Source organism: Primulina tabacum, chromosome 15 (genome assembly GCF_025594145.1).
Source record: "Primulina tabacum isolate GXHZ01 chromosome 15, ASM2559414v2, whole genome shotgun sequence".
Classification (NCBI taxonomy): Eukaryota; Viridiplantae; Streptophyta; class Magnoliopsida; order Lamiales; family Gesneriaceae; genus Primulina; species Primulina tabacum.
This window is the reverse complement of record NC_134564.1, coordinates 23,868,869-23,940,957: the sequence shown is the minus strand read 5'-3', so window position 1 is coordinate 23,940,957 and position 72,089 is coordinate 23,868,869. Positions and strand designations below refer to the sequence as shown.

The following is a 72,089-nucleotide window of genomic DNA, read 5'->3' as shown; positions in this document are numbered from 1 at the left end:
AGAATATTTCTGGGTTATTCATCAGTTAGTAAAGCTTTTAGAATATTTAAAAAATGCACTTTAAATGTAGAAGAGTCAACTCATGTTGTATTCGATAATCTGCACTAACTGATAAGCCAACTGATCCGTTGAGCTAGTTGATCGATTTACAGACATCAGTTTGGAGGATGATAGTGAAGACGAATTTCATATCAATCGAAATATCCTTCAAACACCTGAAGCAGAGATACTGGATCAATCAGTTGAATAAGAATTGGTAATAGATAATCCATCTGATCCGGTAAGAACTCAGAATCAGATGATTAATTTATTTATCAATTCAGCTTTTGTTTTCCAACTGAAACCAAAGAAAACTGATGAAGCTCTTGATGATCCTAACTGGATAAATTCAATGAAAGAAGAGCTAAATTAGTTTACCAACAATAATATCTGGAACTTAGTTCCAAGACCAATTTCTAAAACCATTATAGGTACAAAGTGGGTCTACAGAAACAAACTGAACGAAAAAGGTTTAGTTGTACGCAAAAAAGCGAGGCTTGTAGCACAAGCATATAGGCAAGTAGAAGGGATAGATTACGACGAGACATATGCACCAGTTGCACGACTAGAAGCAATCAGAATATTCCTTGCTTATGCCTCATTCAAAAATTTTAAAGTCTACCAAATGGATGTCAAGAGTGCATTTCTAAATGGTCAGTTGCAGGAAGAAATATATGTTGAACAACCTCCAGGTTTTGTTAACCACTATCTTCCTGATCATGTTTATCATTTAAACAAAGCTCTTTATGGTCTTAAACAAGCTCCAAGAGCTTGGTGCGAAATGCTTTCAAAATTTCTAATTGACCATGACTTTACTGCTGGATCAGTTGATAAGACTCTGTTCAAATTTTCAAAGAAAGATCATATTTTACTTGTACAAATATATGTTGATGATATTGTTTTTGGGTCAACTAACCCCAAATTATGCGAGAAATTTTCCAACTTAATGGAGGAAAAATTTGAAATGAGTATGATGGGTGAACTGACGTTCTTTCTTAGTCTGCAAGTGAAGCAACTGGAAACTGGTACTTTTATCAGTCAGACCAAATACACGAAGGAACTGCTTAAGAAATTTGGCATGGAGACATGTTCAGCTGCAAGTACTCCCATGAGTTAATCGACTAAATTAGACAAAGATGAAGAGAGAATATCAGTTGAGACGACACTTATCATATTTAAATGAATTAAGAACTGAAGTTCTTATAAGAGTAAATAGGTCTTAAAACCGATGACTTGAAGCTCAATAAACAGATTTGAGAACATAATTGAAGACTTCACAAAACTGAGCTAAAAAGACCTATATCGGAAGGGAGTTGGTTGTGACTAAATACGATGACATGTAAAGCCAAGGCTCAGTGATGGGTAATACTGTCGCTGATGTCCCAGCCGTCGGGTACCGCAGTTATACGTAGATGGATCCATCGACTAATATGATGATACGAAAGTCATAACTAATGAACATAATTCAAATAAAAAAATGAATATGTATATGCTGATATGATGAGACATGTTTTGACACGTTATGCTTTGACACGTTACGTTTAAGTTCATGCTTTTAAGATCATGAAATGTATTTTAATTAATGTACTTTCACTGCTGAATGATATGTATATGTATTTGTTATAATGGTTCAGGTGTGTTGAGTTTTTTGACTTACTAGGTATGATTGATGCAGGTGATCTTTCGGTTGAGGAGACTGGAGACGTTGAAGACTGAGTAAGCTGAGCTGGGGTGCACATGGAAACCCGAGGACCTTGCATTCCTTCCGCATTATATGTTTATGATATATGAGTTTAAACAATATAGTTAAATGTTTTTGAATCTTGTTATACGTTGTCGATTCATCATACTTTGATTATCTGTTCTAGTTTCTCTTTTAAATCAGTAGACTAGGAGATTGATTTCAATTTAAGATTTAATTAACTGCAGCTATTTTTATTCAGAGGCTAGATGACCTTTTAAAAAACAAATTTTTAACTTATTTAAATGTTGTTGTGTAACGTACCGTACTTTTACTATTCAAAATTTGCGGAAAAATTAAAAATTTTCTTAAATAATTCGTGAACCTTCAAAATTTGATAAAACAACTTTTCGTCATCAAAAATTGTTGCAACAGAAAAATCTCAAAATGAGGTCTACCAAAAGTATTTGTTCGAACCTCAAACAGTAACATAAAATCAGAGTATTTAAACATTTTCATAAAAGCTTAAACTTAGGCGGTCCTCGGGTTTAGCCTCCTGCTCAGTCCAAGCCTGCTCCTTGGTCCCCACCCCTTGTCTCCTCGAAAACATCCTCACCAGCATCGATCAAGTCTAGTGAGTCTAAAGACTCGATCAATTTCCCTATTGGCCCCACTTCTATGCTCAACACGTATAAACTGAGAGTAACAAGTACTACATAAAAAAACCGCATGCAACTTTAAAATAGGTCATACATAACTTGAAACTTGAACTTACATACGTACATACGTAGACGTGCCATAAACATTAAACTTTTCTTAAACATGCTTGCATAATTGTACATACATGAACATACATAAACTTCTTCATTTTGCTTAGAGGCATGTTTCAAAGCAAGTGACCCATAAATAAATCGTCTGATCAGACTAAACCACAATATTGGGCTGACAGGGACGAATCCACTGCCACATACATGAGATCCCCGTTCATGCTTTAACGGGTGGATTGATCCCCATTCATACATTACCGCTTTCCAATCCTGATCTAAACCCGTTCATGCTTTAACGGGGTGGGTTGGTCCCCGTTCATGATTTAACGTTTTCCAACCCCATACATACATTGGTCACAAGACATTTAGCGTACCTCAAAAACTTGAAAATATTTTCTTGCACGTCAACATACTTACTTGGCGTTGAGGGATTCGTTGGATTTCATTTGGGGCCGCTGGTGCACATACTAACATGAATTTTTAATACTTAACTTGCATAGCTTAGACGTAGGTATACGTGCTCACCACCGAATTCAATAAATAACTTATGACATTCTAGTTTCCTCGGGACTTGACCTCTTTTAATCATCGTACTAACCCAAGACATGAAACTCCAAAGACACAATAAAATTTCCAAAAAATATGGAGTACACGGATCCCGTGCCTGGGTCCGTGCATGGGTCCGTGTAAGTGCGCAAAAGAAATACTCGGGGAGAAGAAGGGACACGGACCCCGTGCCCAGGTCCGGCTCCGGGTCCGTTTAGGTGCGGTGAAATTTGTCGTGAAGAAAAGGGAAGGCACGGACCCCGTTCCTCGGTCCGTGTAGGGGTCCGTGTAGGCTCGCAAATTTGACACCGTGAAGGAAACAAAGGCACGGACCCCGTGCCCTGGTCCGTGTGAGGGTCCGTGTACCTGCGGGAAGTGCAAACTCACGAGAATTCATTACATGCGATGCTTATCATTCTAGACTCGATTGTACGGACCATGAACCGACACCTCGAGACCCATCCTAGTATACCCTAACATTTGACCAAACTCGTACAAACACCCCAAAGAAACTACGTCCAACCTACGACACATACAATTCAAAAACACGGCGATTGACATCAATTCGTTTCCTATGACTTCTCATGAATTCAAGTGCCTATCGACACTAACCTGCAATCCAAATACCAACCCAACATCATACTAAGCATACCTATACGCATCAATGATCACCCGTCGATCCCCAACGAAGCCTGCAACATTAAACTTCAAGACGCATCAATATCATAATTTTCGGAAAAACGTAGTTTGAGCAGTCTCACGAAAAATGCCATAACTCACTCAATATTTATCCAAAAATTTCAAATTTACTGTCAAATCGAAGGTGTCAAAAAGTTCAACAATTTTCATGTTGAAAGTCTTCTCAGAATCACGACCGAAAAATCGCAGTTTTCAAATGACAGCAAAAACGAGATTTGAGATCTAAAACTTCTTCAAAATTGATCCAAACATCATTGCTCAAACTTCTACACATCACACATGTATTTTTACGCATAAATAACAACACAACGCATAATATAACGAGATCGATGCAGCAATAACAGAATATATGTGCCTTCTGATGACTTGAAATACCGTAACGACGATACCGAAGCGAAAACGGAGCGAGGCTTGATCCAAGACGATCGTGGGGCGATTTTCTTGCAAAAAAATGACGAAAACTCGCTGAAAATTATAGAGGGAAGGGGCGGCTATTCTCTAGAGCAAGAACCCTAATTTTTCTTCACAAAAATCTGAAAATAGGGTGCAAAGAGTTGTGTGTGTGGTTTACGTGTGGGGTGTGTGTGTAGAGGTGTGTGTGCGTGTGATTAGTTAAGTTAAGGGAATAAAATTTGCTTAATTATTAATTAGCAACTAATTTAAAATACTAACTCTCCCTTATCTTTAACAAAAATCTCTAATTAAAATAAAAATGGACATGTGCTAGACTTTTAAAAGTTTTAAAATTCTAAAATTCACCTAATAATTAAATTAGGCTTTAAAATGCTAAAAACTTAATAAATTAGTTAAAATGTCCCATCCTTAACTTAAAATAAAATATCATCTTCTAAAATTGCCAAAAATCGTTGCCGGTCTCTTCCCCTCGATCCCGCATCAAATAATCTCCTGAAACATGAAACTCGAAAAACATTTAACGTGCATCACATAAACATAATTAATTTAAAATAATGAATTTAAATAAATCATGCATGGCTAAAATTCATTTTAAATTAAAATAAATGCTTTAATAATTAAATAAATGCATGGGTTATATGTGTACTGAATTCGGGCACTACAGTTCCTCCCCCACTTATAAAAATTTCGTCCTCGAAATTAAATCTTACCGAACAACTCCGGGTAGCGAATTCTCATATCTGCTTCGGCTTCCCAAGTGGCCTCTTCTACTGATTGATTTAGCCACCGGACTTTGACCAACTTGGTCACTTTGTTCCGAAGTCTCCGCTCCTGTCTGTCTAGGATTTGGACGGGTATTTCCTCATATGATAGGTTTGGAGCCAACTGCTACGGCTCATAACTCAAAACGTGCGAAGGATTAGCTAGGTATTTCCTCAGCATTGAGACATGGAACACATTGTGTACCCCGGCCAGATTTGGCGGAAGGGCAACACTATAAGCTAGTGTCCCAACTATGTCCAAAATCTCGAATGGTCCAATAAACCTCGGACTCAGTTTGCCTCTTTTACCAAATCTCATAACACCTTTCATAGGTGCTATCTTAACAAAAACATGATCTCCCACGGCAAACTCTAGATCTCTTCTTCTCTTATCAGCATAACTTTTCTGACAACTCTGGGCAGTTTTCATACTGTCTCGGATCTTGACCACCACGTCTGCAGTCTGTTGAACTATTTCTGGGCCAAGTTCTGCTCTCTCACCGACCTCATCCCAGTGAATCGGCGATCTGCATTTCCTCCCATACAATGCCTCGTAGGGAGCCATACCAATGGATGATTGAAAACTGTTGTTGTAGGTAAACTTCACTAGAGGTAGCTTAGATTCCCAAGTCCCCTGGAAATCGATCATACAGGCTCGCAATAGATCCTCCAAAATCTGAATCACTCGCTCAGATTGGCCATCTGTCTGCGGGTGAAAAGCGGTACTGAATAGCAACTTAGTCCCCATGGTTGCATGAAAATTCTTCCAAAAGGACGATGTAAACCTCGAGTCCCTGTCGGACACAATTGAAACTGGGATCCCGTGCAATCGGACTATCTCCTTGATATAAAGCTCCGCATACTGCGTCATGGAGAAAGTCGTCTTCACTGGCAAGAAATGTGCTGACTTAGTGAGTCGATCCACTATGACCCAAATGGCATTAAAACCTCTGACTGACTTTGGCAAACCAACCACGAAGTCCATTGTGATATTCTTCCACTTCCACTCGGGGATAGGGAGTGGCTTAAGTATTCCTACCGGCCTCTGATGCTCTGCCTTCATCTGCTGACAAGTGAGGCATTCGGATACAAATCGACAGATGTCTCGCTTCATCCCTGGCCACCAATACAAAATCTGCAGATCTTTGTACATTTTGGTGCCTCCTAGGTGAATGGAATACGGCGATGCATGTGCCTCTGACAAAATATATTCTCTAATCGAGTCAACACTAGGCACCCACATCCTACCTTTGTATCTCACAATACCATCGGACACTGCGTAGAGTACACTGCCCTTGGCTTCGTCTTTCAGCCTCCATTTCTGCAACTGCTCATCTGAAGGCTGTCCTCTACGGATTCGATCTAGCAAATCAGACTTGACCGTCATATTAGATAGTCTGGGAGCTCTTTCCTTGGAATAAACCTCTAGCCCAAACCTCTGAATCTCAGACTGGAGAGGTCTCTGCACTATCAACTGAGCTACAACTGCCACTTTTCTGCTCAAGGCGTCTGCCACGACGTTAGCTTTCCCTGGATGGTAGCTAATCTCGCAATCATATTCTTTAACCAATTTTAACCACCGTCTCTGTCTCATATTCAGCTCTTTCTGCGTGAAGAAATACTTGAGACTCTTGTGATCAGTGAATATCTGGCATTTCCTGCCGCACAAATAGTGTCTCCAAATCATCGAAGCAAAGACAACGGCGGCTAACTCAAGATCATGAGTCGGATAATTCTTCTCATGCACCTTCAACTGTCTGGATGCATAAGCTATCACCCGACCATGCTGCATCAACACGGCGCCTAACCCGAGCTTAGATGCATCGATGTATAGCACAAAATCTCCTTGCCCTGTTGGCATGGCTAACACTGGCGTTGAAATAAGGGCTTGCTTCAAAGTATTGAAGCTCTTCTGAAATTCATCACTCCAAACGAATTTAGCATTCTTTTTGGTTAGTGAAGTGAGCGGCATTGCTATCGACGAAAAACCCTGGATAAACTTACGGTAGTAACCGGCTAAACCCAAAAAGCTGCGGATTTCTGATGCATTCTTCGGCTCAACCCATTCCTTAACAGCGGCCAATTTTGCTGGATCCACCTCAATCCCACTGTTTGACACTATGTGACCCAAAAACGCAACTTTCTCCAACCAAAATTCACACTTACTGAACTTCGCAAATAACTTGCGACTCTGCAAGGTCTGCAAAACTGTCTTCAAGTGCCGACTGTGCTCCTCATGACTCTTCGAGTAAATAAGAATATCGTCAATGAACACTATGATGAATTGGTCAAGGTAAGGCTGGAATACTCGATTCATCAAGTCCATGAAAATTGCTGGAGCGTTCGTCAATCCAAACGGCATCACTAAGAACTCATAATGCCCATATCTGGTCCTGAAGGTTGTCTTGTGAACATCTGCGTCTTTCACCTTCAGCTGGTGATACCCTGATCGAAGATCTATCTTAGAGAACACTGTGGCGCCCTGCAACTGATCAAATAAGTCTTCGATTCTAGGAAGAGGGCATTTGTTCTTAATCGTTATCTTGTTCAATTCTCGGTAGTCGATACACAACCTCAAGCTTCCATCCTTCTTTTTCACAAAGAGCACTGGTGCGTCCCACGGTGAGAAACTGAGGCGGACGAATTCCTTGTCGAGAAGCTCCTGAATCTGCTGTTTGAGTTCTAACATCTCAGCTGGAGCTAATCGGTACGGTGCCTTAGAGATTGGCACTGGGCCTGGCATGAGATCAATCGCAAACTCCACCTCTCTCTCTGGTGGAAGATCTGTGACGTCATCAGGAAAGACGTTTGGGAAGTCTCTGACTACTGGCGCACCTGATATTGACGGAGTGGGTATGTCAGGTGTTGAAATGATGCTGGCCAAGAAAGCCTGACACCCCTTGGAAATAAGTTTCCGTGCCTGCATGCAAGAGATTATGCGAGGGAAACTCCTCCATCTTACTGGTTCAAATAGAAACTGCTCCATATCCAAAGGTTTTACCAACACTGACCTTTTCTGAAAATCAATTAGAACTCTGTTCTTCGTCAGCCAGTCCATATCCAAGATAATATCGAATTCCGGCATTGGCAACACTAGGTGGCCCTGCAGCTCGAGATCGATGTCTCTGACCACGCTAATAGCTGATATTCCTTCCCCTGATGGGACTAATACTGAATAATTCACATCGAGTCCAATGGTCTTGATATCCAAGTGACTAGCGAACGTCTCCGAGATAAATGAATGGGCGGCTCCTGAATCTATCAAGGCCTGAGTAGCTATTCTCTTGATGAAAATATTTCTTTGGGGACGTTAGCACCACACAACTTATATCACAAAGTTCTAATAGTAGTCTTAAGTAGCAAAAGACACCAAAAATTCCATCTAACATCCTAATAATCCCAATTCAAGTAAACATGCAAGACGAAAATTTAATATTGTACGGAATTAAATAAGTTACCCGTCAGCAGTGTAGTGTCTGGGTTCGCCTCCTGTGCATGCATGGCGAACACTCTGCCTTGGGTTGGTTGCCTCCACTCTGGACACTCCTTCAACATGTGGTCACTGGCTACACATTTGAAACACTTGCGTGACCCATACAAACACTGCCCCGGATGCTGGCGGTTGCATTTCGGGCACACCGGGTACTCTCCCGGCCTCTGAGGAGCTTTCTGCTGCTGAATTGGACCCTTGCCCTTTGACGATCTCTGATATTGCTTCTTCCCTGGCGGCCCCTGGAACGGCCTCTTAAACTGAGGTCGTTGTTGCTGTTGCGGTGGAGCCTGATAGGGCCTCTTGCCCTGCCTGTCGGCCTCGATATCCCTCTGAACTTGCTCTACCGCCAAAGCCCTGGACACGGCAACTGCATAGGTAGTAGGACCAGCTACTCTCACATCACGGCGCAAGATCGGCCGCAATCCATCCATGAAATGCCTCAGCTTTCCCTGGGCATCATTAGCTATCAGGGGTACAAAGTGACACCCCTCTCAAATTTCCTGACGAAGTCTGCCACGCTGTTGTCTCCCTGCCGCAGCGACATGAACTCCCTGGTTAGACGGGAGCGTACTTCTTCAGTGAAGTACTTTGAGTAGAAAGCCTCTTTGAACCCATTCCAAGGCAACACCTGCAAGTTGACTGACACTGACGCACTCTCCCACCGTAGTCTGGCGTCCCCTGTCAAAAGGAACGTGGCACACCTGACCCTATCTGCATCGGTCAGTTCCATAAAATCAAAGATTACCTCGATGGACTTAATCCATCCTTCAGCTATCATAGGATCAGTGGTACCCGAAAACTCCTTCGGATTCATCCTCCTAAATCTCTCATATACAGCCTCAGGTCGGGGCCTTGCCCCTGCATCTACCGCGGCTTGGTTCCCCGCAAACTGTGCGAAGAACTGAGTCATCTCAGCAAGCATCTGAGCTTGCATGTCCGGCGGTGGAGGAGGATGAGCGTCTCTCCTCTCCTCTCGAGCCTCTCTATCCTCATCCCTGGCTTCACGGTCAATCAAACATCTAGGAGGCATACTGTTCCAACAATTTACCCAACACGTAAGCCCCACATGCATGAACATGATATCAATAATGTAAGATGCACGTAAATTGAACTTAAAATATGGACATGCTGAAATCATGACTTAATGCTTAGTACATAAGATAATTCAAAACTTTAAAACTTACAGACTTGAGGTGTGACTTCGTGAGCTTCTTGCGACTGGCAGTAGGCATAACCCTTTACAAGAACACCGCTCTGATACCAACTGTAACGTACCATACTTTTACTATTCAAAATTTGCGGAAAAATTAAAAATTTTCTTAAATAAATCTTGAACCTTCAAATTTTGATAAAACAACTGTTCGTCATCAAAAATTGTTGTAACAGAGAAATCTCAAAATGATGTCTAACAAAAGTATTTGTTCGAACCTCAAACAGTAACATAAAATCAGAGTATTTAAACATTTTCATAAAAGCTTAAACTTGGGTGGTCGGGTTTAGCCTCCTGCTCAGTCCAAGCCTGCTCCTTGGTCCCCACCCCTTGTCTCCTCGAAAACATCATCACCTGCATCGATCAAGTCTAGTGAGTCTAAAGACTCAACACGTATAAACTGGGAGTAACAAGTACTACATAATAAAACCGCATGCAACTTTAAAATAGGTCATACATAACTTGAAACTTGAACTTACACTTAAACTTGAACTTACATACGTACATACGTAGACGTACCATAAATATAAAACTTTTCTTAAACATGCTTGCATACTTGTACATACATGAACATACATAAACTTCATCATTTTGCGTAGAGACATGTTTCAAAGCAAGTGACTCGCAACATAAATCGCCTGATCAGACTAAACCACAGTACTTGGCTGACAGGGACGAATCCACTGCCACATACATGAGATCTCCGTTCATGCTTTAACGGGGTGGGTTGGTCCCCGTTCATGATTTAACGCTTTCCAACCCCATACATACATTGGTCACAAGACATTTAGCATACCTCAAAAACATGAAAATATTTTCTTGCACGTCAACATACTTACTTGGCGTTGAGGGATTCATTGGATTTCATTTGGGACCGCTGCTGCACATACTAATATGAATTTTTAATACTTAGCTTGCATAGCTTAGACGTAGATATACATGCTCACCACCGAATTCAATAACTAACTTATGACATTCTAGTTCCCTCGGGACTTGACCTATTTTAATCATCGTACTAACCAAGACATGAAACTCCAAAGAAACAATAAAATTTCCCAAAAATATGGAGTACACGGATCCCGTGCCTGGGTCCGTGTAGGTGCGCAAAAGAAATACTCGGGGAGAAGAAGGGACACAGACCCCGTGCCCAGGTTCGTGTAGGTGCGGTGAAATTTGTCGTGAAAAAAAGGAAAGGCACGGACCCCATGCCTAGGTCTGTGTAGGCTCGCAAATTTGACACCGTGAAGGAAACAAAGGCACGGACCCCATGCCCTGGTCCGTGTGAGGGTCCGTGTACTTGCGGAAAGTGCAAACTCACGAGAATTCATTACATGCGATGCTTATCATTCTAGACTCGATTGTACGGACCATGAACCGACACCTCGAGACCCATCCTAGTATACCCTAACATTTGACCAAACTCGTACAAACACCCCAAAGAAACTACGTCCAACCTACGACACATACAATTCAAAAACACGGCGACTGACATCAATTCGTTTCCTATGTCTTCTCATGAATTCAAGTGCCTATCGACACTAACCTGCAATCCAAATACCAACCCAACATCATACTAAGCATACCTATACGCAGCAACGATCACCCGTCGATCCCCAATGAAGCCTGCAACATTAAAACTTCAAGACGCATCAATATCATAATTTTCGGAAAAACGCAGTTTGAGCAGTCTCACGAAAAACGCCATAACTAACTCAATTTTTATCCAAATATTTTGAATTTACTGTCAAATCGAAGGTATCAAAAAGTTCTACAATTTTCATGTTGATAGTTTTCTCAGAATCACGACCGAAAAATTGCAGTTTTAAAAATGACAGCAAAAACAAGATTTGAGATCTAAAACTTCTTCAAAATTGATCCAAACATCATTGCTCAAACTTCTACACATTACACATGTATTTTTACGCATAAATAACAAAACAACGCATAATATAATGAGATCGATGCAGCAATAAAAGAATATACATGCCTTTTGATGATTTGAAATACCGTAACGACGATACCGAAGCGGAAACGGAGCGAGGCTTGATCCGGGACGATCGTGAGGCGATTTTCTTGCAACAAAATGACGAAAAATCGCTGGAAATTATAGAGGGAAGGGGCGGCTGTTCTCTAGAGCAAGAACCCTAATTTTTCTTCACAAAAATCTGAAATAAGGTGCAAAGAGTTGTGTGTGTGTGGTTTACGTGTGGTGTGTGTGTGTAGAGGTGTGTGTGCGTGTGATTAGTTAAGTTAGGGGAATAAAATTTGCTTAATTATTAATTAGCAACTAATTTAAAATATTAACTCTTCCTTATCTTTAACAAAAATCTCTAATTAAAATAAAAATGTACATGTACTAGACTTTTAAAAGTTTTAAAATTCTAAAATTCACCTAATAATTAAATTAGGTTTTAAAATGCTAAAAACTTAATAAATTAGTTAAAATGTCACATCCTTAACTTAAAATAAAATACCATCTTTTAAAATTGCCTTATTAGGTTTTAAAATGCTAAAAACTTAATAAATTAGTTAAAATGTCACATCCTTAACTTAAAATAAAATACCATCTTTTAAAATTGCCAAAAATCGTCGCCGGTCTCTTCTCCTCGATCCCGCATCGAATAATCGCCTGAAACATGAAACTCGAAAAACATTTAACGTGCATCACATAAACATAATTAATTTAAAATAATGCATTTAAATAAATCATGCATGGCTAAAATTCATTTTAAATTAAAATAAATGTTTTAATAATTAAATAAATGCATGTGTTATACGTGTACTGAATTCGGGCACTACATGTTGTGTGTGAGTATTCGGTCGTACCTTTTTAATTTTTTTTATTTTAGTATCATTTAAAAATGAGTGGACGTTGCAAGGAAAGGGAAGAAAAGTGGTGAAGAACGAGGAAACGAAATTAAAAATGGAAATAAAATAAAATAAAATGAGAAATGAGATAAAATATAAAATATGGAGTGAAAATAAAGCTTTTGATATATAATGATTGCCAAATACAAGTTTATGACGCAAGACTGAAGATGATGTTCAGTTCATGATTGAATACTTATATCCATTTTACAAAAATATGGAATGAATGTGACCAGAGCCGTACCTTATGTAAGGTCAAAGAGGTCACTGCCTCGGAGCCCGGCTTTGGAGGGGTCCAAAATTATTATTATTTTATTATTATAATTCTATGTTGAGTCGATGACACGATAAAAAATTTTTAGTTGAATATTAAATCATAAAAAAACCAATTTGAATACTTTTTGTTAATAATTGAATAAGTTCGATTTTTTCTCAATTTTGGTTTAAACAATTTAAACAATATCAAGAAATTTTTGAGTTTTGTTAAATTTGAAAAATTAAATAGTGAGCATTTAACTAGTTTGATGAAGTATTCTATGGAGCTTCGATAATCTTGAGTCACAATGTGCATTTTACATTAACTGTTGTTCAAAGTTGATGGTCGTGAGATGCTATTCAACAAATTAATAAAACCAATTGATATATAACAGTGTTTGAACAACACTGAGTTTTTTATTCTCAAATACTTATGTTGTTTGACAATACTGAATGGTTTATTCTCAAATACTTGTGTTGCCCGTAAGATTTTGTAATCCATATCACTCACAGCTAATCAACATAAAATAAACTTATCGAAATTGAAGTTAGTAAAAAAATATTTATGATAAAAAATGTTATATGACAGATTAAATAGGCTAGGTGTGTTGTAGATCGACAAAGAAATAATACAACAACTGAACTATACTGATTTGATAAATATTTTCAAATTTAAAACAAATAGGCGAGTATTATTTATGTAATCTTTTCAAATATTTGTTGACTTGTTATTAATGTAATACGTTGTTTATGGTTATATGATATATTTATGTGTTGCTCATTGTATTTGTTATTTAAAAAAATTTTCTATTATTTTTCGCAATTAGAAAACATTTTTTACTTTTCGTCTCAAGCCCATCGAACCCATCGAACACAAGTACAGCTCTGAATGTGACACAGTAATGCTTCTGTCCTATCTAGGGATGACGATGGGCCGGGGCGGGGGCGGGTTTGCCATCCCCATCCTCATTCCCGAATTCCATCCCCACCCCAATCCCCGTTTTTTCGGGTTCGGGGAATCCCCAAACCCGAAATTTCGGAGATCAACTTCCCATCCCCGCCCCCATCCCCGTTTCAAAAATATTAATATTGCAAGACGATAACGAATTCAGAGATTTTCTCAAACCAAAACTTATTATTATCTATTATTATTAGAGATAATATTAATATCAATATCAATATTAATAATAATAAGATTATTAATATTTTCAAAAATAATAATATTATTATATTATTAATATTAATAATACTATTATTTTATTATTGATATTATTTTCGGGACGGGTTCGGGGATTTCGTGGATGAGGATAATAATCCCATACCCACCCCGAATTATATCGGGAATTTTTTTAAATCCCCGAACCCGAACCCAAACCTGAAAAATTCGGGATGCCCATCTCCGTATCGAGTTTTTTCCGCGAGATCCCAAATCCGTGAGAAAAGTTGTCATCCCTAGCCGTATCCATTTTTAAAAATGTAGACACAATAATGCTTTTGTCGTTTGTAGTGTTATCATGTACAAATCCTTGCATAGAAAATGTAAACAGGAATCCTACGTCATAGATCGCATCAAATCCTCTCTCACACAGTCTCGTCTCAAACCCAAGCTTGCTATTTGGAAAAAAAATTCTTCTTTGTTTAGCAAGAATCATTACAGAGCACAGTAGTTAATTTATTCTTCATGAATTGTGTTTTAAAATAATAATCACTCTACACATAAGATAGTGAAAAGTAATGATCCGGCGTCTCCATTTGACTGTCAGAAATGCCAGCCAGGTTATTGTTTATTTCTTGATTTTGTTTTCTTTAAATGATCATACGCAGACCCATGCCAATTTATTTGCTCAGTATTTTCAGATTTTGGAATGATAAAAATTGTTATTCCCATGCAATTTAATTTGAACTTGTTTTATTAGATGGTTTTTTTTCCTTCCCTTTTCGAAATTACATGAGTTTAGAGGTGAAAAAGATTTCGTCTTGCTACAGGGTTTTTTGTTTTGTTTCTTTTTCTAGTTTATACAGTTGACTAGTGTGTAATCTTTATTAAAAATGCAAGCTCTGTCTGTTAAAATATTTATTGATATGAGATTATGGAACCCAATTCAGATTAAGCATTACTTGCTTGCTGAAAATTGGAGACTGGTTTCAAACATTTAGAAATTCTGGACCAATGATTTAAGATTGGAACTATATTTTCTTGATGACTTTCTAAGGATTCGTAGCTATTGTTGTTATGATTTATTGTATTTGTATGGCAAAACGAACTTGTCTTTAATTTTTTGAATACCTAGTAAACGTATGACAATTCTCAATATTCGGGCATTGGTTAAATTCTTCATGGATACAGCCAGCTATTGTTTATTATGGTTAACCTTTCTTGAATTAACTTCATTTCGGAAAGCATTGTTGTTTTTTGATTTGAAGAAACAAAAGAAAGGAGACTAGCGAATTCATATGCACTCGAGATTAATATTTTGCTTTGTTTTGTTGTTTAAACCTTGTATACTGGATTAAAAAATATCACAGGCTGGTTATTGTCAAAAGGATGTTGCAGCCGGTAGAGGAGTGCACAAGCATTTAATTCAGGTTCCTATACCGGTAAAATGGTATAGTAGCGAAGCATCTCTGCAGGAGGATGTTTCTTCTACAGATGATAAAGGGAAAGGGTATGCACTTTTAATCCAATATTCTTACTTCTACTGCATATTTCTTATTTTTTGTTGCCATGATATATTTGAAAATGAATTAAAACTCCATTAGATGTAATGTAAACATACAAATCTTGGTTTTTCATGCTGTATTTTTCCCCAGCCTGAAACTTCACTTCAGTGGATTAACTATAGGTCGGCAGACTACTATTGGGTCCTTACGGGACCTTACTACTCTAAACGTTCCAAAAATGCATCTACTTCTTTTTTATGCTTACCAGTTAGTCTCCATTCATGAAAACCTCATTTTCCCATATATCATTGACCACCGAAACTGTTAGCTTCAAGGGGCATGATATGTTGGCACCTTTCACCGCTGGCTGGCAAACGACTGATTTGAAACCTCTTGTGATTGAGAAGTCTGAGGTAAGGAAGTTATTTTTGTTAATTTTAGGGTAAGGAAGTTATTTTTGTTAATTTTAGTTTCTTACCTTAGAAAACAGTGTTCATATGTTTATGAGTTATCATTTGTTTGTTTATTGTAGGGGTCCTATGTATATGACACCAATGGGAAAAGGTATCTTGATGCTCTTGCGGGGTTATGGTGCACTGCTCTAGGTATCACATTCATAATGATCATTTAAACTGACCATCTTTTCTTCTTAAATCTATTTTTTTCTTATATTTTTTCTTTTTTGAGGCTTATATAGTTTTCCAGATTATTGATCAATACTAAGGGCTAGTTTGGGTACAAAAACACTTGTTTTTAGAAATTGTTTATTTAAGTATGGCTTTAACTTGTTTTCTAGAGCAGCCGTAAAAAGAATTTTCTTATGGTTTATTAAAGAGAAGTTGAAGTGGTGGCGACGAATTACAAATGCATTTATGATATTAAGAAACATTTAACAAGTTTAACTTCTAGTCATATAGTGAATGAAACTAGGAATGTGAACTAAAATGATTAAAATGATTGAGTAAATTCAATCTTAGTCAGAGATCTGCATGATATTTATTCTTGGATATTACCTTGGAGGTATACTATTTCAATGGCAGTTATTTTTCAATATCGAGATCAATAAGTACATAAAAATTGAATTCTACAAAAATAATTACATCAGAAACTTATATCCAAGTTTAAGCAGCAGTGCAGCACAAAAGAGTAAAAACATAACTGATCATCGAACTGTCAAATTAATTTATGAATTCGAACCCTCATCCCCCATGAAGTGTCTCAAGTTGAATGTGTTCTTTAGTTAAATTAGGTAATGTGTCAAGGATCTTGAAGCAATGTTATTAGTCATAATTTTGATTATTTCTAATTCTTTCAGGTGGAAATGAACAGCGTCTTGTTGCTGCTGCAACAAAACAGCTAAGCACATTGCCATTTTACCACTCATTTTGGAACCGCACTACAAAACCGTCTCTGGTATGATAAAATCCAGTTTAGTTGAAACTACTAATCTGGAACTTTCGCCATGTTCCCTTTCTGATCCATTTTGAATTTAGGATCTTGCAAAGGAACTTTTGGAGATGTTTACTGCAAGCAAAATGTCCAAGGTGTTCTTCACAAATAGTGGATCAGAAGCTAATGATTCACAGGTTTGACCTTTAAGCTATATTGAGTTTGATATCGTATCTTCATCACTTAACAAACTTGGCTTTTTCTATGTTTGATGAATTGTACGGAAGAATCCTTATAATTCTTTTGGGCCATCTCTATATTGAGTGGCATTTTCTATTGATATTTTGTCGATATAGTTTTATAAAAGAAAATTAATCAGAATGCATTTTTTATTACTTCGCCATGCATTTATTTGTTCATCAAACATTATTATTGTATAAAGTAACTTTTGAATTAATAAAACTTGTAAAACCCATCTAAAGTTTATGCTGATAGAATGTTCTGACTTGTTTCTCTGAGCTAGATTTCTTCCTTGGTTGATTGTTCCCTCCTTCTAGGTGAAGTTGGTCTGGTATTACAATAATGCACTTGGAAGGCCCGACAAAAAGAAGTTCATTGCTCGAGCAAAATCGTAATCATTTCTGTGACAGTATTACACATCACTATTGGTATGACCCTGTTCTAATTGTCTTCCCATGTTTTGGCAGATACCATGGTTCAACACTTATAGCAGCTAGTCTTTCAGGGTATGCTTGTCACAAATCAAATTTCAGAATGGCAAATTTCACGTGTACACTTCTTAATGAAACTTTATATGGGCTTTTAACAGCCTGCCTGCACTCCACCAGAAATTCGATCTACCTGCTCCTTTCGTTCTACACACTGACGCACCACATTACTGGCGACATCATCGTCCAGGTGTGATGCAGTTTCTACATTGTTAGAGGCAGAGAGGGGCTAGCATGGGTGGTCACTCCCCTTGATTTTAAAATTTTCCTATAATTTGGTATAATTTTTAAGTTTTATTCATGCAAAAAAATATGGTTTCATTTCCTCCACTTTTTTGTTTGCCTCCAGCACTGCTTTTCTGCATTTTGGCTTCTGTCTTTTTCAAAGGAGGAATAAGAGATATATTGATGTGAAGGGGGGATGGGGGTGTTGTTTCAAGGTTGTATCAAAATCTTAAAAGCGTAATTTTGTAGGAGAAACTGAGGAGGAGTTCTCTACCAGGTTGGCCAATAACTTGGAGAACCTTATTCTTAAAGAAGGACCTGAGACGGTAACTGATTCTTGATATCAGATTCAAGCCATTTCTCTATTTTTTTAGATTTAGGCTTTAAGTTGCTGACCTAATTAAAAGGCTTTATTCCAGATTGCTGCTTTTATTGCTGAACCGGTAATGGGAGCTGGTGGTGTGATACTTCCACCTGAAGCTTATTTTGAGAAGGCAAGTTTTCCGTCCCTTCAATTTTAGAAAGAATGTTACTAGGAAACCGTGAATTGATAAATTTGCTGAATGAATTTTCATATATCTCAAATTGGGAATTTGTAAAAAATATGTACAACCTATTCTATGAAGGTCAACTAATACAATCAGTCAGATTCAATCACATAATCAATCATATTCATAATCAATGAAACAAATAATATCATGATTCCAATACATTTTATCCTATCCAAAAAGAAAATATGATAATAAAACATGTTATGTAAATAATACGCTCTAACTCTAAGCTTAAAAATTCTTTATCAGGCAATCATTAATTTTTCCCTTTCATTTTGAATATAGAGTTAGTGATTTGAATCTTTAATGTATTTGCAGATTCAGTCTGTATTAAAAAAGTATGATATTCTCTTCATTGCCGATGAGGTAATTTGTGCCTTTGGAAGGCTTGGAACAATGTTTGGTTGTGACAAATACAACATCAAACCTGATCTTGTGTCTATAGCTAAGGTAAATTTTTTTGCAATAATCTGGTAAAAAAATTGTTTTTTTTTTGCATCATACTTAATTTCCTGTAGTCTCAATAATACGTAGGCACTTTCTTCTGCCTACATGCCTATTGGGGCTGTGCTTGTGTGCCCCAAAGTCTACGATGTCATACATTCTCAAAGCAACAAGCTTGGTTGGTGGTGAAGTTTTGACATGAGTTTCATAAGTTTCCTCGTGATGAATCTAAATCTCAATGTTTCTACAATCTTTTGTTTCAAGGTTCTTTCTCGCATGGATTCACTTATTCTGGGCACCCAGTAGCATGTGCTGTTGCATTGGAAACACTCAAGATATACAAGTATGCTATTCTTATGTAATTTGTTCCAGTTAGTCAATCATTCTGATAATATTGTAAAGTACGTGTATCATGTCCCATGTGGGTCGTGGTGGATAGGATATTCGTTTTTGCATAGAGATTATTAATTCCAGTTAGCTGGCTAATGAAGCCCATCACTGAGATTTTGACTTTCCATAGCAGTGAGCTCAGGGCTTGACAAAGTTCGATCTTAATATGAAGCAAAGCCAATTAACTCTTGTCCTTATAATCTCTTTTGAATGGAAAAGAAAGGTTGAGAGGACGTGTATGGTACTTTAGGTATTTTATCTGATTGTCTGTATGATACCCATGCGCTATATGAGATCGTGAGGGAGTTGTAAGAAAAGATTTTGAGCTCAAGCTAATCAGTTCTGTAAAGCGAGGAGAGATGCATCATACATAGTAATTGCTAATAAAATCCAACATATACATTGCCTCGCTAACGTGGAAATTATGAAAAAGCTTCTGATATATTTTACTGGACAAATTAGTTGGTGTATGGCATGTTTGCGGTGGGATATTTTCATTGGGAATTTTTGCCGAGGCTCGATATATTTGTGTTTGAATTTGGGCTAAGCTTGGTGATCAGGCACTTGTTTTAACTCCTAAATATGCATGAAGAGTTTTGATAGGTTTGATTGTTCACAGGGAGAGGAACATTCTGGAACAAGTAAATAGCATAGCCTCAAAATTTCAAGAAGGTGTGAAAGCATATTCCTGCAGTCCCATTATCGGAGAGGTAGATTTTGCATTATTATTACTTTACACCATGGAAACGCGCTTTTTGGTTCATAATTTGACTCACACTTTTTATGCTGAAGATACGGGGAACTGGATTGATCCTTGGGACAGAATTTACCGATAACAAGTCACCAAATGATGCATTTCCACCTGAATGGGGTAACATCCTTATTTTTCGGAGATACTTTGTCTTCTAGAAAGACAGTTTTTGCTTTGTACTTGTAATACTCCCCTATTTTCACTTCAACTTGGTATGGACATCAGGAATTGGTGCATACTTTGGAGCGCAATGTGAGAAACATGGAATGCTAGTACGTGTTGCCGGAGACAATATAATGATGTCTCCTCCATTTATAATGGCTCCTGAAGAAGTTGATGAGGTAATAAGTTCACGTGACATTTTAATGGATTTTAATTATAGTTTTATTGTTAACAATAAATGAAATTTTAAATTTATATGTTACATATTTAAACGTTAGTGAAACAAAGTATAATGGGTTTCAAATATCTTCATTATTGAATGAACTTGAAATATATCCTAGTTAACATCATCACTGAAAATTACGTTTGAACATATTTGAAATCGATGGATTTAAAATCCATCAATCCAAATGCATCCTAAATGTTGTTTTGATATGCTCTACTTGCATAAGCGAAAACTGAAACTGTGCGTGTTCCATTTCTCAGCTAATCGAAAAATTCGGGAAAGCTCTCAGAGATACAGAAGAAAGGGTCGAGGTGCTCAAGTCTCAGAAGAAGTAATGGTGTACTAAAAACTTTGACGTCCGTTAATATATAGTACACACTCAATTTGCTGTGTTGTAGCCTAAATTTGAAATGCAAGGAATTAAAAATTCTTATGATATTTGACCAGCGTATGTTTCCCCTTGAAAGGAATTAAAGACCACTTGTTCCTATTTTGCAATGTACCAAAAAGATCTCCACTTGTGAACTTTGGATGTCTTTGGTTCCCAACATTAATTTAGCATTAACTTTGGTTCCCAAAAAAATGTAATTTTCTCAATTTTCTACACATCACGAACAAGAGGGACCTAAGAAGCTTTAATCCAGAAAACTTTATTATAGTTGTGATTTTCTCAATTTTCTACTTTGGTTTCTTATTGCTCCGAGAGCTTTAATTTTCTTCCATATGTTTTCATTGTGTGAAAATACTTTATGGCTAATTTCGGTGTGCTCAATTAGATATGGACGGTTGGTGTACGCCCGCAATTCATGTGGATAACATTAATTATTATATTACATTATATGCATTCTTCTAAATGAAAATTAAATAAATTGAGAAATGATTTTTAAACTTTATATGGTTCTATCAAGCAATCGTATTATAATTCGTTCACAATGCAAGCAATAAATTAAATTAAATATAGTCAAATTTATGAGCATTATTTTAAACGATTTATTTTCCGCCACTTTCATATATTTTTCTATACAATTATTATTTCAGATTCAATTGCTATCAATTCAAGAAATAAAATTATTACTATTATTATATATGTTGGGTTTAAAAACTCTAACAATCTTGATTTTGATGTTAACAAAATATTTTATTGTGTTTCTAATTTGTTTAATCAAGTGTGAAGTTGTTAACTCAAGATTTAAACTGAAACTCGAATTTAGTCAAACTGAAAATCTGATGAACTACAGTGTTTTGAAATATCTTACAGCTCGATAATGCAAATGAACTTTCACCAAAACGACTGAGTAGAAAACTCAATTTGGGACAAGTCATATTCCATATCAGTTGGGCTAAATCAAATGTTATATAGGCAAACCAGTGGTTGCAAGATCGAACTGATTGCAATGAAAAAATCAACCAGTTGTGCATGAGCAGTTGTGGTATTTTGGTCAGCTTGATAACTTATGATTCAAAAGTTGAAGTCTGAATCGGAATTTAAGACACTGATAAATGACTATGAAGTTACGAGTTCTGCAAAGGCTGAAGACTGATTTCAGTAGACCTCATCAGTTTGGTTCATTCTTGTTGACGAGCCCAACTGGATGAACAGTCTAGCTGATGAGCCTAACTTACAGTGGACTTAAAAATCATTTAGGCTCGGTAAAAGCGTCCAGCAAGGCGGAAATGACCGTTTTAATGTTAGAAATTGTCCAAAATCTTCCCGAACAGTCATATTCTTGTGTCAAATGTGTATATCATTCTTGGAGGATATTAATAAAAAATCTTGAAGATTGAATAGAGAATTTGGAATAGGATTCAAAGCATAGGCAGCCTGCATGAATAAATTAGTTAAAATGAGAGCAAACCCAAATGTGAAGATACATTTGATATATGCATACAATGTAAAAATCCTCACACACAATCATTCATACATATACATGAGAATCGAGCTTCAAAGTTTAGATGAATGAGTCTTTACACAAAGACATTGAAGGTTATATTTGTAGCCTTGTCATAAGGGAATTAAACATTATGTGGATTGTGAGGTTCCGATCTACAATCGAGATTGTTTTAGGAGTTTCAATTAGACAAGAGATAAGTCCTAACTTGAAATGAGTTTGTACAATGAGTTGTATAAGTCAAAGTCTTTTAATGAATCTTTCCCAATGGGAAGAAGGGGTAAAGTAGGAGTTCTTAATCTCCGAATACTCATAAACAAATTTGTTTATTTTATTTATTGCATATATTCTGAAGGACCGTGTGCTGATAATCTTTGAGATGCTTCAAACATTATATTCTCCAATGAGCGGCAATAGCTCGTGTTCTAAGAATGCTTACACCGATGAATTAAATCGAGTTTGGTTTTAATACCAAGCGGAAGAAGCTCGAAGTAATCCTTCGTGAAGAAAGTTGTTATATTTGAAAGCATTTTAACTTATGTAAACTAAATAACTGAAAAGCATAGGGCCAGTTCTCGGATGTATCAGTTCAGTTATAGTAAAAACTGAACTGATAACACCTCGAACTATTCAAATCAGTTTGAAAACAATAGTTAATCAGTTAAGTACACAAGATATGTTTATGGATGTTTGGAGACTTCAAATACTCCTACGTCACCCCTTCTACCACCTCGGGTAGGATCCACTAGAAGACTTTGATCTATACAACACCTTGTAAAAACCCATTCATCTTAGGACTTACATTACTACCTAATCTGAACTCCTAGCCTAGACTGAAGGCAACACCTTTCAGCCAATACTTTTTTAACGTCTGTGTATCAAAGACTACACACACAAGTTTAAAGTCTTTGTGCAAGACTATATTTGAGTGGTGGTGTGTGCGCGCGTGTGTGAGAACTGAACTAAGAATACACCAAGAAGGTGTTCTCACACACTGAAGGAAGTGAGCTTCTAAACTAAGCTGGTAATACTTGAATATTCCCTCTGGGATGATTGCTTCTTGAAAGCTGATAAGCAAATAAGCGTGCACTTTCTTTTTCCACACTCTTTTGTTGTTTTATATTTCTGATGGTCTTGGTCTGTATTTATAGCAGCAAGATGACCGTACACCAAGACTCATCAGATGTGATCGTTGCAGCTTTGAATGCGTTCCTTGGACTTTGTGTCTCGAATTTTTCGACAGTTCTTCTGGAATATTTTGTCTTTAAGCTTTTCTGCAATGTCTATTATTGTACCTTTGATCGTACATATACTTTTGTATCTTTGTGCATAGCTGGAATCCATTTAGATAAGCTTGTCTTGATCAGAAACTGATTGATTCCTAATTGATGCTCCTAACTGGTCATCTGAACCCATCTTCAGTTTGGCTGGTGAAATCAGTTGACTCGTCAGTTGAACTGATTTCACTCTTTCAGTTGAACTGGTCAGCTGAGTTCTTCATCAGTTGAACTCTTCATCAGTTGGCCGGGCTTCTGAAGATCTTCTGTGGAACCACCTATCAGCTGGACAATCAGTTGAACTGTTATTTGATAAATCAGTTGAGTTGATTCAGTTTTGTCGATCAGTTGATGTTTTTATATTGCATCTCGATAGCTTCAGTTTGGCTCATTTAACTGATCAGTTCGAAGCCTGATCAGTTCCAGCTTCCTGCGCACTAGATAAATCATTAGAAACAAAATAACAAGTTTTGTTAACATCAAAATTAAGATTGCGAACAAAAAATGTTTCAACATATTTATTTGCTATTGTTTTTTAATATGCATTGTTTAAGTAATTTATGTGTTCTTCAAATACAAAAATATTGCATATCAAGTGTTTGATAAAATATTTCAACCAAATCGTTTTTACATTTAATTCGCATATCTATTAAGTGTTTTATCAAAATGTTTAATCAGTTTCTACGAAGAATTATTTTGAGTGTCTTCCGCTTAGTTTGAAAACCAATTTCAATTTAATTCATTGATGTACAATAGTTTTTGTCATATTTGAAAACTTCCTGTCGAACAATGCTATAAAATGAAATATTTATTAGTATTAATGTATTGAACTACCATATTAAATATTTTTAAAAAATAGCAAATAAATGTATGATTAAATGTGAACTCTTTTCAAATTGTTTTTTAAAATTCAAATTTGAATTTGATGTCCCTTAAAAATATAAATTACATTTAACTGTCTATATTATTTTTTTCATTTCATTTAATTTTGACTATGATTTTGAGTTTGTGTTGCTTTTATATATTTAGTTTTCACTAATCTCTAACATATTGAATAAAAGATAATTTTTTTTACATAATATTACATTTTCCAACTTTTAAAAGAGTATCATCTTGAATTTTGATATACAAATAGTCTGTATATTGTTTGTATTATTATATATCTCAATTAGAACTTCAATATAAATATTTTTCAACATGTTCTACAAAATAATTACAATTTTCAATCAAAAATTATTAATTAATAAATAACAAAAAATTTATTTTTTTATTAAATATTATATAAGGTTCAGGAAATTTAAATTTACGTAACATGGATCCATGCAATCTAGGGTTTTATTTAAATTATGTGTTTATTTATTTTATGCATTTAATGTATAAATATTGCATGAATAGGACTTCTTTCATGATATTTTAAAAGATCATGCATAGGGTTTTGAAGCTGCATTTCGCACTCGAACGACGAAAGAAGTACAATATCATGAGATGCACACATATACACAATCAAATTCTATGTCTATCGACGGCATTTCTCAAGTGTCCATAGGCTCAACTTTGACCACTCTTCTCCACTAGTATATTGGGTACGTGTGACTCGGTTAATAGGTCTTTTAAGCTTATAACGTTAGGCTATGGCTAATGGCTACAAATGAAGGTAGAGAATCAAAAGTGAGAGAAAACAAACTAATTTATTTTTCAACATGCGTCTCCTTCTTCCTTTTGTTTCACTTCCACTTCCTTGCCACAACATATTCACCATTTTGTCCTTTTTTTTTCACATCACATGTCATACTCTTTATTCAACTTTTTCCTTCTCCCTTTTTTTCTTTTTCTTTTCATAGAAATTCATTTCTTTCTTTTCATCTTTTTCCTCTTTTTTTCGATGATATTCTGTTGGAAACTAAATTCTGAAGTTTGACAAACTGATCAACCAACTAAAAATACGAACCAACTGAACTCAGCAACTGGACTTAATAACTGAAATCGACTATCTGATCAGTTGGAAACCGATCAGTTAATACATCCAGCCGAATGCCTTAAAGTTAAGTATCTCTCAGCTGAAGATGTCTCGGGAAAGAACTTTCAACCGACAAAGAGACATAACAGATTACAACGGAATATGAAATGCCGCACCACAACCAAGACTACCTAGAACAACGCATTCCGACTAAAGCAATTAAGACGCCGCAAACAAAGTCCAAAGAACAATGAAGTGAAAATCAACGGATACATAGATTCAAATTTATCTCAAGTTACCGTTGGAAAAAAAGCATATAAATATGACAGAAGAGCAGCTGAAAAAAAAACAACGAAGTGAATACTATTCAAAAAACTTGCTGTCACTATGTCAAAATCTCAGCTCACCTCTTACTTGATTTATTCGTAGCAGTTAAGGCTACAATTTGAGCTTACAAGCAAGTTGTAATAATCATTGAAATTCGATAGTGCTAAGATCAGTTAAGCACTGAGAACATTCTGTTATACTAAGTGTTTCAGTTTTTGGCAGTGTTAAGTCCAAGCTGAAGTGGGTCAGTACAATTCTTGTATTTGATCAAAGTCTTTTAGTGAATATCCTATCCTTGTGATAGAAAGGGTGACGTATGAGTAATTGAAATCTCCGAACATCCAGAAACAACCCTTGCGCATTTTATTTTTGTATTCTTTCTTTCAGTCAGTTACCTTCCGCAACTGATCCAGTTTAACTGATTGATATTGATCAACAAGATTCCGAGAATCAGTTTGTCACCAAACTGAACTCAAAATTTGAAAAGATCAATTTTAATTGTGAGTGTTTATTCAACCCCCCCTTCTAAACACTTTTGATACGTTAACCGATCCTAACAAGTGGTATCATAGCGGGTGAATCTTGTTCTTGAATACTTTTGATATATAAACTTGCTAGCATGACTTCATTCAACAAAATTTCTATGTTCTCCAGAGAAGAATTCGATGATTGGAAAATTAGAATGCAAGCTCATTTAGCAGCACAAGATGATGACATGTGGTATGTCATAACTGATGGACCCATGAAGATTCTAAAAGCAAATACAGCAATGGCCATCACAGAAGGGGCACCACAAAGAATAGAAAAGCCCAGAGATGAATGGACAACTGAATACAAAAGAAAAGCAAATCTTGACAATGTGGCTAAAGACATTCTGTACAAAACGCTGGATAAAGTAACTTTCAGCAAAATAAAGATGTGTAAAACAGCCAAAGAAATTTTGGAAAAGCTGATCCAGCTGTGTGAAGGAAATGATCAAACCAAAGAAAATAAACTTTCTGTTGCTGTGCAAAAGTTTGATAACATCAAAATGAAAGCAGGAGAATCGATGCACGAGTATGATGAAAAAGTAAGTAGTATAATCAATGAGCTAAATGCACTTGGAAAAGTGTATACCAACAAAGAAATTGCACTAAAGGTAATGAGAGGTCTTCCCAAAGAATGGGATGTCAAGACCATGGCAATGAGGGAGTCCAAAGATCTGAACCAAATCGAACTCCATGATCTATTTGCTGATTTAAAAGCCTATGAATTTGAGCTGCAGACCAGAGAAGGAGAACCATCTACTTCTGCAGCCACAACTGCTCTAGCCGCTGTCAGAACTGAACAAATCAGTTCAGTTGAAAAATCTGCTGATCAGTTGAGTAACGATGCTATGTCATTGTTTATCAAAAAATTTGGAAGGTTCATGAGAAAGAATCAAGGGAACTTCCAGAAACCATATCAAAGAAACAACGCCAAGGATGAATCAAATGCATGCTACAACTGTGGCAAATCAGGCCACTTAATTGCTGATTGTCCTAAACCTAAGAAGGATGTTCAAGGCTCAATTGATAGAAGAAAGAAATCATATGAACACTAAAGAAGACCCAAAGAAGATAAAAAGTTATTCAGAAAGAAACATGAAGTAATCTTAGCTGAAGAAAACAAATCAAAATGGGCAGAAACTGACAGTGAAGAGTCGGAACCAGAAAGCTCATGCAGTTCTAGTGATGATGAGGAAGTAAAGTGCTTAATGGCTAATGATGCAGCAGAAGAGTCATCTAGCCAACAGGTATTTGATTTTAGTTCAACTGATTTTACACGAGAAGAACTCATTTTCACATTACATGACATGGTAGATGAGTATCAGAAACTTGCATCATCATTTGAAAAACTCAAAGCAAAGCAAACTGATCTCACAGACAATAAAACCAAAACTGATGAATCAGTTGAAGGGTTGAGTCTAAAAAGGGAAATTGCTGAGCTAAAAGCAGAAAGAAATAAAAATCAATCATTAATACAGAAGTTGATGCTTGAGAACACAAAACAGACCGAGCTTATTCAGTCGTGGAACAAATCATCTATCGCATTGAGTGATATACAGAACTCCCAAAAATCAGTAACTGATAAAACTGGTTTGGGGTTCTGTAACCAAGATGAAATGTCAACCAATGATACTCAACCAAAACTGAATATGAGCAAAGGAAAATACATTCACTTTGTCAAATCAGTTATGGTACAAGAACAATCAGAGCCAAGTAAACTGGTTGAAAAGCCAACTGAAAGTATGAACAAGGGCAAAAGATATGGTATTGGTTATAGCCCAAAAGTGGTAACTGATTCATGTAGTCAGTCACCAAAAAGCTTTTACAAAAACTATTCGAATGACTATTCCAATTACTATAACTGCAAGCCAGTTCATAAGAGATATAGACTGAACAATCAGTTGAATAAAACTAAAACTCATATTGTATCATCCATACACTACACAAGCACACAAAAGCCGAGAAAAACCATTTGGAATACAACTACTGGAAAGTCTGTTAGACTAATTCAGGTATGGGTTCCTAAGGGACTAATCAGTTCAGGACCCAAATAGATATGGGTACCAAATTATATTATGTGTGTGACTGCAGGTAACAGGTACAAACAAGAACTCAATAAGGTATTTGGACAGTGGATGCTCGCGACATATGACAGGAGATGCAAGTGTGCTATCTCAACTGATCAAATACAGTGGTCCAAATATCAGTTTCGGGGACAATTCCAAAGGTAGAACTGTAGGTAAGGGTAAGCTTATCCATGGTAATTTTATTTTTAAAGATATTCTACTAGTAGAAAACCTGAAGTATAACTTGATCAGCATCAGTCAATTATGCGACAGTGGATTTTCAGTACATTTTGACAAAAACTCATGCTCAGTTAAAACTTCAACTGATGAAATCATACTAACTGGAAAACGTTGTGGAAACACATATAAAGTCGGTTGGAATGATCAAAATAATGCACCAGTTTGTTTTATTGCTTCCAAATCATCTAAAAACTGGTTGTGGCACAAGAGACTAAGTCACCTAAATTTTAAATCCATTGCCTATCTGAGTAAACATGAACTTGTAACTGGTTTGCCCAAAATAGAATTTTCAAAAGAAAAACTTTGCTCAGCATGTCAGTTTGGAAAACAAGTAAAATCGTCTTTTAAAAACAAGGGCTGTAAATCTTCATCCCGATGCTTAGAACTATTGCACATGGATCTCTTTGGTCCTATACCAGTCATGAGTTTAGGGGGAATGAAATACACCTTGGTGATTGTTGATGATTTTTCAAGATTTACTTGGGTTATCTTTCTCAAATCAAAAGACCAAACTACTGCACAACTGATCAAGCTTTTCAAAAGACTTTTAAATGAAAAATCAGTTGGAATTGATCGAATCAGATCAGATCGAGGAACTGAGTTTATCAATCAAACTCTTTCAAATTTTCTAGAAAATGCTGGAATCAAGCATGAGCTCTCAGCAGCTAGAACTCCTCAGCAAAATGGTGTAGTTGAGAGAAGAAATCGGACCCTTAAAGAAGCTGCTAGAACAATGCTTGCTGATTCTGGTATTTCTCAAAGGTTTTGGGCAGAGGCAGTAAACACTGCGTGTTATACTCAGAACAGATCAATGATTAATAAGAATCATATGAAAACACCATATGAGATCTGGCATGGAAGAAAAAGTATAATCACTTATTTCAAAATATTCGGGTGCAGATGTTTTATCCTTGATAATGGTAAAAATTATTTAAAAGCATTTGATGCTAAATCTGCAGAGGGAATATTTTTTGGATACTCATCAGTTAGTATAGCTTACAGAGTCTTTAACAAGAAAACACTAAATGTTGAAGAATCTGCTCATGTTGACTTCGATGAAACTGAACTAACTAATAAGCCAACTGGTCAAGTTGAGCTAGTTGATCGACTGACAGATATCAGTTTGGAGGATGATAATGAAGAAGACAATCATATTAATCAAAACACTCTTCAAACACCCGAACCAGAAGTGTAAGATCAATCAACTGAACCAGAAGCCATTCCTAATGATCACTTGATAGAGCAAACTAATGATATTCAGTTACCAGCTTAAGAAATTGCTGATACAACAAATACTGAGTACAGATAGAGAAAATCACACCCACCTGAATTGGTAATAGGAAATCCATATGATCCAGTAAGAACTCGCAATCAAATGCTAAATCTATTTATCTATTCAGCTTTTGTTTCACAAATAGAACCAAAGAAAACTGATGAAGCTCTTGCTGATCCTAACTGGGTAAATGCAATGCAAGAAGAGCTAAATCAGTTTACTCATAACAATGTCTGGAACTTAGTTCCAAGACCAATTTCAAAAACTGTCATGGGTACAAAATGGGTTTTCAGGAACAAACTGAACGAAGATGGTTCGGTTGGACGCAACAACAGTTGCAAGACTGAAAGCAATCAGAATGTTTCTTGCCTATGCATCATACAAGAATTTCAAGGTCTTTCAGATGGACGTAAAAAGTGCATTCCTAAATGGCCAATTGCAAGAGGAAGTATATGTTGAACAACCCCCAGGTTTTGTAAATCAAATCTTTCCTGATCATGTATATCATTTGAACAAAGCATTATATGGTCTTAAACAAGCTCCCAGAGCTTGGTACGAAACTCTTTCAAAATTTCTAACTAATCATGATTTTTCTGTTGGATCAGTTGATAAGACCTTGTTCAAATTTACTAAGAATAATAACATTTTATTAGTTCAAATTTATGTTGATGATATCATATTTGGGTCAACTAACCCCAAATTATGCGAGAAATTTGCTAAGTTGATGCAGGAAAAGTTCGAAATGAGCATGATGGGTGAACTGACATTCTTCCTTGGACTGCAAGTGAAGCAACTGGAGACTGACATATTCATCAGTCAGACTAAATATACAAAGGAGCTGCTGAAGAAATTTGGCATGGAATCATGTTCAGCTGCAAATACTCCCATGAGCTCATCAGTTAAATTGGACACTGATCAAGGGGGAATATCAGTTGAGGCGACACTATACCGAGGTTTAATTGGGTCATTATTATACCTAACTGCCAGTCGCCCTGATATTGTATTTGCTGTGTGTATGTGTGCTAGATTTCAAGTAAATCCTAAGCAATCACATTTCTCAGCTGCTAAAAGAATTTTGAGATATCTTAAGGGCACACAAAATGTTGGGTTATGGTATTCTAAAGACTCTACTTTCAATTTAGTTGGATATTCAGATGCAGATTATGCAGGATGTAAGCTTGATCGAAAAAGTACAAGTGGATCTTGTCAGTTTCTAGGAGACAGACTGATCTCTTGGTTCAGCAAGAAGCAGACATCTATAGCTACCTCAACAACTGAAGCAGAATACCTTGCTGCTGGTAGTTGCTGTGCACAACTGATCTGGATCCAGCAACAACTGAAAGATTATGGAGTAATTACAAATAATTTGCCCATATTTTGTGACAACACGAGTACAATTGCCATCACTTATAATCCAGTTCTCCACTCAAGGACAAAGCATATAGATGTCAGACACCACTTCATCAGAGATCATGCTTTGAAGAAGGACATTAGACTGGAGTATATATCAACTGAACAACAAGCAGCCGACATCTTTACCAAACCATTACCCGAGACTAAGTTTTCTTACTTTCGCAATATTCTTGGTTTAATTGATTTGTCTTAAAATTATTATTAATGTTGTTTTCACTAATAGAATTATCTGCAGAAAATAAGAACACAACAAATTGAAAATAATAATTCATTAAGAATACCACCGTTCCCAGTTTACAGCAGAAATCATAGAACCAACTGTATCTAGCCAATCCCTAACCCAATCATTCATCTCATAAATTCAAATTCTAGAAAATGCCCTAGTTTTAGAAATCTTATCAACCACATGCCACTCCTTCCATAACATCGCCTCCAACAAACATTTGTCCTCAATCAAATCTGTAACATGCCTAACTTCAAAACGTTCAAGATACTTTCTTGCTGTTGCTTCCTGAGCAAAAGTAGGAATCGCACCACTTCTACTCACTCTCTGCAACTCATGAATCTTAAACCATGTTGACATCACCTTTTTGAAAACATATTCCTCCATCCTTCTCTTCATCTCTTCTAAACGTGGATTCGATTGTTCAGTAACATGAACGTGTGTACTGCTGCATGCATCAGAGTCACTTGAATCCGACATTTTGAACTGTTGTTGTCTCACATTCTATCATCTTATTTATAGACAGATAAAATTTGAATGATAAAGAAACTGAAGAGACTCTAGTCAACCGAAGCGTTTTTCTCATTTACCGAGGCCTCTTAACTATCAGTTGTTCATTGTCAACTGATATCAGTCTACCATTTACTACTCAACAATTAACTGATTTCAATTCTTAATCAATTTATATAAGTTAGTCTTTCATCAGTTCATTTGTTTATGATCATAATTTATTATTTGCAAAAAAAAGAAAAACAAAGATAAGCCAAAATAAATACTTCATTCAACAATAAATATTTGCCTGAATTACATTTTCATATTTTTCCTCTATATCATCTATCCACATTCTCAACCAAACAGATAGAGCTGAGGAAGATGTTTTGCAAAAGCTGTGAGAAGAAGCTATGCGATTAAGGAGCTCCAGTTCCTTTTGAAGCATCAGCTGATAGATATGACCTTACTTGAAGACGTCCACCCACACAGCTATGTTCAAGTGCTCCCGCACTTCTCTCAACTCTGCCATCAGCTTGGGAGTAGTAGCCTCTCCAGAATTATACAGGAACTCTAGCTCCTGTAACCTTTCCCAGTAGGGAAGACTCTTATAGAAGACTTCGTCTTCTATGGCAGTCTTCCTAGCTTCCAGAGAAAATGGCGAAGCACTCGAGCTTCTCGCATCTGCCATTCTTTAGCTTTGAATATTTTTCACCAATATAACTGAAACTAACCGTGTTATATCTATTTATAGCAGAATATCAAGGAAGCTGAAGAGTCGTCAACATTTCAGCAGACCGATAATCTTTCTAATCTTTGAATTTATTTGCTTTAATTATCTTATGCACTAATTAAGGGGGAATAATGGTTTTAAAAGGTTAACTGAGAAGACAAATGTTAGTAAATTCTCAAACTGAAAGGACACAGTCTTTCAACTAATCTTTCAGTTGGGAATTTCACTAACCTTCTCATATAAGTTAACTGATTAAAACGAATTATATTCCAAATCAAGTGACGTGACTGTCTACTATCTAATGATGAATCCTATTTTGAAAACGTGGAAGCATTTGAACCATTTAAATTGTACACATGCTTATAGCACACGTACACACATTTTTACTCAAATTTTTAATGGACTGACACGTGTCCCGAATTTAAACAGTCACGAACAACTGTACTAAGCCCGCTTCAATTCAGTTTTTTACAATCAGTTTCTAAGAGAATACTAATTCCAGATCTCTCGTTTACAAATTGCAGATCATTTTATCTATCAAAATGGCGAATCAAATTCCCGCTTACATGCTGAATGCAATGGCTATCAACTTTGGATCAATTCTATCTTTTGGCGACACTAATATCAAGAACATTTTTCAAAAACTCGAAACTGCTGGGTTAAGGACATTCTTGGGACAATCATCACAAGAGATCTACCCCAAAGAACTTCAGGAAATCTACTCTAAAGGTACGATCAATTCTGATGGAAACATCGCTTTTACTATCAATGGTCAGCTGCTGACCATTTCCGAAGATTCCTTTGGAGAAATCTTTTCTTTACCATCTGATGGACTAACACACTTATCTGATGTTAAGGCATCTGACATTGAAAAGATGCAAACCTCACTTTCTGCTGAAGGACGGAAAATCTATGTTTCCGACCCAAAGAAGGAACTGAAGCACGAAGTTCAGTTACTTGCTGATATAGTCGCCAAAGGGATTTTGGCGAAAGCTGGATCTTTTGCTGCACTTACTTTGGAAAAATTTCAAGCTATTTCTATCATTATGGCTGAACATAAATTCAACTGGAAGCATCTTATATTCAATATTTTAAAGAATATGTTTCTATCATCCAAACAGTCCAAAGGTTTTGCAGTGCAACTGAGCTATCTGCTGAAAGTGAAGGGGTTAGTGGCAGATAATACAGAAAAATCATCAAAATTCAAAGTCTTTAATGCAAAGAATACTATGCCACCCAAGACAAAATTGGACATCTCTCCTGATCAGTTTGTAAAGATAAAACAGGAGATTGGGATTCAACAGGCGGCTCCTAAATCAGTAAAAAAGGCCAAGACATTGGCTCAACTAAAGTCAGCAAAAAGAAAATTAATTGTGGAAGAATCCGATTCAGAGAAAATTCCTTCCCCAAAGATCACCAAGAAACCGAGAACCCAGAGGATTAAACCAATAACTACAGAGGAATCTATTCCTTCTGACAAGCCAATATCTTCAGATGCTCAGCAGCCAATTGAAGCAGTCCCTCTGAAGATCATCCCACCAGAAAAATCAATTGGTGCAAAGAAAGAAACAGTTAGGATCAAAGCCCCTCTGATTAATATTACTCGTCCCACTCCTCTGGCACCTGCCCTACCCAAGGGCATTAGTATTATAGAACGGGTGGATACTACATGAACTGGTCTGGAAATTCTACACATACTCAGTTCTGACAAAGGCAAGGGAAAATTGACTGAAGAACCAAGGCCATCCAATCCCATTCAAACCCACATTGACCTTGTTTGGGACGAGGTTAATGATTTTGCAGCATCAAAACTTCAACTCTATGATGCTTGGACAGCCTATCGTACACAAATTTTTGCCAAGCAACTAAGAAAGAAATCTCAACTGAACAAATTCATCAAACTGGAAGCTTCTGTCCTCAAGATAGTCAAAGCTGCCACCATTGCCCAAGCTATGGAGAGAAAAACATATTTGTTTGATCAGATGAGAGCAAAGAAGTTAACACAAATTATTGACAAACTGAAGGCTAACTACGTTCCAACAAATCCTACTGCCTATGCTGATCATGCGGTGATCACTCAGCTAGACACCGATCTGATGGGATTGCTATCTCAGATAAAGTTTTGGGAAATGGATCAAGAGTTAGTCCTTCATAAAGGAGATTCAGACGATGATGAAAAGGAAATAGTTGAAGAACCTCCCTCAAAGCTGAAAGAGTCATCCTCAGAACATGCTATTATTCCAACTGAAGAGCCAGTTCAGGATGTGTCTCAATCACCAACTGGTGCACATCAAATGTACACTGAAGCAGAATTATCTTTCGCAAACATTGATGAAATTATTCAGATAGTGGTGCAAGAATCCCAATTGAGTGAACCCATTTCTTATAATGTTGATCATCCCGTTGATCAAATCAATCCAGAGGTGCCTATCTCTTCAGAAGCACCAGTTCAGCCAGATCCTTCTGCTGAACAGACTATTCCAACTGATGTGCAAATTGATCCCCAAGATCATCCTCTAGAGACACCAATTTTGACTTCATCAGACTCTATTATTCCTCCAGGAAGCTCATCTGCTGATCAACATCCACTTTCTCCGCCTCAAGTTCCAGAAGACATTGCTGCAACAATCACTTCAGTTCAGAATATTGCTGAAACAGTAGCAACTAACCAAGAGTTGGTTATATTTGATCAAACCACAAAGGGACCGGAATTCCCTCATCAGTCACCTCCTCCTCAATCCAAAGAAATGGATCTTGTTCTTGAAGAGATCCAAAATATGCAGCACAATATGCAGCAGATAATCACTGACATCAAGAAGATTCAATCTACACAATTATCTCACACTGTCAAATTGGATTCTTCAATTGAATATGACTCTGCAAAACTGAAAGAAATTCAAGCAAACATGGATTCTCTCACCAAAACTGTAGATGAGATGAAGAAAGGTCTAGCTCAAAGCCTATTTACAACTCAGGATATAGTTAGTCAATGAGTTCAACGATTAGAAACTTCTGTTTCTAATAAAATGGAATTGCTGGAGACCTGTTTACAAACTGCTGTCTCAAGTATCTCAGCAGATGTCAACATTCTTTCAACTGATGTTCGAAAATTATCTGAGTAGATGGAGTTGTTTGACAAAAAGGGGGAAGAAATCAAAGGAATGCTAGAACAACAGAAGAAATTCTCGTTTCAGTAGCAGTCTTCACTGTACTCATCAAGTTACTGATTCAGTTGATCAGTTTCTTATTTTATCTACAAAGAGTCCAATCAATCGTGAAATTCAGTTGATCAATCTCTTATCTACAAAGGGTTCAGTTACTTAATTTTGTCAAACACCATAAAGGGGGAAATTGTTGGAAACTAAATTCTGGAGTTTGACAAACTGATCAACCAACTGAAAATACGAACCAACTGAACTCAGCAACTGGACTTAATAACTGAAATCGACTGTCTGATCAGTTGGAAATCGATCAGTTAATACATCCAGCCGAATGCCTTAAAGTTAAGTATCTCTCAGCTGAAGATGTCTCGGGAAAGAACTTTCAACCGACAAAGAGACATAACAGATTACAACGGAATATGAAACGCCGCACCACAACCAAGACTACCTAGAACAATGCATTCCGGCTAAAGCAATTAAGACGCCGCAAACAAAGTCCAAAGAACAATGAAGTGGAAATCAACGGATACATAGATTCAAATTTATCTCAAGTTACCGTTGGAAAAGAAACATATAAATATGACAGAAGAGCAGCTGAAAAAAAAAACAACGAAGTGAATACTATTCAAAATGCTTGCTGTCACTCTGTCAAAATCTCAGCTCACCTCTTACTTGATTTATTCGTAGCAGTTAAGGCTACAATTTGAGCTTACAAGAAAGTTGTAATAATCATTGAAATTCGATAGTGCTAAGATCAGTTAAGCACTGAGAACATTCTGTTATACTAAGAGTTTCAGTTTTTGGCAGTGTTAAGTCCAAGCTGAAGTGGGTCAATACAATTCTTGTATTTGATCAAAGTCTTTTAGTGAATATCCTATCCTTGTGATAGAAAGGGTGACGTAGGAGTAATTGAAATCTCCGAACATCCAGAAACAACCCTTGCGCATTTTATTTTTGTATTCTATCTTTCAGTCAGTTACCTTCCGCAACTGATTCAGTTTAACTGATTGATATTGATCAACAAGATTCCGAGAATCAGTTTGTCACCAAACTGAACTCAAAATTTGAAAAGATCAATTTTAATTGTGAGTGTTTATTCAACCCCCCCTTCTAAACACTTTTGATACGTTAACCGATCCTAACATATTCTTATACGCACACACGGGAGAAGAACTTTTGTAGTGATACACAGGTTCGTTTTCTCTCAGTTTTCGGTAGGTACTAGTGTATATGCTCAAAAGTTGGTAGTTGACGTAGGAGTTTAGAATTGATACGAATGGGGGCTTTTGTGTGCCTTGGGTAGGCTTGAAAGGCTCAAACGTTCCAAAAATCGCCTAAATCATCCCTAAGTCACACAATACCCGTATTTCGCCTCGAAGAATGCCAAACAAAGTTTTAGACTACTTTCAATTTACCAATCAACAAACACAGACATATCATGTTTTTGGGTATTTTAATAGAACAAATCACACATCTCATTCTCATTCAGGCTCAAAGGGCTAACGATTGACAAATTATTCAAGGAAAAACAGGCCCAACATAAATCAAAGACTGCTTGAATCATTTTTGTGTTAGTGACCATGTAACTCAACAACAAGTAATCAACATGCAGGTTTTGGAGTCCATCCATACATTCCAAATCACAAATTACATGAACACTCTCTTGACATCGGATGTATCAACAATCATAGCAATCGTGAATTAATGTGTAAACGGTTAAGTAAAGATAGCACGCATTCGGATTCGTAATCATGGAAAACATGTGTTTCGGGTCAACTCTCATCATTGTTTGGTTATCACGTTAATTCCACAACTCTAAAAAAAATTAACGACTAAAAATGGACATAAAGACAAAAGTAAATATATATATATATATTTTTTAGAAAATAAACATCAAAACATCAAAATTAAAACACTAAAGCGTCAAAATTAAATCATCATCAAATCAAACCAAATCACCACCCCCCCAAACTTAAAGCATGCACTGTCCTCAATGTATAAACAAGAAAGAGCGGGAAAATTATACCTCCCACGACGAGCGTCAGTGCTCGCCGTCATCATCATCGACATCTTCATCCATGTGCTGGGGTGGGGCCTATGGAGGAGGTCGTGGATACTGTGGTGGCCATGCAGGTGGCTGGGGAAACATCGGATCCTCTGGGCCTATAGGTGGGAACCGCTGTGCAAGCACGGACGTGAAGTCCATCATGTATCCCATGAAATGGTCGGTGCGGTGCTGAAGCGAGTCCAGCACCTGGCGCTGCTCAACTAGTAGCCTCCTCTGATCCTCCATCTCTATCTCAAGTCTACGAAATCGGTCTCCCCTGCGCTGTCGGGCTGCCCCATGTGGTGGTGGTGGTGGAAGCTGTGCTTGTGGTAGCTCTTTGTCATCTGGATTCTCGTGGGGCATATAAGAGGCAGCGCCAAAGACGGCAACAATGGGAGCCTTCGGCTTAAGCACTTGCTCATCAGGCGACCAGGAGACGCCGGCCTGTCTGCATAGCTCGGTAACAATGTGAGGGCATGGAAGGGCGACCGTGGCTAATCATGTGCCGGCTCTCATGATCGATCCATATATTATTTTTCCCAAGTCAATAGATTTGCCCATCAAAATAACAAAGACAAGTGCAACTTTGTCTTTGGTTACATCGTGGTAGTGTGAGGATGGGAGAACCCGAGCCAACACGAACGATTTCCACGCACTTGCATTGGGGTTCATATTGGATTTCTTCAGAGAGACTGGACCACTCGAGCTCATTTTCCATACGGCACCTGCCTGACACACGGTCCGAATGACCTCTGAATAATTAACCCCCTCTTCTAGAAATTCACTGTACTCGTCTTCGTCAAGGCTTGGCATCTAATAGATCATGTTTATCATTTGAGAGTCAAACGATACCAATTTACCTCGCACCAGTACTTTCGACTCGTCATGCCGTATCCGCAGATTAGCATAGAACTCTCGCACAACTGAAATCACAGCATCTAGAGGAGGGTGAGCAAATTCAACCCATTGTCATCGTTCCAGTTCACGCACAATCATACCATGTATTATCGATAAATTAAATCCCCTCTCTGGGATTATGGACCGGGTCATCGAGCTCTCATAAACTTGCTGGGCTTCCTCATTCCAAAATCTGTGAGAGTCGAAGCTTGAAGAGGAGGAGGCGCCCTTCTTTGATTTCTTTTTCGGTGCCATCAACTCAATAATCAAATATTACAACCACACACTAAACTCAGCCAACAGAAAAGCCAAAATTGAAGCTAATCGGACCCCAAAGTTGAACACTATGATTTCACCACACCAATTATTCCAATAAGCAATGCAATATACGACCTAGTCACGACTATTCGAGAACAACAACAAGTGCCCAATTCACAATATTAAAGTTTCCCCATGTTGCTTGAACCAATTTCTAACAAATCCTAAAACTTTAACAAAATCTGGAGAAAACCCCTTACTTGAACAAGAAGATGACCGGAATTAGGAGCGTGTCGGAATTTGGGCAGGTGCTTGAAGGAGGCGGTCGTTTCTACTGAGCGGCGGCGGCGGTTTGGCTTGAGAGGCGGCGGCGTGAGGTGTTTCGGGTGAGGGGATGGTGTTTCTTTGTGAGGGGAGCGGCTGTGTTAGATCTGAAGAATGAATGCGATCCCATTTTTTTTTCTTAAATTATATGCGCGCCTTGAATTGGCGCATGTGCGCGCGACTCACTGCCTCAATATTTTTTTCACATCTGGATCTCGCGCATATGTGCGACTTGAGTGGCGCATATGCGCCGATCTTACTGCCATAAACGCGCATGTGCGCGAAAATAAATCGCGCATATGCGCCGAGCTCTGTGTCCATAAGTTTTTCGAATTTCTTCTTCTTTTTTTTTAAATACCTGCAAAAATAACAAAATGCAAATTAATACTTGAATTGAGAAAGTTAAAAGTAATAAAATTAAGGAATTGAAATAAAATAATAAAAACAAAAAGAATGCAAAAATAAATAAATGTGGGTTGCCTCCCACACAACGCTTGGTTTAACGTCATCAGCCTGACTTTCTCCTGTCTACTTTGGTTCTCCCAGTGGGATGTTGTCCATGTGTCGCACTTCATTTCCAAAGTAATGCTTGACCCTTTGACCATTGACTTTAAATGTCTTACCATTGTTGCACTTTAACTCAATTGCACCATGTGGGTACACTGTTTCCACTGTGAATGGTCCAGACCATCGTGATTTTAACTTACCAGGAAACAACCTCAGTCGAGAATTGAATAATAACACATATTGTCCTGGTTCGAAGTCTCGTCGAAGAATCTGCTTGTCGTGCCATCTCTTGGTCTTTTTTTTGTATATCTTTGCATTTTCGTATGCATCATTCCTGAATTTCTCCATCTCGTTCAGTTGCAACAGTCATTGCTCGCCAGATGCTCCCATGTCAAAGTTTAGCTTTTTTACAGCCCAAAATGCTTTGTGCTCCAGTTCCAAAGGTAGATGGCAAGCTTTCCCAAATACCAACCTATAAGGTGACATCCCGATAGGTGTCTTGTATGCAGTCTTGTACGCCCATAAAGCATCATCTAGCTTGATTGCCCAGTCCTTCCGGTTTGCCTTTACTGTTTTTTCTAATATTTGCTTGATCTCCCGGTTGGATATCTCTGCTTGCCCATTAGCTTGCGGGTGATATGCCAGTGTCACCCTGTGCTTCACATCATACTTAGCCAACAGTGAGTTAAAAATTTTGTTACAGAAAAATGCGTACCTTCATCACTGATAATGGCTCTAGGCGTTTCAAATCTTGTGAAGATGTTCCTGTGGACAAACTTAACAACAACTTGAGCATCGTTAGTACTGGTGGCAATTGCTTCCACCCATTTGGACACATAATCAACAGCAAGTAAAATGTAAGATTGACCAAAAGAGGATGGGAATGGACCCATAAAGTCGATACCCCAGACATCAAAGAGTTCCACCTCCAAAATATTTGTTAGTGGTAATTCATGTCGTCTAGAAATATTGCCAACTCTTTGGCATTTATCACATGACTTAACTAAAGTATAACTGTCCTTAAACAGATTAGGCCAATAAAAACCAGACTGTAATACCTTAGCTGCTGTTCTAGATGCTCCAAAGTGTCCACCGTAGGGTGAAGAATGACACCGCTCTAGAATCGTACCCACTTCTTCCTCTGCTACACATCGTCTAATTATCTGATTAGCGCATCTCTTGAACAGGAAAGGATCATCCCACAGATAAACTTGGCATCATAAAGAAATTTCTTCTTTTGGTGATAAGTTAAATCTAGTGGTAATTCTCCTCCAGCAAGAAAATTAGCTATATCTGCAAACCAAGGATGTGTAACATTAACCTTGAAGAGTTGTTCGTCTGGGAACGACTCATTGATAACTCCACCTTCAGTTCTTTCTTCCAGCTCTAGTCGTGACAAGTGATCTGCCACCTGGTTCTCACAACCTTTCTTGTCTTTGACTTCAAAGTCAAATTCTAGAAGTAGGAGTATCCAACGTATCAACCTGGGCTTTGCATCCTTTTTGGCAAACAAGTAACGAAGAGCTGCATGGTCAGTGAAAACCGTTACCTTTGTGCCAATGAGATATGTTCTGAACTTGTCGAATGCAAACACCACTGCTAGCATCTCTTTCTCAGTAGTCGTGTAATTCTGTTGGGCTGCATTGAGTGTACGACTTGCATAGTAGATGGCTTTAAACATCTTGTCTCGTCTTTGTCCCAATGCTGCTCCTACAGCATAGTCACTAGCGTCGCACATGAGCTCAAATGGCTCCTTCCAATCAGGCACTATCATGATGGGTGCAGAAATCAGTGCTGTCTTGATCCTGTTAAACGCCTGCAAGCAATCATCGTCAAAAATAAATGTAGAATCTTTCTCTAACAAATTACATAAAGGTCTAGTAATTTTAGAGAAATCTTTAATATAACGACGATAGAACCCGTCATGTCCCAAGAAACTTCGGATCCCTTTCACATTCTTCGGCGGTGGGAGATTTTCAATTGCCACAACTTTGGCTCTGTCCACTTCTATTCCTCTAGCCGAAATTTTATGCCCAAGCACAATACCTTCTGAGACCATGAAGTGACATTTTTCCCAATTCAACACTAAATTCTTTTCCCGACATCTCTACAAAACAAGCATTAGATTCTGCAAACAATGATCAAGTGATGAACCAAACACAGAGATATCATCCATAAAAACTTCCATTATTTCCTCGACCATGTCAGAAAATATGGCCATCATACACCTCTGAAAAGTAGCAGGTGCATTGCAGAGACCAAATGGCATTCTCCTGAAAGCAAATGTACCGTAGGGGCAAGTGAAGGTAGTCTTCTCTTGATCCTCCGGTGCTATGACAATCTGATTGTAACCTGAATAACCATCTAGAAAGCAATAATAATGATAACCACCTACTCTATCAAGCATCTGGTCAATAAAGGGAAGAAGGATGTGATCTTTCCTAGTTGCATCATTCAATTTCCTGTAGTCTATACACACTCGCCACCCAGTCACTGGACGAGTTGAAATCAATTCGTTATTCTCATTTCTCACTACAGTTATTCCCCCTTTCTTAGGCACTACTTGTACTGGTGAAATCCAAGAACAGTCAGATATAGCATTAATAACACCAGCATTTAAATATTTTAATACTTCACCCCTCACAACCTCTTTCATGGCTGGATTAAGCCTCCTCTGATGATCAACATAGGGGGAATAGGACCCCTGCATCAATATTTTATGCATACAAACAGTAGGGCTAATCCCCTTTATATCAGCAATTGTCCATCCCAACGCAGATTTAAATTCTCTCAACACTCTCAACAACTTATCCTTTTCTTCAATAGTAAGAGCAGAGGAGATGATTACCGGATAGGACGAACTCTCGTCTAGGAATGCATAGCACAAGTGACTCGGTAAATCCTTTAATGCAGGGGATGCTTTTGGTACCTCTTTACTTGCATCTTCAAGCAACTCTTCATGCTGAGCATTAATCATTTCTTTAGGTGGCGTATTGAGAACAAGTAAATCCTCTCGCACATCCCAGGCCTCTTCATCCACTGTGGAAGCTGACTCCAACAAGCATCTCTCTAAAGAGTCTTTCATCATCCTACCTGCACCAACATGAGATACACATGAATCAATTATATCAATACTATTACAAGTACTTACCTCATTTGGTCCTTTGATAGTGTTGTAGATGTTGAACACGACTTCTTTTCCACCTACTCTCAATGTAAGCTCACCCTTGTGCACATCAATCAAGGCTTTCCCGGTGGCCAAGAACGGCCTTCCAAAGATAAGCGGAGTCTCCTGGTCTTCTGCCATATCTAAGATGACAAAATCAGCAGGAAATATGAATTTATCTACCTTTACCAGCACATCCTCTACTATCCCTCGTGGATAGGTAAGTGATCTGTCCGCCAGCTGCAAAGTAATAGTGCTAGGTTTCACCTCACCAAGCTCCAAAGTCCTGTAAATAGAAAAAGAAATTAAATTTATACTAGCACTCAAATCACATAAAGCTCTACTGGATCTTTGAGTTTCTGTGGTAGTTTTCTTTGGAGCATGGCACTACACTCTTCGGTTAGCTTCACGGTCTCATATTCTTGAAGTTTCCTCTTCTTGGACATCACATCCTTAATAAACTTAGCATAATTGGGCATTTGCTCCAATGCGTCGGCAAATGGGATGTTAATGTGTATTTTCTTGAATATTTCCAGGAACTTCGCAAACTGATCCTCTAACCCTTTATTCTTGAACCTCTGTGGATATGGAAGATTCACCTTTGGCAAGGAGAGTTGTTCAATCACTTTCTTGGGTTCCTCAATTTTCTGTTCGGCAATACTTACACCCTTTCCATCATCTTCCTCGACAAGAATCTCTACACTCTCTTCAGCCGGCTCTGGGATACCAATTTCCTTGCCACTCCTCAGTGTGACAGCTTTGTATTGCTCCCTAGGACTCACCTCCGTATTGCTTGGGAACTGTCCTCTATTCTGATCTTTAAAAGCATTTGCTAGTTGCCCAATCTGTGTTTCCAAGGATTTCATCGTGGCACCCATGTTGCTTATGTGTGTTTCCATGTTATCCAGACGAGACTTAGTTCTCGCCATTTTTTTCCCAGACTCAGTCACAAACGTCCCAACTAGATCTTCAAAAGATGGCTTTCCTTCCCCTTTCTGTGTATTGAACCCTGGTGGAGGATTCAACACGTTCTTGTTGTTTGCATAGGAAAAATTCTCGTGATTCCTCAAACCTGGATGATAAGTATTAGGGGGAGGATTACCTCGATAACCTCCAAAGCCACAATTGTTGATGTACTGAGCTTCCTCCACAACTAGCTCTTCTTCGGCAGTCACCAGTGCTACTTCAGACGTAGATTGGCCTGCTTTGTTCATCGCTGCAATCTGTGCTGTCAATGCCGAAACCTGTGCAGTAAGTGATGTGATCGAGTCTACGGCGTACACTCCAGCAGGTTTCCTTGATCCAGATCTTTCACTTGGCCACTGATAACTGTTAATGGTCATCTGTTCCAACAAATCATAAGCCTCATCAGGTGTTTTAGAAAAAATAGTACCTTCGGCGGCTGCATCCACATTTCCTCTGGTTGGCCCATCCAAACCATTGTAAAATAACTCGATTTGTACCCAATCTGCATATCCATGATTCGGACACTTCCTGAGTAATTCTTTGTATCGCTCCCAAGCCTCATATAACACTTCGAGCTCTCTCTGCCTGAAATTGGTGATCTCTATTTTCAACTGAGCAGACTTGGCAGGAGGAAAATACTTTGACAGGAATTTCGTAACCAGATCTGCCCATGTAGTAATACTCCCCAAAGGTAGAGATTGGAGCCAACTCCTTGCGTGATCCCTAAGAGAAAACGGAATCAGGCGCAATCGAATAATTTCATCAGAAACACCATTAATTTCTACTGTGTCCGTGATCTCCAAAAAAGTTCTGAGATGAAGATGGGGATCTGCAGTGGCTGCTCCTCCAAATTGGTTCTGTTGAACCATGTTAATGAGTGCGGGCTTTAGCTCGAAGTTGTTAGCAGCAATGCTTTCGCGAGCTATTCCAGAGTGAGCGTTTATGACCAGATGGAAATGTTGCCGGATTGGCACCTCTCTTGGGAGCTCATTCTGATTATCCCTGTTTTCAGCCATTGCTTTTATTTGTTCTCTTCTTGCTTTCCTTAATCTCCTGGCAGTTCTTTCGATTTCCGGATCAAAAATCAGCAAGTCGGGTTTTTGATATTTTCGCACGCACTGCAAAACAGAGAAGACTATTAATTAACAAAATAAATAAATAAAATAAAATAAAGTCTAAATTAAAGTAAAGACTACTTAGTAATGATATCAATATGCAATTAAATAGTTTACTCCCCGGCAACGGCGCCAAAAACTTGTTGCGTGTTTGTACTACCGCAAGTGTACGTTGTCAAGTTTTAGTACTGGTTTGAGTACATATATCGATCCCATGAAGAGTAATTATTTAAAATTGTAAATTAATTACCATAATTGCCATAGCTCAACTTTATTTAGACAAATCAAATGGTTGGTTTATAATCAATTCAAAGAAAATAACAAATCCTGTAATTCTAACACGCAGTAGCAATTCAATGAGTAAAGCAATCTAGAGATATGATTTCGCCGAGTCTCCCCTATGCTAAATTAAATTCGTCTAACATATAATTAATTTGCACCATATTTATTAACCAAGAACTCACAATATTTTCTATTCCCTTTTTCAAGTGATAAATAGAACTGTATTACCTATTACCGATTTTAATATGTCTATTCAAAATCATGTAACACGTAATAAGTGCAACCAAGTTCTCTTATGGATTCGCCAAAGTTATACGTCTTTTGCACGTTATAAACATCTGACGATGCGATTTCTCCTGTCCTAATTTCGATCACCTCTCTCGAGTGTTAGAATCTCAATTATTAGATCAGTCAAATTATGGCCAGTAATCCGAAAACATTAAAGACAAGAAATCACAAATAAACACGATGAATTAAATCAATGAAAATTCAAAACGTCAATAACATAGGTTCGACCACGACTATGTCAATCTCTAGAAAATAAAATTTGTTCATGCTCAAATCTAGATCACAACAAAACCTGTTTGTAATCATTAAAACGTAAAAGCAAAGAACCGAATTAGAAACGTGTTGAAGAGAGATAAAAGTGCGTCTCCGTGTCCGGATTTAGCGTCTTCAGTCTCCGTTCTTCGCGTTCCGTCGTCCGTATATTCTGACTTTTTCGCTCCTTTTCTCTCTAATATGTCGGCTACCAGGAATATTTTTCAGAACCCCTTCAAAATCCACGCCGAAACCTATTTAAATCTGAGAGGTTGCACCGCGTGCATATGCGCGCCCATGACTCGCGCATATGCGCGGGTCCTTCTGTATGTTGGCATTCTTCTCGCGCGCATATGCGCGCCCAATTTCGGCGCATATGCACGCTGCTCACTGGTCTCGCCTCATGTCTCTCGCGCATATGCGCGCCATGAGTGGCGCATATGCATGGGGCTCACTGTATTTTACCTCGCTTCGGTGCATCGCTCGTGCATATGCACGATCTTACTCGCGCATATGCGCGAGCCTCACTGTCTTCAGACCCGGGCGTCTTGCATGTTTCTCATCTAGGTGCCATTTTCACTTTCCTTCGCGCCCGAATGACAGTCTTACCTAGGTTCCTGCAATCACTCCAAAAAACAACAAAAGCGCGTAATTCCACCGAAAAAGACTAACAATCTATATGAAGTATAAGGATAATTTAAGTACATAAAATGCACTTATTAGCTACTCACGTTTTCTTGATTTCTGCAAGGGGGCTGCTGTATTACGTCTTGTTAAGGGCTGTACATGTTGAGATCGAAGATGTTTAGGTGTTGGATTCGGGTTTGGAACGTGTCATGGTAGAGGTCGATCACTAGTTTTCTTGTTGGCCGTTTTGTTTGGGAATCGGGTAAGGGGTGGAACCGATGGTGCAAGGGCTGAACCAAGCCATGGACCAGACCCTGGTGGGTTTGAGCCATAGCCCAGGGAGGCTCAACCACCATTGGAACCACATGTGGAGTCGGCCGATCGCTTGTAAGGAGACGAGTCTCGGGTGTGGTGATTTCAGGTTATAGCAAGTGTGTGCAATTTCCAGCGTGCATGGGGCTGAGTCCTTGGGTTGGTTTGGTCCAGTAGGGTCCTAAGGTGGTCTAGGAGAGGTTGGTTAGGAGCTGGTCCGCTCGGTCTTGAGCTAGGGGCGAAATTATGGAGGGTTGTGCACCTAATGTTCTCAAATGGGGCTATGCAGATTTCCAGCAGCATTTGGTTATGATTTAGGGAGTCACAGTGGGCTGGAGTTTGAGGTTTAAGGGCTGTTAGAATGTGTTTTAGGTATGGTAAAAGTTTGGAAAAGTTTTGGTTAAGTTTCTAGTTAATTCGGGTTAAAACCGGGACTTTGGTCCAAGTTTTAAAATGAATCGATTAAGTTTTGTAACGGGCTCGAGTTTATGTGTAAAAATTACTTTTAAATATGTTTTGAGATTTTTTAATGAGTTTGGTAAGTTTCGAGTCAGAATTTTGAGGTCCAGTGGTAAAATTGTCATTTTGAGTTTCCCGTGGCAAAATAGTCATTTTGCACCCGAGGTGAGATTTTAATTGTGGAAGCTTCCTGAGCACATATTCATCATGATTTTAAATGTTTATGTATCATGCATATGATTTTTATGAAATTATGAAAAGTACGTTACATGCTTGATTTTAAGAAAAATTTACGCATGTTCATGATTTTGATAAGTGATGAAAATGATGATGTTTTGAAATATGAGAATTAGTTGTGACTAACGATATATATGTAAATGCTTATGATGTATATATAAATGCTAATGATGAGGCCTAGGTACAATGGATGGGTAATACTGTCGCTGATGTCTGACAGCCGCCGGGTACCATGGTTTTATGTCGATGGATCCATCGTATAATTATAAAACGATAAGGCTGATACGATGGTCACAACTAAGGAACTGAATTTGTAGAGCCCAAAATCAGTACACGTAAAACCCATGCATTTATTTAAATTGTTAAATTATTTATTTAATTTTTTAAAATGATTTTAGCGATGCATGATTTATGAATTTGCATTATTTTAAATTATTTATGTTTATGTGATACACGTTAAAATGTTTTCTTGAGTTTTATGTTTCAGGCGATTATTCGATGCGAGATCGGGGAAATGATGCTGACGACGATTTGGGCGATTTGTAAAATATGATATTTTATTTCAAGTCAAGGAAGTGGCATTTTAAATGATTTATTAAGTTTCTAGCATTTTTAAATCCTAATTTAATTTATTAGGTGATTTAAATGTTTTAAACTTTTAAAAGTTATCAATTGTGTATTTTATTTTAATTAGGGGATTTTTGTAAAGTTAGTGTGGATTAGCATTTTAATTAACATTTTAAATATTAATTAAGCAAATTTTAATTCCCTAATTAACCAAATTCACGCACACATACACTAAAACACACGCACACACACATACACGGCACACAACACACACATACACATTTCATTTCATTTCAGTTTGTTTTTGTGAGAAAATTAGGGTTCTTGGGTCTTTCAGCAGCCATCACAATTCCTTGCTTTTTCCTGGAGATTCACAACCATTTTTGAGCAAGAAATCGCGTCGAAAACGTCACCCGATCATCCCTCGTGATCCACCGCGTCGGTATTCGTCATCTTCGTGACATGTATATTCTTTCATTTTTGCATCGATCTTGTCATAGTATATGTTTTGATGTTTATTGTGTGTAAAAATCCATGTTTTTTATGCAAAAGTTTGAGCAAAGACGTTTCGAACGATTCTTGAAAGTTTTTAGATCTCAAAACCGGATGTTGCTGTCATTTCGTGAACTATACTTTTTAGATCGATTTTCTGGAAAAGTTTTCAACATATAAAACGTAGTACTTTTTGATATCTTCGATTTGACAGTAAATTCGTGATTTTTGGACAAGAAATGAGTGAGTTATAATCATTTTCGTTTCACTGCTCAAACTGTGATGTTTAAACGATTATTTTTAGATCTCAAAAACCAAATCTGCTGTCATTTCGAATCCGGCGAATTTTCAGTTGGTTTTCTAGAAACAATTTCAACATATAAAACATAGTACTTTTCGATATATTCGATTTGACATTAAATTCGAAATTTTTGGAAAAGAGACGAGTGAGTTATGATCATTTTCGTGTGACTGCTCAAATTGTGAGGTTAAAAAAAATGTTCTTCGTGTGCCGTGACCGCTCGAGCGCCCAGCATTCTGGAAATAAAAAATAAAAAAATATTTTGTCTTGGTTTTTTTGCATAATGTAAATGTATGTTCGACGTGCAAACAAAATATGTTATGTTTTTTAGGTATGCTAATTGTCTCGTGAAAAAATATGAACGGGTTTGGAAGCCGTTGAACGTGGCCGGGAACCTCTCAACCTCGGTAAAGCATGAACGGGTTTAGATCAGGATTAGAAAGCTGTAAAGCATGACCAGGACCAATCCACCCGGTAAAGCATGACCAGGGATCTCATGTATGTGGTAGTGGACATCCTTGCCAGTTTAGTACTGTGGTTTAATCTGATCAGGCGCATTTATGTATGGGTAACTTGCTTTGAAACATATCTCTATGCAAAATGATGATGTTTATGTATGTTCAAGTATGTATAAAGCAAGTATGTTTATGACAAGTTTTATGAAACGATGACACGTCTATGTTTATATATGTACGTTCAAGTTTAAGTATGTACGCTCTACTTTAAAATGCATGTGGTTTTATTATGTATTACTTGTTATTCCCAGTTTATACGTGTTGAGTCTTTAGACTCACTAGACTTGATCGATGCAGGTGAGGACGAGTATGAGGAGGCGAGAGGTGGGGACCAGTGAGTTGGGTCGGACTGCGCGGAGGCTAAACCCGATGACCATCTATGTTTTCAAGAAGTTTTAAGCATGTTGCTTCATGTACTTTGATTTTTAAAGAAACTACTTTATGTTTTTTTAAACAAGTACTTGTTGCTAACTCTATACATTTCAAATATTTAATCGAGCATTTTAATTATATTGCATTTTTAAAAGATTATTGTTATTTAAGAAAATTTTTATTTTTCTGTAAATTTTAAGTAGTTCAAAATACGGTACGCTACAGTTGGTATCAGAGCGGTGTACTTGTAAAGGGTTATGCCTACTGCCGGTTGCGAGAAGCTCACGAAGTCACACCTCAAGTCTGTAAGTTTTAAAGTTTTAAATTCTTTCATGTAGTAAGCATCAAGTCATGATTTCAGCATGTACATCTCCAAGTTCGAATTACGTGCATCTTATGATATTGATATTATGTTCATGCATGTTAGGTTTACGTTTTGGGTAAATTTTGGAATAGTATGCCTCCCAGACGTAGGATTGTGCGTGGAGCAGGCGATGAGGATAGAGAGCCTCAGGATAGGGAGTGGGCCACTCCTCCTCGTCCACTGCCAGATATTCAGGCTTAGATGCTTGCAGGAATGACTCGGTTCTTCGCACAGTTTGCGGGGAACCAAGGTGTAGTAGACACGGGGGCGTGAGAGGTTCAGGAAGATGGACACAATGGAGTTCTTGGGGACTACTGATCCGATGATAGCGGAGGGATGGATTAAGTCCATCGAGGTAATTTTTGCGTTCATGGAGCTGCAGGATGCAGACAAGGTCATGTGTGCCACTTTCCTGCTTACAGGAGACGCCAGACTATGGTGGGAGAGCGCATTTGTGTCAGTGAACTTGCAAACACTGACTTGGACTGGTTTGAAGGAGGTCTTCTACTCCAAGTACTTCACTGAGGAAGTACGCTCCCACCTAACCAGGGAGTTCATGACGTTGCGACAAGGAGACAGCAGCGTGACAGAGTTTGTCAGGAAATTTTAAAGGGGGTGTCACTTTGTGTCCCTGATTGTGAATGATTCCCGGGAGAAGCTGAAGCATTTTACGGTCGATCTTGCACCGTGACGTGAGGGTTGCTGCTCCTTCTACTTATACGGTCGGCGTGTCGAGAGCCTTGGCGGCAGAGCAGGACCAGAGAGATATTGAGAACGACAAGTAGGGCAAGAGGCCCTATCAGGCACCTCAGCAGCAGCCTCAGCTTAAAAGGCCTTTCCAAGGACAGCAGGGGAAGAGGCCATTTCAAGAACTGCCGAAAGTCAAGGGTCCTATGCCACAAAATAAGGCTCCTCAGAAGCCTGGTGAGTACCCAATGTGCCCAAAATGCAACCGTCATAACGTGGGACAGTGCTTATGGGTCTCGGGCAAAAGCTTCAAGTGTGGAGGCAGTGATCATATGCTGAGGGACTGCCCGCAATGGAGGCAGCCGAACCAGGGGAGAGTATTCGTCATGCAGGCGGAGGAGGCGAACCCAGACACGACTCTTCTGACTGGTAACTTATTTAATTCAGCATCATATTATTTTTGCCATGCATGTTTCGAATTTGATTTGAGGTATTAGTGTGTTGATTCGTATTTTTGATGACTTGGGATAGAAATTTTCTACTATACTCGAGGTTAAGATTAGTAATTTTGGGATATAAGTTTTGTGTTGTGCTAGCGTCTCTCAGGAAATATCTTCATAAAAAGAGTAGCCACGAAGGCCTTGATAGATTCCGGGGCCACTCACTTTTTTATTTTGGAGATGTAAGCCAATCATCTAGACGTCAAGTCTATTGGACTCAACATGAGCTACTCAGTGACAGTCCCGTTAGGGGAGGAGATACCAGTTACTAGCGTGGTCAGGGACATCGATCTTGAACTATAGGGCCACCTAGTGTATGCCGATCTGATTGTGCTGCCGATGTCGGAATTTGATTTTATCTTGGGAATGGACTGGATGACGAAGAACAGAGTCCTGATTGACTTTCAGAAATGGTCAGTGTTGGTAAGACCGTTGGGCATGGAGCAGTTTCTCTTTGAGCCGGAAAGATGGAGGAGTTTCCCTCGCATGATCTCTTGCATGCAGGCATGGAGACTTATTCACAAAGGGTGTCAGGTTTTCTTGACCAGTATTATTTCCGCACCTGACGCACCCACTCCTTTCAATATCTGATTTACCGGTAGTCAGAGATTTTCCTGACTTATTTTTTGATGACGTCATAGGCCTTCCACCAGAGAGAGAGGTGGAATTTGCCATTGACTTTGTGCCAAGCACCGTGCCAATCTCTAAGGCAGCGTACCGTTTAGATCCGCCCTAGTTTCTCACCATGGGGCGCACCAGTGCTCTTCGTAAAGAAGAAAGATGGGAGCATGAGGTTGTGTATCAATTATTGAGAACTGAACAAGGTAACGATCAATAACAAATACCCACTACCAAGGATCGAGGACTTATTCAATCAGTTGTAGGGAGCTACATTCTTCTCTTGATCTAGATCTACGGTCTGGGTATCATCAGCTAAAGGTAAAAGATGCAGATGGTCATAAGACAGCCTTCAGAACCAGATATTGGCACTACGAGTTCTTAGTGATGACATTTGGACTGACGAATACTCCGGTAATTTTTATGGACCTCATGAATCGAGTATTTCAGCCCTACTTAGATCAGTTCGTCATAGTGTTCATTGACAACATTCTTATCTACTCGAAGAACCATGAGGAGCAAAGTCAGCATTTGGGTACAGTTTAGCAGGTCTTGCAGAGTCGCAAATTGTTTGCAAAATTAACTAAGAGTGAATTCTGGTTGGAGAAAGTAGCGTTTTTGGGACATATAATATCTAACAGTGGCATTGAGGTTGATCCAGCTAAGGTGGCAGCAGTTAAGGGATGGGTTGATCCGAAGAATGCGTCAGAGATTTGCAGGCTACTACAAGAAATTTATTCAAGGGTTTTCCTTATTTTCAGTGCCACTCACTTCACTGAATAAGAACAATCCTAAATTTGTATGGAGTGAAGGATGTCAGAAGAGCTTTGATACTTTGAAGCAAGCTCTTATCACAACGCCAGTGTTAGCCATGCCAGCAGGACAAGACAATTTTGTGCTATACACCGATGCATCTAAGCTCGGGTTAGGCACATTTTTGATGCAGCATGGTCGGGTTATAGCTTATGCCTCCAGACAGATAAAGGTGCATGAGAAGAACTACCCGACTCATGATCTCGAGTTAGCTGACGTTGTCTTTTCGTTGAAGATTTGGAGACATTACTTGTACGGCGAGAAATGTCAGATATTCACTGATCACAAGAGTCTCAAGTACTTCTTCACGCAGAAAAAACTGAATATGAGACAAAGACGATTGTTAGAGTTGGTAAAAGACTACGATTGTGAAATTAGCTACCATCCAGGGAAAGCTAATCTTATAGCCGATGCTTTGAACAGAAAAGTTGCAGTTGTAGCACAGCTCTCAGCGCAGAAATCTCTTCAGTCATAGATTCTGATGTTTGGCCTGGAAGTTTATCCTAAGGACAGAGCTCCTAAGCTATCTAATCCGACAGTGCAGTCTTCTTTGCTAGTTCTCGAAATCATGGATTTGGACCTTGCGATAAGGGTCAACTCTCCTCCTACCATTTCTGATAAGAGTGCATTTGATGAAAAAAAGGAGTTCAATAGGTTGGAGAGGTCTAATTGCACGTGTATGATGATTATGACGAGGGACATTTCAGGGGCACAATATCTAGTGACATTGCTACGACTAAGGATTTACTTCAGGATCTCGAAAAGAGGTTTGCTAAAAGTGAAAAAGTCTGAAATTGGTATACTTTTGTCAAGCCTCGTTTTGATGAGATACATGGGTAAGGGCAACATAAGGGGGGTATATTACGGTAATGCCTGATCTTGCTTCAAGGTTGAAAGCACTGAAGCTTGACCACTCTGGGGACTTGCTGGTGCATCTAGTTTTGATATATCTTCTTCCTCAGTTTAAACAGTACAAGGTTAGCTATATTTGTTAGAAAGAGATTTCGTCTTCGAATGAGCTCGTCTCGCACTCTGTACAGGAAGAGGAAACGTTAAAGCAAACTAAGACTGAAAGTGCTCATTACGCCTCTAGATCATAAGATAAAAAGAAAATTAAGGATAAGGAAGTTGTGGATACACAGCCTCAGAAGAAACAATAGAAGAATCCTGGTGATTCTTAAAGTGTTGTTGTATCTTATGTGGCAGTGATGGGCATATAAAGAAGCAATACACGAATTATTACGCTTGGCGTGCTAAGAAAGGTTTTCTTCTGCATATGTTTTGTTCTGAGGTTAATTTAACTTTAGTGCTTAGAAACATGTGGTTGATAGATTCTAGTGAAACAACTCTGTCAATGCAGAGTTTACTGCATAGCCGAAAACCAATTGATGTTGAAAGATTCATCTACGTTGATGACGACAACAAATTTCAAGTTAAGACAATAGGGAAATTTTGGATTATGGTTAAAGACTGGAATACATTTGGAACTTTTTGAAACATTCGTTGTACCATATTTTAGATGAAATTTGACTTCTATTTTTGCATTGGATAAATTTTGTTATTCTTGTTCATTTGCAAATGAAATATTCAGTTTCATAATTTAAAATCGGTTGGTTCTGGTTCTTTATTTGGATACCATAATATTTAATTTTTTGATGTTATTATTTCATTTAATGAATCCTGCAAACAAGCAGAGGCATTAAAAAAATTAACTAGTGAGAATTCAGCTATATTATGACACAATAGATTGGATCATATATCTGAAAAGAGAATAATGAGACTTGTGTCAAGCAAAATTATCGAACCTTTATATTACACATATTTTAATAATTGTGTTAATTTTATTAAAAAATATACAAACCAACAAAAGGATATTTGAAGCCAACAGGTGTTCAGGCTTCTTAAAACTTATACATACTGATATTTGTGGATCATTCATTCGGCTTCTTTAAATGGTCAACAATATTTTATAACATTCACAGACAATTTTTTAAGATATTGCTTCATTTATCTCATTCATGAAAGACACAATCATTAGATGTGTACAAATATTCTAAAGTTGAAGTTGATAATCAACTTGCCTTGAAAATTAAAAGCATTAGATCTGACTGTAGTGGTGATTACTATGGTAGATATGACAGTTCAGGTGAATAAGGTCCATGATCTTTTGCTAAATTTCTAGAAGAATGCGGTATCGTCCCATAGTACACTATACCGGGTTCGCCCATTATGAATGGTGTTGCTGAAAGATGAAACAGAACGCTTAAGGATATGGTGAGGAGTATGATTAATCATTCCACCTTACCAAAATCACTCTAGAGAGAAGCACTAAAGACAACAACTATATCGTTAACAGGGTTCCAACTAAGGCAAGGACCAAAAATTTTTATGAACTTTGGACAGGAAAAGGGCGTAGTCCTAAGCATTTATACGTTTGGGGATGTCCAGCTGAGGCAAGGCCTTATAAATCTAATGAAACGAAACTGGACTCAAGGACGGTCAACTGTTATTTTATTGGATATTCTAAAAGATCCTAGAGTACAAGGTTTATGATCTCACAAGTAAGTCGAGTTTTGAGTCAAGAACTGCCCGGTTCTTTGAGGATGTTGGTTTGCGGGGGAAGATATAAAGTAAGAGATATTGTCTTTGAAGAGGAATATGTAAATATTCCCACATATGTATTGGACATTGATCAGGATTACATTCCTCACTTTGACCAAGACACAATACAGTAAGACAATATTAGATATCCTCCCATTCCAGATGAACAAATTTAAGCACCTCCAGAACTTATGTCATTAAGGAGATCCACTAGAGAGCGGAAAATACAATGCCAGATGAATACTTTGTATTTCATCAAGAACATGATGTAGACATTGGAATGATACAATGAATGAGGAGATAAATTTCATGAAGAAAAATGACGTATGAGATCTTGTTCCATTGCCTAAAGATATGAAGCTCATTGGTTGCAAATGGATATTTAAAATCAAGAGAGATTCGAAATGAAATTTGGAAAAATATGAGGTTCGTCTCGCCGTTAAAGGATTTACAGAGAAAGAAGACAATAATTAACAATAGAGTTCCTCTCCAGTTTCTGCGAAAGGCTTTTTAAGGATGATAATGGCTTTGGTAAAGCATTTCAATCTAGAACTTCATCATATGAATGTAAAAACTGCATTGCTAAATGATAACATTGATGAAATGATTTATATGGTGTAGCCAGAAAATAATTCCCAAAGACACAAATAATATGGTTTGTAAATTAAACAAATTCAACTATGGGCTTAAGCAGACATCTTGACAATAGTATTTCAAATTTAATCAAGTGATTATTTCCTTTGTTTTTTATATGAATTTGATCGATGATTGTGTATACCATAAGTTCAGCATGCGTAAGCATATTTTTCTGATTTTATATGTTTGATGACATTCTTCTTGCTAGTAACGATATAGAGTTTTTTCATGACAACAAGAGATAATTTCTAGCTAATAATTTTGAGATGAAATATCTTTGTGATGCATCTTTTGTGTTGAGTATCCAGAAACAACATGATTGTTCTTGATGTATTCTTGGATTATCTCATAATGGCTATATTAAGAAAGTTCTCAAGCGATATGAGATGCAAAACAGTAAACCAACAGATACTCATGTGGCTAAGGGAGATAAATTTACTCTCAAACAATATCATAAGAATGATTTTGAGGAAAAGAAAATATAGAAGATACTCTATGCATCTACACTAAGGAGTCTAATGTATCCTCATGTTTGTACACATCGAGATATTGCGTATGTGATATGAATGTTGGAAAGATATCTAAGTAATCTAGGAATGGAACATTGGAAAGTAGTCAAAAGAGTTTTACGGTACCTACAGAGAACAAAAGATTACATGCTCATAAATTGGAGATTGGATTAGCTTGAGATCATTGGGTATACTGGCTCCGATTTTGCTGGATGGCAAGATAGTATGAAATCTACGTCGGGCTACATTTATCTGCTTGCTGGAGGCGTCATTTCATGGAGTAGTGCTAAACAGTCTCTTATAGTCTCTTCTACCGTGGTAGTTGAATTTGTAGTGTGTTATGGGGCATTTAATCATAGAATATGGTTGCAAAATTTTGTCACGGTACTGCGGATCATTATGGAATTGAAAGGCCACTAAGAATATTTTGTGACAATAAATCAGCAGTTATGTATTATAATAACAATAGGAGCTCAACAACGTCAAAACATATTGACATCAAGTTTCTGGTTGTTAAAGAAAGAATTTAGAGTGGAAAGTTGTTTATTGAGTATATCGATACAAAATCTATGGTTGCAGATCTGTTTACTAAGGGAATACCACTGAAATAATTTCATGAGCACATTGCTCGTATGAGTGTTACGTCAATTGAAGAAATTTTTTTTTAGTGGGAGTTTTTTTTATTTTAAATGCTTTTTAGTTTTAGAAATTTTCAATTACAATTATGTAAATTTATTTTATATAGAAATAAATTTAAAGTTAACTCGCACTCTAATTATAGTTTAAAGTTTTATTTCAATAAGGTTTAGGGAGGACCAGTTGAAAATAGGCATGTTATAATCACATTGCATGAAATTTCCATGCTTCACATCCACTTCAAAATCAATGAAATTTAGTTGTGTTGGTAATGTGACCATTGATGAGTCTAGTTACTTTGAGCGTAGCGAAGAATGTTTTGATCCTATGTTGATATGATTGATGGACCAGATTAGTTATAGATGCATTTCGGAACGACAATATTTTTAATCTCATAAGATTACGTTTACAAACATAAATGTAGGATTACACACATAGACCAAGCAGAAGATTGTTGAATCAATTTTATTATACGAGCTTATATGTGAATAATTGTGTATTATGTGTTGTCGGTTAAATTAAGTCCAAAAGAAAGTTATCAACTAATGTTTCAGGTTATTAGACTTTAATGTATCTAATAGGTTGTGATATTTAACGTGTATATGCGAAAGTATAATTATAATTTTTGTTCTTATAATAGGCAAAAATAGAAATATCACAATATAATGATAGATATTATTTATATATAGGTCACAGTCCTCAGATCGCGTTTTATCTCGTTCTCTATTTTCTCTCTCATTAAAAAAATAGTTCAGAAGAGAAAACTAAAGGGTTCTCTCAAGGAAAGAGCGCGTAGTTCTGGAAGATCGAGACACGTTCTAAAAAATTCAAAATTATGATTTCATGTACGTTTCGGCTTAGTTTTCACTTAAAATTTTTAATGATTTAATATGATAAATTATATTGTTTATGCGGATTCTCTCCCACCCAATCCTCTTTACAATGACGTATGGTGAATACATTTTGGCGTAAATAATTGTTGACAACGGTATTGTTTCACTTTCAATTCAATGCGCATGACCTTGCTAGCTCGTCATATTTTTAAATTATATAATAATTATGTTAATAATCAATTTGATTCGTTTGGCACAAAATTATTTATTTTCAATAAGACCCAATCCAAATCTCAAATAAAATGACCAAAATATGTTGTTTAATTTGATTTGTTAACTTGCATCAGTTTTGTTCTATTTTATAGAAACCCTATTAATTGAATATGAGTCGACAAGAGAGTTTGGCTAAATTGAAATCTTATCTCAATCTATTAAATTATTATCATGTCCCATCCCACTGTACGTGAACTTCACCTAAATTCTCAACCACTTTAGGCCAAATTAAATAAATAAATATCTTCCACAGCAATATTGTCACGTTTAGTATACAGTTCAAAATAAATAAATATCAACCACAATAATACTGTCACGTTTAATAATATATATATATATATATATATATCAAGCTATCTTTAGCCAACTTCCGACGACTCACCTCTTTGTCATATATATATATATATATATTTTTTTTACGGATTAGGTACGTGCAAGCATATAAAATTAGAATCAAATCCTAATTTCCGGTAATGTGCCTAAAATTTAACCCTTTTGCAATATTCGATACCTTTTTGGTCCAACTTTCTATTATCTTTTGGACAAATTAATTTAATAGTGCTTTCCCCCTTCTGCGAACTCAACTAGTTTCCTCTTTAAACAGTCCACACTGGTGACGTTATCTAGTAATCATTCAGTAGTATATTTATTTATATTGAAATATACTTGTCAAGTGTTTCAACTTGGACTGTGATTCATGAGCATACGTACGTCTTACTCCACGACATTTTAAGAAGTATAAATGCAAATGTTTTTTTGAGTAATTTTATCATTGATTATTTGTCGAGAAGAAATTAGTGCAGAATGAAAATAAGGCACGAAGAAGTTTGTAGAGCATGGTTTGCTGTCACCAAATCAGATGTAGAGCTGTAAAAAAAACGTTGGATACGATTTTATTGACTCCTTTGAATATGAGTTAAAGCTCATGTGAGATGATCTCACGAACCGTAAGATAGATCTCCAATCATATTGGATCCATGAAACTTATATTACGTATTAAAATTAATATATATAAGAACAAAAAGGAAAAATAAAGCAAAAAGACACCAAACCTTTCAATGTAAGTGGAAAAAAGTGTCATTTCACTTTATTTTTGTCTAGATTGATTTTGATGTGCGTAAAATAGACTTTATTCTCGCCACATGAGCCACCCCAAAGAGAATTGATGCCAAATAAGCAATATTCGGTGTAGTTAGTGGTTTCAGACAAAAAAAGACCGAAACAAAAATAAATTCATAAGAAATATTCAATGCAAGTGTTATACAAAGATAGATTTGATAAATATTCAAAAAATGCAGATTCTAAAGTAAAAAATTAAAGTCTCGAGTTACTCAATTTTAAAGATTTTTCAGTTAATGATTTACAACGAGATGTTCCAGTTAATGAAAAGATATACTCTTGACAAACCAACGTCTTCTTCCGATGATAGAACATGTTGCCAATTTCACCGTTGAAATTTGATAACTTGAAAAACATGTAAACATTATTCTAAATTAATACTAATATCACCTGCTAGTGGCCGATACAAGATATTTACAAAGTCGCGTATAATGGCAAACCTAAGGTGGGGTAACGGGAAATCAAATGGAAAATATATGATAAATTCAATTTCATCAGCAATTTTAGTGACATGAGGTTCAGAAGGCTAGTGGATTATGAAATTCATCAAGTGTATTGTATATTTTAAATTTATTCCTAGTCGATTCAGCAGCCTAAAACAAGGATAAATGTCGTCCGAGCTTGACACTAGTGATGTAAAGACTGTGTTTCATTGGTAAGTGTATGTAGATGTCCATTCATACAGAAGAGTGCTCATTTAATCAGGCACTGAACAACCCTCTCTCTGACTTTCCACGTGATTATCATTTATTGAGTGAATTAGTATGTGGTTATTGTTAGACATCATTAGTCCTTATAACCAGGACAACATGGAAGTTGTGCATACTATCATGCACTTTGATCCATTTTCTGACTCCATTGGTGGTTATTAGTGGGCGAGGTTGGGTGTAGTTTCGAAATACATATGAGTTAATGTTTGTAGTCGGATATTCAATGTTCACCATGGGTGTTGATATCCTATGTGAACTGATGAGTTAATAGTGCAAGAAATCTCTAACCAAAGTAAGACATGTGTATAATGGAAAGGTTTTTCCTTATTTTCACATATCATGTCACTATTATTGCTCAAAAATACATCACGTCGTTATTGAATTTATTTGTAATTCTAGATGTACTAATGGTTGTAGATTCATTCATGGTGTATGAGTTGAAGATATCATACTCTACTCTAACCATAACTTATTGTTTCTTGCAAACAATACCTAAGGGATCATGGGACGATGCTACTAGACCGTCTTACTATGATGTGATAGGTGTAATAAGATTTGAGTTCCGATGTTCTTGATCAAAGGGTTGATGAAAAGACAAGGGCTAATTAGGATAAGTCCGGTTAATAACAAATGTTGTTCTAAATCACATTAAGTTTTGAAACCTCGCCTAAATGTATTTAAACCATTGAGAGTCGCACATGTATTGGATTATGTGTTCTTGTTGAGATATTCAAATTCAAAGAGTTGAATTTGGCAACTTTGGTTTGATGTAGATCAAACAAATTCTTTATAATAGGATTTATCAGTAGGTTTAATTATTGGAAGTTGGAATGATTGCTAATTAAGTGAGTAGAGTAAAACTACCTAATTTAGTGTAGCAAATTCCAAAATAGTTAGCTGCAAAAAATGAATTAGTAGAAAATTTTGTTTTGAAGACAAAATTTTCGTTTTTCACTATATGAGTGAGATATGTATCCTCGTCACATCGAAGCTGCCTGATAGTCGATCAAAGTTATAACGAGTTCACAATATTTAATTAATGAATTTATGATTCACTATTAAATAATAATTGAGTAGTAGTGACTACTATGCAAGATTCTCATATAATATTCTATAGGGGTCTGGAATTAATTAATTAGTCGATTAAGTAATTAAATAATTATTATTTAATTATAAAATATATTGTATTATCAATAGTTGATATTATTTAATTATATATGATATTTTCAAGAGTGAAAAATACAACATGAAAATTTTAAATAATGAAAATTGAAGAATCTCAATTCAAGAATCCTGATTCAAGAATAATCCTAGTTTATTGAGAAAGGTGATAGTAAAAACATGTTATCAAAAGTTGATAACGAACAATCAACATAACTTAAGAAAATCTGCATCGAGATTCTCTTAACTCTTTCAATCTCTCCAACTCACAAATTCGGCCACCTACCTCACGATCGAGACCACCAAAGCACTGTCGTGCACCGCCTCTGCCTCACTGCCACCGGTACACCAGTATTGGAATTGCTAAATTTCGGCAACTGAAACTCAACACATATTTTCATTTAGATATCTAGTACAATTTATATGAGAATTTTAGTCTTCCATCGTCGACCTGATGACGATTGAAGAATGAAAAACGACGTTGATTTCAGTTGATCGTTTGTAGAGATTTAAAAGAAGGACTAATTCCGCTAATCCTAGATTGGTTTGGTGTCCATCGTTCTTAAACGCAAAGGTAATCAAATCTAAACACCCTGCAAATTGTTTAACTCGTACAACGCCCAACAACGTTTTGAACATCAAAACAAAAATATATAAACTTACGTTGCGTCTTGGGTGCGAAAAACAATATTCCTACATTGATATCAGAGGCGTGTTTCTCAATCATATGATTCTATTGTTTATTTTTTAAATCACATTCAATAAATCGTTTCTAACTGCTTAATTTGTAGAGCCCAAAATCAGTATATGTAAAACCCGTGCATTTATTTAATTTGTTAAATTAATTATTTAAGTTTAAAATAATTTTAGAGATGCATGATTTATGAAATTTCATTATTTTAATTATTTATGTTTATTTGATGCACGTTAAAATATTTTCTCGAGTTTATGTTTCAGGCGAATATTCGAAGCGGGATCGAGAAAAAGAGAGCGATGACGATTTTGGCAATTTTTAAAATGTGGTATTTTATTTCAAGTGAAGAAAATGACACTTTTAAATGATTTATGAAGTTTTAACATTTTAAAGCCTAATTTAAAAATTAGGTGATTTTAAGATTTTAAACTTTTAAAGTTTATCAATTGTTGATTTTATTTTAATTAGGAGATTTTAATAAATTTATTATGGGAATAGAATTTTATTAACTTGATAATTGGCTTAACATTTTAATTGGCATAATTAATTAATTAATTAATTAAACAAATTTTCCCTTAATTAAAACACACACCACACACATATATTCACGTATACACACACCACACACATAAACATTACTTGGTCAACTCCTTTACTCTATTATGGTAAGAGGAGAAGAGAAGTTTTCTTGAAACTCTCTTTCAGCAGCCTCCATATCACCATCTTTCTCTCCAAATTTCCTTCAATAATCCTTCGTTGATTTAGCAGCAAAAAATCGTGCCTCAAGTCGCCTGGATCATTTCTCGCACCGTGTCGCTTCGATATTCACCGTATCGGTTTTAAAGATCAAATGCATGTATATTCTTTCGTTTTATGCATCGATCTTATCATAATAGATATTTTGATGTATGTTATGCATGAAAGTTTGATTATTATGAGTAAAGTTTGAGCGATTATGCATTGAATCGGTTTCTGAATATTTTAGATCTCAAAAGAGGTTTTTGCTATCATTTAGGTTCCTGTGTAATTTCGGTTCGTTTTCTGAAATTATGTTCAACATAAAAAACGTAGATCTTTTTGAAACATTCGATTTGATATAAAATTCGTAATTTTTGGACAAGAAACGAATGAGTTATGATTGTTTTTGTGTGACTGCTCAAACCTGCGATCTTATGAAAATGATGTTCATCAAGTTTTGAAGTTTTTGAGTTGTAGGCTTCATTGGGCACCGCCGAGCTTGTGTTACTGCATTTAGATATGTTATGGGATGTGTTTAGGTGTTATTTGGTTGTTCGTTTGGGTCGGGATTGGCTTGGGATGTAATAGAAGTCGTAGGAAGCGAAACGATGTCGAATTACGGGTTATTGTGGTATTGAAGTTGCTTGTCGATGCTTGGGGAAGTTTGGGGTGTTTGTACGTTTTTGAATCAAGATAATAGTATCCTAGGATGAGTCTTGAGGTGTTGATTCATGGTCCTTAGGCTTGGGTTGGAAGAATGAATTATTAAGTTAGTGAATTTTCGTGAGTTTTCATGTCTAGCATGTACCCGGATCCCTTCCCGAACCTCGACACGACACGGAGAACGTGTCCTTTTTCCTTCAAAAATCCGAAATTTTCGTGCCTACCGAGACCCGCACACGGACCCGTACACGGGGTCCGTGTACCCCTCTCTTTAAAAAAAAATTTAAATTTTTTTTTTTAGACTTGCTTCGGAGTTCTATATCATGATTTAGTACGATAGTTAAAATTTATTTATGTAAAAATATAGAATTTGTTTTGGGGTTCTATATCTTTGCTTAGTACGATTATTAAATGAGATCAAGTCCCGAGAGATTTAAAATGTCATAAGCTATTTATTTACTTCGGTGGTGAGCACGAGTACCTACGTCTAAGCTATGAAATATAAGTGTTTGAACTCATGTTAGTATGTTGTAGCAGCGGCCCCAAGCGAGATCCAACGAATCTCTCAACGCCAAATAAGTATGTTCGACGTGAAAAAGAAAAAATTTTAAGTTTTTGAGGTATGCTAAATGTCTCGTGACCAAATTATGAATGGGTTTGGAAGTCGGTGAACGTGGCCGAGGACCTCTCCACCCCGTTAAAGCATGAACGGGTTTAGATCAGGATTGGGAAGCATTAAAGCATGAACAGGGACCAATCCACCCGTTAAAGCATGAACGGGGATCTCATGTATGTGGCAGTGGATCTTTCCTGTCAGCCCAGTACTGTGGTTTAGTCTGATCAGGCGTATTTATGTATGGGTCACTTGCTTTGAAACATGCCTCTACGCAAAATGATGAAGTTTATGAATATTCAAGTATGTACAAGTACGCAAGCATGTTTAAGAAAAGTCTTATGATGATGACACATCTATGTTTATGTATGTATGCACAAGTGTCAAGTATGTTACGTTCAGGCTTTTAAGTATGCAAGTTCAAGTTTCAAGTACGTACGCTCTATTTTAAAGTTGCATGTGATTTTATTATGTATTACTCGTTACTCTCAGTTTATACATGTTGAGTCTTTAGACTTGATCGATGCAGGTGAGGATGCATTTGAGGAGACGAGGGGTGAGGACCAGTGAGTTGGCTTGGACTGAGCTGGAGGCTAAACCCGAGGACAGCCATGTTTTTTTAAAAAATTTATGAAAATTTCAAATACTCTGATTTTATGTTACTGTCATGATGCCTAGTCAAATGCTTTAGCAAAATTTTTAATTTCGAACGTTTGGTTGCAGTTATTTTTTTTTAGAACGGATTATGGATGATCGCAATTTGAAAGTTTATTTCATATTTAAGAAAATTTTTATTTTCTCCAAATTTCAAGTAGTTTAAAAGTACGGTACGTTACAGTTGGTATCAGAGCGGTGTTCTTGTAAAGGGTTATGCCTTCTGCTAGTTGCGAGAAGCTCACGAAGTCACATCTCAAGTCTGTAAGTTTTAAAGTTTTAAATTCTTTCATGTAGTAAGCATCAAGTCACGATTTCAGCATGTACATGTTTTAAGTTCAAATTTCGTGCATCCTACGATACTGATATTAGGTTATTGTATGTTGGGTTATGTGTTGGGTAAATTTTAGAACGGTATGCCTCCTAGACGTTTGGTTGCCCATGGAGCAAGGGATGAGGACAGAGAGGCTTGTGATGGGGAGAGGTCCACTCCTCCTTGCCCACCGCTAGATATGCAAGCACAGATGTTGCAGGTATGACTCAGTTCTTTGCACAGTTTGCGGGGAACAATGCTGCAGTGGACACAGAGGCGAGGCCCAAACCCGAGGCAGTGTATGAGAGGTTTAGGAGGATGGATCCGAAAGAGTTCTCGGGGACTACTGACCCGATGGTGGCTGAGGGATGGATTAAATCCATTGAGGTGATTTTTGATTTCATGGAACTGCAGGATGCAGACAGGATCAGGTGTGCCACATTCCTTCTGTCAGGAGACACCAGGCTTTGGTGGGAAAGTGCATCAGTGTCAGTGAACTTGCAAACACTGACGTGGAATGTGTTCAAAGAAGTTTTCTACTCCAAGTACATCACTGATGAAGTACGATCCAGACTGACCAAGGAGTTCATGACGCTGCGACAGAGAGACAGCAGCATAGCAGATTTTGTTAGGAAGTTCGAGAGCGGGTGTCACTTCGTGCCCCTAATTACAAATGATGTCCGGGAGAAGTTGAGGCATTTTATTGATGGGTTACGACCGATCTTGCGCCGTGATGTGAGGGTTGCTGGTCCAACTTCCTATACAGTTGCCGTATCTAGAGCCTTGGCGGCAGAGCAGGACCAAAGAGACATCGAGAATGATAGACAGGGCAAGAGGCCCTATCAGGCACCTCAACAGCAGCGACCCCAGTTTAAGAGACCTTTCCAGGGACAGCAGGGGAAGATGCCATTTCAGGGACCGCCGAAGGGCAAGGGTCCTATCTCTCAGCAGAAGGCTCCTTAGAGGCCTGGTAATTTCCCAGTGTGCCCGAAGTGTAATCGCCAACATCCGGGACAGTGTTTGTGGGGATCGGGCAAATGCTTTAAATGTGGAGCCAGTGACCACATGTTGAAGGACTGCCCATAGTGGATACAGCCGACCCAGGGAAGGGTGACTCAGGGAAGGGTGTTCGCCATGCATGCTCAGGAGGCGAACCCAGACACGACCTTGTTGACTGGAAATATTTTCATAAAGAGAGTAGCCACAAAGGCCTTGATAGATTCAAGGGCCACCCACTCTTTTATTTCGGAGACGTTCGCTAATCATCTAGACGTCAAGTATTTTGGACTCGACGTGAGCTATGCAGTGACAGTCCGTCCCATCAGGGGAAGAATTATCAGCTACTAGCGTGGTCAGAGACATCGATCTGGAACTGCAGGGCCACCTAGCGTATGCCGATTTGATTGTGCTGCCAATGCCAAAGTTTGATATTATTTTGGGAATGGACTGGCTGACAAAGAATAGAGTTCTTATTGATTTCTAGAAGAGGTCAGTGTTGGTAAGACCGTTGGGCATGGAGCAGTTTCTCTTTGAGCCAGCTAGATGGATGAGTTTCCCTCGCATGATCTCTTGCATGCAGGCGCGGAGACTTATGCACAAGGGTTGTCAGGCTTTCTTGGCCAGCGTTGTTTCTGCACCTGACGTAACCGCTCCCTCATTATCTGATTTACCAGTAGTCAGAGAATTTCAGAGAATTTCCTGACGTCTTTCCAGATGACGTCACAGGCCTTCCACCAGAGAGAGAGGTGGAGTTCGCCATTGATATTTTGCCAGGAACCATGCCAATCTTTAAGGCACCGTATCGTTTAGCTCCAGCAGAGATGTTAGAGCTCAAGCAGCAAATTCAGGAGCTCCTAGACAAAGAATTCATCCGCCCTACTTTCTCACCATGGGGCGCACCAGTACTCTTCGTAAAAAAGAAGGATGGGAGCATGAGGCTGTGTATCGATTACCGAGAACTGAACAAGGTAACGATCAAAAATAAATACCCACTTCCAAGGATCGAGGACTTGTTCGATCAGTTGCAGGGAGCTACAGTGTTCTCTAAGATAGATCTTCGATCGGGGTATTACTAGCTGAAGGTGAAAGATGCAGATGTTCATAAGACAGCCTTCAGAACCAGATATGGGCATTACGAGTTCTTAGTGATGCCGTTCGAACTGACGAAGGCTCAAGCAATTTTTATGGACCTCATGAACCGAGTATTTCAACCCTACTTAGATCAGTTCGTCATAGTGTTCATTGACGACATTCTTATATACTCGAAGAGCCATGAGGAGTACAGTCAGCATTTAAGAACAATATTGCAGGTTTTGCAGAGCCACAAGTTGTATGCAAAATTCAGTAAGTTTGAATTCTGGTTGGAGAAAATAGCATTTTTGGGTCACATAGTATCTAGCAGTGGTATTGTGTGGATCCAGCAAAGGTGGAAGCCATTAACAATTGGGTTGAGCCGAAGAATGCATCAGAGATCCGCAGTTTCCTAGGCTTAGCAGGTTACTACAGAAAGTTTATTCAGGGATTTTCTTCGATAGCAGTGCCACTCACTTCATTGACCAAGAAGAATGCTAAATTCGTATGGAGTGAAGAGTGTCATAAGAGCTTCGATACCTTGAAGCAAGCTCTTATTTCGGCGCCAGTTTTAGCCATGCCATCAGGGCAAGGCAATTTTGTGTTGTACACCGATGCATCTAAGCTCGGATTAGGCGCAGTGTTGATGCAACATGGTCGGGTTATAGCTTATGCTTCCAGACAGTTAAAAGTGCATGAAAAAAATTATCCGACTCATGATCTCGAGTTAGCTGCCGTGGTCTTTGCGTTGAAGATTTGGAGACATTATTTGTACGGTGAGAAATGCCAGATATTCACTGATCACAAGAGTCTCAAGTATTTCTTCACGCAGAAAGAGCTTAACATGAGACAAAGACGGTGATTAGAGTTGGTAAAAGACTACGATTGTGAAATTAGCTACCATCTAGGGAAAGCTAATGTGGTGGCAGATGTTTTGAGCAGGAAGGTAGCAATATTAGCACATTTTTCAGTGTAGAGACCTCTTCAGTCAGAGATTCAGAGTTTTGGCTTAGAAGTTTATCCTAAGGACAGAGCTCCCAAGCTGTCTAATCTGACAGTCCAATCTTCTTTGCTAAACCGAATCCATAAAGGACAACCTTCAGATGAGCAATTACAGAAATGGAGACTGAAGGATGAGACCAAGAGCAGTGTACTTTACACAGTGTCTGATGATATTGTGAGATACAGAGGGAGAATGTAGGTGCCTAGTGTTGATTCGATCAGAGAAGATATCTTGTCAGAGGCGCATACATCTCCGTATTCCATCCATCCAGGAGGTACCAAGATGTACAAGGATTTGCAGATGCTGTATTGGTGGCTAGGTATGAAGCGAGACATCCGCCGATTTGTATCTAAATGTCTCACTTGTCAATAGGTTAAGGCAGAGCATCAGAGGCCAGCAGGGATGCTTAAGCCATTCCCTATTCCCGAGTGGAAATGGGAGAATATCACCATGGTTTTCGTGGTTGGTTTGCCAAAGTCAGTCAGAGGATCCAATGTCATTTGGGTTATAGTGGATCGACTAACTAAGTCGGCACATTTCTTATCGATGAAGACGACTTTCTCCATGACTCAGTATGCAGAGCTCTATATCCGGGAGATAGTTCGTTTGCATGGGATTCGGTTTCTATTGTGTCCGACAGGGATCCTAGATTCACATCGTCTTTTTGGAAGAGTTTACACACAGCCATGGGGACTAAGTTGCTATTCAGTACTGCATTCCATCTTCGGACAGATGGCCAGTATGAGCGAGTGATTCAGATATTGGAAGATCTGTTACGAGCCTGTGTGATAGATTTCCATGGGAATTGGGAATCGAAGATACCTCTAATGGAGTTTATCTAGAACAACAGTTTTCAATTCTCTATAGGTATGGCTCCCTATGAAGCACTGTATGGAAGGAAGTGCAGATCGCCGATTCATTGGGATGAAGTCGGTGAGAGATCAGAACTTGGCCTAGAGATTGTTCAGCAGACATCAGACGTGGTGGTCAAGATTCGAGATAGGATAAAGACCGCCCAGAGTCGTCAAAAGAGTTATGCTGACAAGAGGAGGAGAGATCTTGAGTTTGCCGTAGGAGACCACGTATTCATAAAGATAGCACCTATGAAAGGTGTTATGAGGTTTGGGAAGAGAGGCAAGTTGAGTCCGAGATTTATTGGACCGTTTGAAATTCTTGATAGAGTTGGGACACTATCTTATCGGGTAGCCCTACTGCCGAATCTGGCTGGAGTGCACAATGTGTTCCACGTCTCGATGCTGAGGAAGTATATAGAAAACTCTTCGCATGTTTTGAGTTTTGAGCCGTTGCAGTTGGTTCTAGATCTATCGTATGAGGAAAGACCTGTCCAAATCTTAGATAGACAGGAGCGGAGACTTCGGAACAAGGTGACCAAGTTGGTCAAAGTCCGGTGGCTAAATCAATCAGTGGAGGAGGCCACTTGGGAAACAGAAGCAGATATGAAAAGTCGCTATCTGGAACTATTTGGTAAGATTTAATTTCGAGGACGAAATTTATTTAAGTGGGGGAGAAACTGTAGAGCCCAAAATCAGTATACGTAAAACCTGTGCATTTATTTAATTTGTTAAATTAATTATTTAAGTTTAAAATAATTTTAGAGATGCATGATTTATGAAATTTCATTATTTTAATTATTTATGTTTATTTGATGCACGTTAAAATGTTTTCTCGAGTTTATGTTTCGGGCGAATATTCGAAGCGGGATCGAGGGAAAGAGACCGATGACTATTTTGGTAATTTTTAAAATGTGGTATTTTATTTCAAGTAAAGAAAATGACACTTTTAAATGATTTATGAAGTTTTAACATTTTAAAGCCTAATTTAAATATTAGTTGATTTTAAGATTTTAAACTTTTAAAGTTTATCGATTGTGGATTTTATTTTAATTAGGGGATTTTAGTAAATTTATTATGAGATTAGAATTTTATGAACTTAAAAATCGGTTTAACATTTTAATTAACATGATTAATTAATTAATTAATTAAACAAATTTTTCCTTAATTAAAACACACACCACACACATATATTCACGTATACACACACCACACACATAAACATTACTTGGTCAATTCCTTTACTCTATTATGGTAAGAGGAGAAGAGAAGTTTTCTTGAAACTCTCTTTCAGCAGCCTCCATATCACCATCTTTCTCTCCAAATTTCCTTCAATAATCCTTCGTTGATTTAGCAGCAAAATATCGTGCCTCAAGTCGCCCGGATCATTTCCCGCACCGTGTCGCTTCGATACTCACCGTATCGTGAGTTTTAAATATCAAAGGCATGTATATTCTTTCGTTTTATGCATCGATCTTGTCATAGTAGAGATTTTGATGTATGTTATGCGTGAAAATTTGATTATTATGAGCAAAGTTTGAGCGATTATGCATTGAATCGATTTCTGAATATTTTAGATCTCAAAAGAGTTTTTTGCTGTCATTTAGGTTCCTGTGTAATTTCGGTTCGTTTTCTGAAATTATGCTCAACATAAAAAAGGTAGATCTTTTTGATACCTTCGATTTGATATAAAAATTGTAATTTTTGGACAAGAAACGAGTGAGTTATGATTGTTTTTGTGTGACTGCTCAAACCTGCGATCTTATGAAAATGATGTTCATCATGTTTTGAAGTTTTTGAGTTGTAGGCTTCTTTGGGCACCGCCGAGCTTGTGTTACTGCATTTAGATATGTTATGGGATGTGTTTAGGTGTTATTTGGTGGTTCGTTTGGGTCGGGATTGGCTTGGGATGTAATAGAAGTCGTAGGAAGCGAAGCAATGTCGAATTACGAGTTATTGTGGTATTGAAGTTGCTTGTTGATGCTTGGGGACGTTTGGGGTGTTTGTACGGTTTTGAATCAAGGTAATAGATCCTAGGATGAGTCTTGAGGTGTTGATTCATGGTCCTTAGGCTTGGGTTGGAAGAATGAATTATTAAGTTAGTGAGTTTTCATGTCTAGCATGTACCTGGACCCCTTCCCGGACATCGACACGGAGTCCGTGTCCTTTTTCCTTCAAAAATACGAAATTTTCGTGCCTACCTGGACCCGTACACGGACCTCTACCCGTGTACCTCCCTCTTAAAAAAAAATTTAATTTTTTTTTTATTTTTTTTAGATTTGCTTCGGGGTTCTATTTCTTGATTTAGTACGATGGTTAAAATTTATTTATGTAAAAATATAGGATTTGTTTTGGGATTCTATATCTTGGCTTAGTACGATTATTAAACGAGGTCAAATTCCGAGAGATTAAGAATGCCATAAGCTATTTATTTACTTCGGTGGTGAGCACGAGTACCTACATCTAAGCTGTGAAAGATAAGTGTTTGAACATGTTAGTACGTTGTAGCAGCGGCACCAAGCGAGATCCAACGAATCCCTCAACGCCAAGTAAGTATGTTCGACGTGCAAAAAAAAAATTTGTGTTTTTGAGGTATGATAAATGTCTCGTGACCAAATTATGAATGAGTTTGGAAGTCGGTGAACGTGGCCGAGGACCTCTCTACCCCGTTAAAGAATGAATGAGTTTAGATCAGGATTGGGAAGCGTTAAAGCATGAATGGGGACCAATCCACCCGTTAAAGCATGAACGGGGATCTCATGTATGTGATAGTGGATCTTTCCTGTCAGCCCAGTACTGTGGTTTAGTCTGATCAGGCGTATTTATGTATGGGTCACTTGCTTTGAAACATGCCTCTACGCAAAATGATGAAGTTTATGAATATTCAAGTATGTACAAGTACGCAAGCATGTTTAAGAAAAGTCTTATGATGATGACACATCTATGTTTATGTATGTATGCACAAGTGTCAAGTATGTTACGTTCAGGCTTTTAAGTATGCAAGTTCAAGTTTCAAGTATGTACGCACTATTTTAAAGTTGCATGTGATTTAATTACGTATTACTCGTTACTCCCATTTTATACATGTTGAGTCTTTAGACTCACTAGACTTGATCGATGCAGGTGAGGATGCATTTGAGGAGACGAGGGGTGAGGACTAGTGAGCTAGCTTGGACTGAGCGGGAGGCTAAACCCGAGGACCACCATGTTT

At 37.6% G+C, this 72,089-nt stretch overlaps 2 protein-coding genes across 2 annotated transcripts; one reads left to right on the top strand and one right to left on the bottom strand.

Moving 5' to 3' along the window:
- Positions 1-14,212: 14,212 nt before the first annotated feature.
- LOC142527468 (gamma aminobutyrate transaminase 3, chloroplastic-like) lies at positions 14,213-20,785 on the top strand. Its single transcript, XM_075632281.1, has 18 exons — positions 14,213-14,509; positions 15,260-15,399; positions 15,723-15,807; positions 15,927-15,999; positions 16,710-16,807; positions 16,888-16,980; positions 17,341-17,414; positions 17,491-17,529; positions 17,613-17,701; positions 17,986-18,062; positions 18,156-18,230; positions 18,606-18,737; positions 18,822-18,909; positions 18,996-19,074; positions 19,741-19,831; positions 19,914-19,992; positions 20,098-20,213; positions 20,521-20,785. Exons 1-18 carry the CDS (start codon positions 14,468-14,470, stop codon positions 20,593-20,595), a joined length of 1,545 nt encoding a protein of 514 aa, XP_075488396.1. The 5' UTR covers positions 14,213-14,467; the 3' UTR covers positions 20,596-20,785.
- A 19,104-nt stretch (positions 20,786-39,889) lies between these two features.
- LOC142525977 (uncharacterized) lies at positions 39,890-40,216 on the bottom strand. The gene has a single exon (XM_075630256.1). It carries the CDS (start codon positions 40,214-40,216, stop codon positions 39,890-39,892), a length of 327 nt encoding a protein of 108 aa, XP_075486371.1.
- Positions 40,217-72,089: the final 31,873 nt, after the last annotated feature.

Bases quoted from the DNA above. Each gene is read 5' to 3' on its own strand.
- LOC142527468 (XM_075632281.1), top strand. From the start codon at position 14,468: ATGATCCGGCGTCTCCATTTGACTGTCAGAAATGCCAGCCAG. The intron at 17,702-17,985 runs GTGTGATGCAGT...GTAATTTTGTAG, and splicing joins CTGGCGACATCATCGTCCAG to GAGAAACTGAGGAGGAGTTC. The intron at 19,993-20,097 runs GTAACATCCTTA...TATGGACATCAG, and splicing joins TGCATTTCCACCTGAATGGG to GAATTGGTGCATACTTTGGA.
- LOC142525977 (XM_075630256.1), bottom strand. From the start codon at position 40,216: ATGGAGAAATTCAGGAATGATGCATACGAAAATGCAAAGATATACAAA.